Consider the following 66,891-nt stretch of genomic DNA (forward strand, 5'->3'; position numbering starts at 1 on the left):
TTGCTCCAAAATTATTTATATTTGGTTTCCAAATTTACATAAGAGTCTAAATGCTCTCACAAAACCTCTAAGATGCAGAAAATGCCCATAATAAGCTGGAAACGATTAAGTGCGAACAGGAATATGATGGGTTGATTTCAGCAATAGACTGACTCATTCTGTAATCAAACTCTTGCGGAAATGCTTGCCCAGGGACTACAATCTTTTTACGAATAAACCATCAATTTGATCCCTAAACTACTACTCTCTCTTCTATGAAGTCTTTGAACTATCAAAATATAATAAATAATCCTTAAACTATTATCAATCTATCAAGTTAGTCCTTCAACTACTTTCAAATTAGGAAAGAGAATGATGGTCTTTGAAATACCGTCCTCTTTCATTTGATGCCACATCCTTCTAGCCATACAGTCTCTCAAACCAGGCACCTTTATCTTACTTGATCACTTTCTATCACATTTCTATTAGATCATAGCTATAAGCATTAATGCATCACTTGCTTGCCTTGAAACCGAAGGCTTTGTTTGGGAGGAAAGGGGAGGGAATGAGAGGAAAATAGATAGAAATCTTCCAACTTATTTAAGAGAGTGATTTTGTAGAGGATGATTAGAGAATGCTTATGATTAATATATTTTTAAGATATCATAACTACGCAAAAGGAATTTGAAGAATTTATCTAACACTTCCAAAATCCTCCTCCAATACATTTTGTTAGTTCCCCCAATTGAGGGAGATTCTGTATTATGAAGAAAAATAAACTCCCCAAAGCCCTCCATCCCTTCCACTAACTCAATCCTTTTTCCAAATCCCTCCTGTCCTATACTCCTAAGCAGACCCCTCTTTCAAAATCATAGTTTCAACTTTTGAGGCATAGGTACACGTAATTCGTCTAAATATACACTTCCCTCTTCAAACTATCTAATCTGTGCAATGTGGCAATGTGCGTTTCTTGGAGGCATTTTCAGCGCATAGCTTGCCTTATCATTTACTTGAGCTGCTGCTTTACACTTCACCGTTGTAAGTTTGAATCCATTAACTAATTTCATACTTCTAACACACACTTGAACCCACCTTAATAAGAATATCAAAAACTTTTTTTTTCTTCCAACAAAGTGACAAACGCTTTATGAAACTCACACACAACTGCGAGGACCAAGTGAAAGGGTCCAACTAAACAACATTGACATTGTCAGTTGAGTTAGACCTTACAGAATCATAATGCAAGGGCATGCTATAGCAAAATACACACCATCAATCCATAACAGATTCATCCATCATCAAATCAACAACAATAATAATAAAATCAAAATTTAAAATCCATTACAGAGAAATTAAACAAAAAAAAAATCACATTTTTAATTCATATTATCAATAACCCAGATCAGATCCACAATGACAGCAATATATAGACAAAAGGGTCATAAGAGCATACCAGTTTAGAAGAAGAGAATGCGAAAATAATGAAAATTGAGAGAACAAGGAGGAGAATGAGGAATCGAGGCTGAGCGAGAAACGCGATCTCTCTACGCATTGCTTCAGCACAGTATTTGGTCAGTTTATACCGAATCAGAGAAAAATCGAAACTTTGATATTCTCCATAGAAGGTAGCTTAGTGGGTTTTTGTCAACATTGAAAGGGGTAAAGGAAAACGTGGGACACTTTCTCAGTGGAGATTTTTTGGTGATGATGTCGAAGGGGGTGTGGAACTCGAAGGAATGAAAATTAATTATTTATTTTTGATCTGGTTTAAACTCAGACCGAATAATTGTACATGAAAAGAAAAAAAAAAATCAAATAAAGAAGTAAAATGTTCCTGTTATTTATTCAAACAAAGGAAAAAGTTAAAAATCTTTATTTTTTATTTTTATGGAAATAAAGTTTTTCTTTCAGAAAAGAAAAAGTTTAGACAGAGTTAATGCAGGTGATTTTTTATTTTTTTTGAAATAGAGTTTATGGAGGTGATGTTCACTCAGTTTATGAAACATTACATATTATATATAGGGATTGGTATTCAAACTCAGACATCGCATTTATCCACCTTAAAATAAGGTGAATTTTTAGTCTATTAAACTACTTTGAAAAGGGAAAAAAATAGACAAGTTGGATTAGGTTCATCATAAAAGAAATAATATCAAGGCTTAAAGAATATTGATAAAGATGCTTATATATTATTCATCAACGATCAACAACATGATTTGAAATAAGTTCATTGTGGGATTTGACATAAATCCTTATCGACTTAAAAGAAAATTGCTCTTCTCCCGAGAATTACTCACTCGTGAAGGAACTTTAAAAAATACCCCATGTGACTTAACTCACGTAGGTGTGTAACCAACGTGACTTAAGCCACGTTTGGTACATTCAACGTGAGTTAAGTCATGTTGCGTTATGTTATAGAAACACAACAGTAACCATTGTGCCATAGGTATTTCCAAAACTCTCAAGTGCAATTTTCACCAATCTTAAGCCAATCAACGCCAATTACAACTCCAATATCAAATAAGTGTTTATTATCGTATTGAATTGGCTTTTTTTGGTTTAATTGTTATAAGATATTCTCTAAGTGTATGTGTGCTTTTGATTTTGACAGATTAAGGGGAAAATCAAGAGAGTAGTTATTATTCTTCGAGTCTTCAACTTCTTATATAGGGGGAAATCTGAGAGACGTTGGAGAGTGTCAGCGCATAAATTTGAGTCATTGAGAAGCTTGATCAGAGACATTGAATGTTTCTTGATTTGGTTAATGTCGTTGAAAGGTCGTTTGAAATTCTTTTATCTCAATTGGAATTATATGTTTCATTCCCTTTATTCTTGAATTTATTTCTTTGTTTATTCACGCGATCAGAAGAAGAAAATCCATACTACCAGAGTCTCATAGTGACCTTCCGTTAGAATACAACAAAATCAGTCAGAAGCTTATGATGTTGTCTAAGAGTCTTCAAACGCTTAACTTCTTTAGAGTCTTGACATATTCAGAGTTGCTTATAGTTCTTCAGCTTTTAACTTGTATTAGATGCTTTAAAATGTGCTCATAACCTTGTTCTTTCATAACTAAAAATTGATTTCACATTTGAAATTTAATTATATGGTCCCACACACGTGAACATATATTAGCATATCCGATTGTTCTTTCATACTTTGTTGTCATCAAAATTTCAGAGATATTTTACAAAATCCATTTTGGTTCAACAATCCACGAAATATATTTAATTTTCTTTAACTGATTTCTAATATTCTTTTGTAGGATTATTTAATGTCTATTTTAATTTTAATATGATTTAATAATTTTATTTTATATTTTGAAAATTTATTTAATTTTGTGTTTTTGATGATTATGAATATGTACTAATAACGTAATAACATTTTTTTCAATGAATTAATTTTTTTATATGTACCTTAAACATCTCAACATTCTACACATATAAATTTTTACTATATCCAACATTTTTTTTAAAAATTGCTATTTGTTTAAATAAGAAAAACGAGGGAGGGGATATTTTATTATTAAAAGTGACACTGATGGTCAAATTACAAGTGTCTTGGTTGAGATTCGAATTTTATCCATTAAATTACTAAGTTAAGCTCTAAACAATGAGTTGTTTTTCGAATTCTCAATGTTTTTCTTTCTTCTATTTTTAATTGTTTTATTTAAAATTTCCACTTAACATATCATCTAAAATTTCCCTTAAAAAAATAATCTAAATTTTCAGTTAATTTATAATATTTATTTATACAAATACTTATTGTCTAATTCAATTTTAACATAATTTGACTCAATAATTTATTATTATTTTTTATAAAATTATTTAGTATTTTGTTTTGTTTATTATTCACAATTTTACATACTTACAGATTACAGTTTATTATTCATCTCAATTTCTTCAATAAATCATTAGATAATTTAAAATTATTTTAAGAAACTTTTGGAAGCTAATTCACATCATCTAAAAAAAATGGTGGTTTAAGGTGTGTCTAATACAGGCCTTTAAATAAATGGTCTAAAGGCAGATCTTTACCATTTTTATTAAAAATAAATTTTAAAATAATAAAAAATGAGATTAAAAACAATATTTTATTAAAATTTTCTAAAATTAAAATCAGGAGGTTAATCATTGGACAGTTCTACATTAGAAAACCCTTGATAATCAAATTATACACAATAATTTTTATTCAAGTTCGAGAGAGAAAATAAAGAATCTAAAATAAAAAAAGTAAAAAATAAATAAAGAATTGATTATTTCCAAATTTAGTATATTTGAACTTATTATTCCAAACTCAAGTTTTATTTATCTATTTGTCTTGCTTTGTCTATCTCATTATCTCTTCATATCTTTGGTGTGTTTGTTTCAAGTTTACCAAATTTATTCCTAGGAATAACATTTTTAGGAATATAAATATGAGAATTTTATTTCAAGGAATTTAGAAAAAATATGTTTGGTTAGCTTTATAATATTCCTAGGAACCATAAAAATAAGGATTATAATAGGTAAATTATTTATGAATTTATTCTCATTTCAATGGGAACTTTATTCCCACCCTTTTCCTTGGGAAATTTTTTCTATTCCCAGGAACATTTTATACCCGGGAATAAAATTTAGTAAACTTATAATAAACATAAACATAGACATATACATTCCTATCATTTTATTTCCGGGAATCAACAATTATAACTTGAAACAAACACGTTTTGTCAAGTTATATATTTTGTATTTGTTTATCTATCTCTCTATCTAATATTGTATATCATAAAATAAGATAATTCTAAATAAGATAATTTCCAAATGACACACGCGATATTCATTTTAACTCCTATCTGGAGATGTGAACAAATTCACTATCTTTGTCTTCATTCCCCACTTCAAGTATGGTCTTCCCATGCCTGTTCTCACGGGACTCCATCAACAATGAAAAAGTATCAAATTACTATTATTTTCAAATAAATTATTAGTAAAAATTAAATTTTGATCAGAAAACAAATAAAAAAAAATTAACAAATTATTTTTCAAACGAAAAATTAAGACATTATTTTGAATATTCCGACAACAAAAAACATTACAAAAAATTTATACATATATTGTGCAAAAATACAAATAATATAACATATAAAATACTTGATTATACACACATAAAAGTTATTTTAATAAAGTTTATGAGGGCAAGGTACATGTAGGGAGAGGATTAAGATCCCATCACCGTCCCTAAACACCCCTCTGAAGGACTTTATCTTCCATCTCCATCCTTACCAGGAAACATTTTCCGCCTACGGAGCCCCAGATGGAACAATTCCTTGAGAATCACCACTTACGGATATAAATTGATATCCCTACTCCCATCTATGCACCTCATTTTATTTTCAATTTTAATAAATGATTAATAAAAATTAAATTATATAAAATTATTTGAGGAATTTTTTAAATTTAAACTTATTTTCACGTAATCACCAAATGTTGTGCTCAAATAATATATATGTTTTTTTATTAGAAGTAGTGTATATAATATTAATTGAAGGGTATAATTGAAAAAAAAGAAGTTATTATTGCATTGAAAATTGAAAGTGACATTCATTTTGAAACAATTTTTTTTGCTAAAACGACACTTATATTTTAAAACGGAGGAGTACAAAATAATTAATATTCAAATTCAACTAGCTACTAAATAATATCTTTATAAGAAAGTATCTTAAAAAATGTATGTTTTCAATTATTCTATATGAAAAATGTAAAATACGTATAATTTTTTTTATCTAGAGAAATTGTATGTTGTTCTAAAACAATAGATATTGATTTATATCACCATAAATTTTAACTTAATACCTTTTTATCTATTATCATAATAATTTTAATATAAATATATGTGTTTCATAGCTATCATCTAATGTGATTATTATTCTTTCAAAAAAAAAAATAATTAATTAGATTATTTTTATGTAATTAATTTAAATATTTAAATTGAGATGAATGTATTTGATATAATTACATGACAAAAATAATAATATATTTATATTCTTATGTTTTTAAAATTAATTTATTTAAAATTTCTTTACATGATCATTAAACATTAATACGAGCCATCCCATGCTAATCTCACTTGCAGAAGAAGATTGAATTAGTTCTGCATAATTCTGGCAACCTAAAAGCCCATTAGGAAATTTATCCACATGACACCGACATGAAGCAACAACCTAGAAAAATCCTAACTATCAGTTTCCCTTTAACCGTCAACTAATTCCACGTGTCATGCATCTATTTGTTATCACTCATTCATTATTATCCCCTTTTTTCAGTAATCGTAACCACTATATAAAGACTCACTCAGCACCCAACTTAACATATCATAACATACCATACTACGATCAAGCCATGATGAATCGTAACAAGACTCTCATGCTGTTCTCTGTCCTTTTCCTGTTCTTTTCTGTCGACTTGGCATTCTCGACGCCAAACGACCGAGAAGATCCAATAATCCAGCAGGTGGTCGATAAGGGAGGAGCTGAGTATCAATTTAATGAATTCAAGCAAAGGTTTGGTAAGGTTTATTCCTCCAAAGATGAACATGATTATAGGTTCAATGTCTTCAAGTCTAACCTTCACCGTGCTAAGAGACATGGGATAATGGATCCTTCAGCAACTCATGGTGTTACAAGATTCTCCGATCTTACTCCGAGGGAGTTTCGTAATAGCATCTTGGGATTAAAAGGAGTAGGGTTACCGAGACATGCAAAAGCTGCACCTATTCTTTCGTCCGAGAACCTTCCTCGTGATTTTGATTGGAGAGAAAAAGGAGCGGTTACCCCGGTTAGGAATCAGGTATATATTGTTTCTAATTATGATTATTATTGTTGCTGTAATTTGTTTATTGTTTTGTTTAATATTTTTATTTTGGATTTGTAACTATGAATTAGGGTTTCTGCGGTTCAAGTTGGAGTTTCAGTACGATTGGTGCACTCGAAGGTGCTCACTTCCTCTCTAGCGGAGAACTTGTGAGTCTTAGCGAGCAACATCATGTTGACTGTGATCACGAGTACATTCAAAAATATGGTGGGCTGATGCGAGTGGAGGACTATACTTATTATAAGACAAACACTGCACGATCGGTGGCGGCAAATTTCAGTTCTATTTCGGTTGATGACAACCAAATCGCCGCCAATCTCGTTAAACATGGACCTCTTGCTGGTCAGTAATACTCTAAACAATTTGAATTGTAATTATTATTACTATTATTTTCTTATAATTGTCTAATTCAAATGTTCACAAATGCAGCTGCAATAAACGCGGTATACATGCAGACATACGTGGGAGGAATATCATGCCCATACATATGTACAAGGAGGCTGGATCTTGGAGTTTTGCTTGTGGGGTATGGTTCTGGAGCTGGAGCTGATATGAAGGAGAAGGAGAAGCCGTATTGGATCGTTAAAAACTCGTGGGGTGAGACCTGGGGAGAGAACGGATACTACAAGATTTGCAGGGGACGAAATATCTGTGGAGTGGACTCAATGGTTTCTACTGTGGCTGCTGCTCACACTAATACTCAGTGACAGTAGTATGTTTTCCATCTCATACTTGAACCAACCTTCATTTCAAGACTTGTTGGATATGATAATTCAATGGTTGGCCTTCCTATTCCTCACAACGAAGATGTCTTCCAGCACATAATGTCTCACTTGTTGAGCTCACACTATTATAGGAGACTGATGATAGTTTACTGTTTACTACATTCATTTTGAACTTGAGATATCTTATCAAATTTTAAAGACCCTACAGAGATTGGAAATGTAATTATCATAAGAATGATAAATTTTGAGAAGGCATTTTTTGTTTGATGAATAATAACAATGAATTTCACTTTTAAAGCAGCTCTTATGTTTACTTTTTGTTTCTATGTTAGAATGTTCACTCTTCCTTGCAGTCAGACCTTAGTATTTTGTGTGAATTATTATTTGAATACAGATAAGAAATTTAAGATTTGGAGTGTTAAAGTCCCAATCATACACGAGATAGCTTCCCTTCATAGGCAGGTGCACAATAACAATGACTTAGAATTAAGGTTAATCAATCCCTTGAATAACACATCCTCATTCTATATCAAAAGCTTATGTTTTCCTACCTTTGATGCATGGTTTATCTATAGTCCATGACTGTATCTTTTCTACTTTCTATGTTTTGTTTACTGAAATTTTAGATATACCTCTAAATTTCCAAAATTCATTGATCAGTTTGTACTTATCTGATTTTGATGCTAGTTGTTGTTAAGGTCATTGTAAAATGGACTTCTTTGATACCCGTTTTAATTGAGTCAAATGGTACAGCAGATACAAGTATTTTCTAATTTGTGAGAGGATGAGATAAAGGCTAGCCAAGACTGATAAGAGGAATGCCATCAAAGAATATATGATGATGTTTTATGGTGGAGATGCATGTTTGTAAGAACTAGTTGGTTATAAGAATATACATTGAGTAGTTGATAAAGTGTTTTTTGTCTTGTTCATCGATTAGAACATTTCTGCTAATAACCAATAAACAATGTTGCTTTGTATATTAATTCATGACTCAATCAAACCCCTTCTATAAATAAAACAAACATTCACTATCTTGCTTTGTCACAAGGGACTAATTGAGACAACTGCAAATGTTTTGACCCCATTTGACCTCAAAAGCTCTACATGACCAATAAAGAGTGCATTGCACTACCAACTTATGGAGTTCTTTGACTGCTGCAACTTTAAATTATAGGATATGTCTATCTCCTCCTGCAACAATAGTTGTGACGGATAGATAGTTCGGAATCTTATTTATATATTCTTATTATCAAATCAAACTATTAACAAATAGCAGCATCAACATAACATAATTTGGTTAACAGGCACTAGAAGAATACGGCAGGGAAGAATCTGTGCATGCTTAAATGAGAAACAAAGGAATCACAATTTTTAGCATTCTCACATAAAATTATTTCTGTTCGATCAAAATTTACTACAGAAACAATTTAAAAATGTTTCATACCTTGCAGGCTTTTTGCAAAGATTCTAAGAACGACGATCTGAAAAGTGTAACAGAGTTTCGAAGGGAAGTTCCACGCCATTCTGCTACGAAACAATGTATCAAAATCAATTTTAATGACAAAATGCAATAAGCATTAGAAGACATGAGGGGTTGGCAATGAAAAAGTTTTGCAAAATGGAAATGTAGGGGCCAACTTACTACCTTTGTTTCTTGTTTTTATTCCCCCTTACAAACTAAGCATTGTAGAATGCATTCTATAAATTTTTAAATATGTTTCAAGAGGGAAAACAGATACACTTATTGGTTGCCTCAGTTTATTTCAAAATATTCCTCCTCTCAATTTTATGAGTATGATTATTTATTATTTTTTAAAGCGGTAAAATAAATAGTTGATGTTTATTTTCTAATATCCTCCTCTGAGTCCTCTAGCAGGATCCTTTATAATTAATGTCAATGTATCATGGTGTAATAGTTTACGTTTTGCTGCTTCAGTAGGTCTCCTTCAAAATTATAGTTTGTTGGGAATTTCTTTTTCCACCCTCACATGTATTTTTTATGGGTAAATTTGAAAATAAACACCTTATTTTGATCTATGTTTTGGTGAATCGAGACAAAAATGTTTTTTTTTTTAATTTCTCAGACAAAAAAAAACACTTTCTGAAACCGACCCTGCTTAGTAAGATAGTGTTTGATTGTTGTAAAGTGTACTTTCTGAAGGAGTTATTTTTTAAGAAACCAATGGAGGTGGTAAAAGAAGTTCCCTATTTTGTTTGTCAATGGTTACCCATGCAACTTTGGATCTTGCCATGTCCCTTGGGCTAAACTTATTTGAAGCCCATTTCTTGTGACCTGGCTTGGAAAATTGTTTTTATGTTGCCAAAATTGCTCTCCCACATCACAAAATGATGATTCCATCCCCAACGACATTTAATTGTCATTCGTTATCCAAGTGCATGTGTGTAAGCGACAGTTAACCGTCGTTGCATTCAGGCTTATACCAGAACAACAACTCTCATTCCAAGACTTCTTCAAAGCAAACAGAAACCAAGGTATTTGTAAGATTAGAATTTTTAAGATGAAAAGACCTAGACACAAACATTGCATGTAAAAAAATATAAAACGATAAATATTGATTTTATAAGATGAGTAGATATACACAATTAAGAAAGGTTAACATGTTAATGTTGAATTTATAACATGAATGATGATGAAAGGGAATGTCTTTTAAGATGTTGTTACGAACTTGATTCAGTTGTCTTCTTGTCAACCGACATATTTCTATTGGACATCAATAAGATCAAGTTCAAAACAACCTCATTATGTCGGATAAGTGTTTATGGTTTTTTTTTTTTTTTTGAATTTAATTTGTTTTTAACAAAACAACCTTTAATTCTTTTAAATATTTAAGTTTTAGAACAAACCAATTAAACTGCTCATCTCTCATGTTTCTTAATTTTTGTCCCGTCAGATTTGCAATCCTCCACCAACAGAATGAGGAATATGATAGCTCTAATTTGGAGTAGAGATAGCTTTTATATGTTCTTATTGACCATATAAGCCTAATTTTACTTCTTCATGCAACAACAATTCTCATGGTTAGCACAAATACAATTACTTTACTATACTTTTCTATCATCTATAAGTTTATCTAGAATTATAATATGAAATCATGGAGAGAATTATTCCGTCGCATTTTTTTTCTCAATTTTATTAATTAAGAAAAATTCCTTTAAAGCTCAATTGATTTACCATTCATTTCCTATTGGGTTATTGAGGTTTCCATCAAAATTATAGTTGGGTCTCTCCTTATCTGATCATTTTTTTTATACTTTTATATATTTTTCTCGCTATATTTCTATCTAGAAATATAATAATAGAAACATTGAATTTTAACTCTCTCACCAAAAAAAAAAAAAATTTACATCATATGGTCCTTCTTTTTTGTTTGTTTGTTGAAGGATGCTCCATTGGTTGATTATATTAGAGACGCAGCAATGGTTGTTTCTTAGTTTGGAACTGTTGTCCATTTGCATGTTGAAGCATGAAGCATGCTTGTTGATCCTGTGGGTGTTGATAGAATATATATTAACAATGGTTATCTTAGGTACATGTTTTTTTTTGTTCTTTTTTTTTTTTTTGGTACAATGTTTTTTTTGTTCTTATGTATATATGAAAATATAATAGTATAAACAAATAAAGACTCTCCGATCAAAACTCTTTTTGAACGCCGGAAAAATGTTTTAAATAAAAATATGTGACAGCTCCATTTGTTTTAACTATTCAATCGATTTTTGTTCCAGAAAAGTAATTTTCTCACACATTTTTTCTTCTTTTATATTTTATATATTATATCTCTATTTCTTTCCACATCACCCATTATACGTCTATTGTCGTTTCCTATTAAATTAATTATTTTTTCACGCCTCTCACATCACATCTTATTCAGGATTTGGGTTTCCATTGTGTACCCGTTGTCTTTTATTTTTAAACCCACATCTTATCTTATATAATTCAAAAATAATTAATTTTATAGTGGGAAACATTTTTTTGGACCATTCCATCTCACAAAAAAAAAAACATTTGGACCATTCTTAATTAATAAAACAATCACTTATATTTTGAATGCATAAATTTGGAAAATTCTCAATTTCAGGGAATTCATTATATTGGGATAATCCGTTATTTTGTAGTTTTAATTTTAAATAAATAGTTTAATTTAGTTCCTAAATTATTCTCTACTTTAAATTTAGACATATTATTAAGATATTATAAACTAGATTGACAGGTTTGCATATTATTTAGGATTAAATTGATGAATTTCATATAATATTTACATAATTTAGAGAATATATTTGAGAGAAAATGATTTTGTGAGAAAATTCTAAAATACATGATTTATTTATTTTTGTCAAGTAAAAAAATGATAATTCTTTTTTATGGAACTTAAAACATAATGACTAAATTGAATGAAGGTTATTTGTTAACTTAAACCACAGACGAACCGCTTTGGATGGTCTGATGATGTTGGGTTCGGTTCTTGTAGTGTATTCCTCTTTAAAGTCTTGAATTCGATTTTCTTTCGTGTTAATTTTAGTAGGTTAGTTTAGATTTTGAAAAGAAAAAAGGGAACTTCTACGGTACACCTCACAAATTGAGGTGTACCGGTACTCTCGTTCTATAAATTTATAAATTAAGGATCATTTTATGAAATAAAAAGTTATTAGTCAATATTTATATTTTAGATACATCATTTCATATATAAAAAACATCATTTTATTGTTTATAAGAATCATATTGAATTTTTAACATTTTTTCATAAAAAATTATCAATATTCTTTATTATAAGTAATAAAAATAAAAAATAAAAAAATTATTTCGTCGAAACTTTTGGTAAATAAGATTTAATTATTATAATTATTAATGATAAAAAATAATTCTTTTTCTTAAAAACAACAACTCATTTAATCATTAATTATCGATTTGATGTATCGGTACATTCAAATTTTTAAGTGTATTATAGAATTTGCCAAGAAAAAAACTTAAAACAAAACCGCAAAATGAAGGCCCACGTTTTTTGTTGTTATTGTTTTTGTTGTCAGTTTCAAGCCTTTTACCTTGCTGTACAGCTAAGCAAGCAAGCAACACATATGCCGTAATAATCGCAAACAAATGCTTGTTGCTTTTGAATATGCCCGATTAGATCTAGAAGCATATTCTCTCAAGAAACCTCTTGGTTGCTTCTATATATATTCAAGTTAAATACTAGTATCATAATGTTCGCATGCTCAGTATTTTGTTGACGTAATATATATGATGATGACTTACTTAATTTGATGAATTTCAAAAGAAATTTAAGTTGTATAGGGTTGCTGTTAACTGCAAACAGAAGAATACTTGAAGTACATGTATTATAAGGTGTATACTATACTACAATGGTTTATCATTTCTCATATTAAAAAGTCAAGCTAGTTGGCCCGTTGGCAAGCAAAATATTTGTCGCAACGCATGAAAGATGCCAATTACGTTAAGCAACATGCCGATTCAATTCAACAAGAGAAATACAATAGGGCTGCTACTAAATAAAGTGTGTAGGACACAAATAACACCGAGGGACATCACTCTACACTATAACAACCCCATTAAACGTGTTTAAATACAGTTATACATGGTTGCAAAAGTTGTTGGGTTAAAGTATGAGTTAATAGTATAACTTTATTATGAATGAGTTTAATGATAAATAAGATAGATACAGATATTCTTAATATTCTGTCCTTGTGAGTTTAACTCAATTGATAAAGATAATGTATGATATATGTAAGGTTTGAATTTCGAACTCCAGACACCACAAAAAAAAAAATGCTTTAATATTCTGGACCGAGATATTATTTTCAATCTCGATGGTCTTAAATCATTGATCTGGTTCCTTAAAATAAAATGAATCTTAGTGTGGCGTTGCTTCCTTTGTTATTTCAATTTATTTTTACGTTCATGTACTTTTTATTTTTTATTTTTATGCATTTGACATATTTCAGTCAAAGCTTGTTTGCTTTCTTTATATTTTTCGTCATTGTGTATTCAAAATCTTTTCGCATTTGAGTTATTTTCTTTTTTACATAAAAATCATTCTTTGTTCAATTTTTGCAATAACAATTTTATCCATGAACTATATCACTTATTACCAATTTAATAACCCAATTGTATTATTACCTTTAGGTAAGTTAGTCTATGAATTATGTCATTAACTTTTTTTTTTATGGTACCGTTTCCATCTCTGAAAAGCCTTACTTAAGAAGATAAAAAACCTCCCAAAAGCCAATTAAGGTATGTGGGGCATAGCAAGGGTGTCCTTGGACCGTACATTATTTATTTTCCGGAAAAGTTTAATTAATTAATCATATAAACGATCTCGTGTTCTCGACCAATTAATATCATGGATCTCGTGTTAAAAAATAAAACTATCATGGATCTTGGACGCGGCAATTATTTCCCTCCTCCTACACGACGTCGTTTTAGTACATAAATTATTAAAAGTATAAAAACATGTGCGTCTTTTTTGTAAAATATCATTTTTTGTTAAAAGTGAGCTTATAGCTAAACTCAAATTAAAAGTAAGCTTAAATATAGACAAGCATCTTTTTCTTTGACAAGAATATAAATAAGCATCTTCGTCTTTAAATCTAATGATAAGATCAATTTTATCAATGCATATGTGATTGGTGTTTAGATCGGTCAATTTTGCAAATTGTTAATCTATGTCGTGAAACTTATCTGACTATGTTTAGTGGAATATCCTTATCTGACTATGTTTAGTGGAATATCTTTATCAACCACTTCTTTCGATCACTATTATATGAAAAAAATTATTTTTTAGATTTATTGAATAATTTATATATGTGATATATATTATAGACCAAATACAATAGTTATTCAACAAATCTAAAAATTAAAATTTTTAATTATAATAATAACCGGAAGAAGTATGATTGATCTTCTATAAGGTTTGAAACTAAAACCTACCAAATAAGAGCATTTAATATCTTAAACGCATTACGAGAACGATAATTGATGCCTTTAAAGTATTGGTTAAAAATCTTTAAGACAAAAATAACAACTTGCATTTTCAAGATAAAAATTTCTTTAATAAAATCTTTAAACAATATCCTTAGTGCACTCATTAGCTCATAAAATAACAATTCTTTCATAAGTGGTGATCCAAATTTTTCTATTTAAAACAAGACTTCTCCTAAACTTAAGGTCATGAATTTATCAACTTTTCTTTTAAATAAATAAATCAATCGAATTTATATAAAGAAGTATATGACCTATAAATTACCTATATTTGGAAATTGGGTCATATTTATCATGCGATATTTTGTTCGATTTACTGTGAATATATATTTAACGAAAATTAGTTTAAATGGTAAGTTTTTAACGAAAAGTTGTGTATTGAATGCATTGAAAATTGTAATAGTTAACTTTTTAAAATAATAATACTAAATTTGAGATGCTTAAAGAGTGCTCCGGAGACACTCGTTAACAAGACTTTTTTTTTTTTGTTTTTTTTTGTATATATGCGTCTGGCTTAATTGTCACCCCTAGTTTAGATCTCATCAACTCGGCCACTTTCCAATTTGATTGCATCAAAGGAAGAAAAATGCACTTATTTGTCTTCGTGAACTAGGCATCTAGCAAAGGTTTGAACACTGAGTAAATAAGAACTAGCGAATATAAACTTTTTAATTCCAAAGAACGAAAAAAAGTGTAGATGCATGAATCCGGTTACCTTAAATGTTATGTTGAAAGTTTGAAGTGGTGTAAAAAAAAAAGTTTCACGTGAAAAAATTATGTAATGTGTCGTCGCTTGGTGACAATGAAGTGCTGTACGTTTAAGTATTAGTATTATAGGCGCAACATCTTATCTTATCATATTTTTATTTTGAGAGATCTTATCTTATTATCATTAACAATCTACAAAAGCAAAATCCAATTTTCCTTCCTCAAATATATAAGTTGTGAAATGTAAATGATTAGAGTGCTTGCTTATCGCCACATGGGTCCACAAGTTACAAATATTTTCGTAAGTTTTATCATATGCCTGATGAATCAAAACAGTCACAGTGCATGGGCTGTCTTTTAGGCTTCCACGGCCAAAACACGTACACATTACAGCTGTATTTGTCGTCTGCACTTTCCGCGTGATTGGAAGGAGTACACATAACATAACCGTGGATTTTTTGAAATAAAAAAAAAAAATTAAAAGAGAATTTGATTTGTTTTTTAACAAAAAGAAAATCTAGTCTTATTTATAAAAAAAAATGTCACAACATTTAAGTTGTAATTATTGTTTAAAAGATTTTTTTTATCCTTTATTTAATGATTGTATTTTTAACATTAATGAATGCATTTAATGACAATACTTATTTTAATGTTTTTTTTGCATTTCTTTTTATAGAGTAATAAAGATCGAATGAAGTATTTTTTTGACAATCGAATAAATGTTATTCATTCAAATACTAGAATAACAACAATAAAATAAAATAAAAAAGGTCATGAAGTGAGATGATCCTCGTACAAAGGACAATTAGGTGTTACCAAACCAAAAATGGACTACCAAGCATAGCCCTTTGGGCAGGCCATAACAGTTGTCCCTTAAGTCATCATTCTTATAACGATATATTTCAAAACATTGTTAACCATATCATTCACCGCTATTTCCCCCCATGGTTATTGTTGCATCGTAAATATGAATGGTGTGTTCACCTACTTGGTCCTTTCGGGTGTGGCAATTGTAGTTGTCATGCTAAGCTGGCTAGCCGTGTGATAAGATGATCAATTGCTTGCTTGATTCGTTGTTTACTCAATCGATAAAATGATATGCAGACTGTAACGCTCCTATTTCTATTAAAGCAATTAAACATGCGAATAATACATTTATTCAAGAAATAGAGATTACGTCTTATTCAAAATTCAAAAACCGATAGACATGTATGTAAACCTCAACAGTTACAGCGGATACAACGGAATATAAATCGGAGTGATCAAATATATACATGCCATGAGCAAATAAATCATATCCAAAAGATAAATCTCAAAACCCAAACATCGGGTAGTCATCAACAAAATAATAATCCCAACGAAAATATAAACAACCTAATCTAGACCGACACGACAAGCCTAGATCAGAGCCGACACGACACCGATATCGGAGGAAGCTCCCGATATCCCAAGCAAAGACTCACCGAGACTACTCCTGCATAACGTCTACTCACCCATACAGGCAAGTAGGCGGTTAAAACCACTGGGGGTAAGCATTACATTATCATAATCCAGATAATAATCAAATCAAATAATATCATGTACTTGAATAATAATAGTCATGCATAAATACTTATATCACAACTTGATAGTTCATATCCACAGATATCAATCACATGAATAATTATCCAATCATAAATATTCATTCACAACATCAATCACAAACAATCATTATCAACTTTCATTCTTCTCCATTCATCACCAATCACATATTTCACATAGGACTCATGCTATGATATGCACTTATTGACACATAAATGCATGTGGTACCAAATCTCAACAAGGTCGTCACCTCCGATGGACAAGTCAACATCGCATGTAAGGCTCACCTCTGCCTTACAATAATCTCGAAGTAAAAGATTCATCCCTTTTACAGCAACAACGACTATGATGCATGGACATGTGTAAGGACTCGATAATGCGACAACAAATCACAATCTCAACTCAATATATAGGACAACACCCAATTATATTGATTATCTCCACAACATTGCATTATCAAGAAAACATGCCCACACAAATAAATCATAGTATTCATCATCACACATCAACATATTATCAATAATCAACAATGTCACTCAACATCAACTATATCATATAGTTTCACCAATTCAAGCATTCTCATATTCCAAGTAAGATAGCAAAATATATCTCATGATCATTATCACATCCCAATTACATATTTACATACTCAATTATTCCCTCTAAATACTTCATTAAGCCAAATATCAAGTTTGGAAAAGTTTCACGACTCATAGAAAAAGTTATGCTAAGTTTTCACAAAAATTCACATGACCCATGTGTAGTAATTTGATCATAACTCGAGTTCTAAAAATCATTTGGACCTGAAACCAACGCCATTAGAAAGCTAACAAAATTATCTAAAACTTTCATGTTTACACCAAAGGCCAATTCGAAACAGAAATAGGTGAAAAAGACGCAAGAACGCGAAACAGGAGATGCTGGAACTGGCGCTTCTTGAGAAGCTTCTGGCCTACTTCTGAAGAGTGCTCCTGAAGTACGCTTCTGAAGAGTGCTTCTGAAGTGTGCTTCTGAAGTGTGCTTCTGAAGTATGCTTCTGAAGTGTGCTTCTGGCCTGTTCGCTTACAGCTTTTCCAAAAGTGCGTTTTTCACCATTTCGCGCGTAAAATGCAAACCGTTAATCGGATTTTGATGCCGTTTTCACCTACATGATCCTGACACTTGACTCTAACATAATCTATAAAAATTTCATGTTTCAACCATCCCAAAAGTCATTTTCCAAAACCTCACATAATCACTTATTGGCGAAAACGCTTAAACATCGACATTTCACACGAAAAACCCGTTTTCTCCCAAACGACTCAACTAACATAACCACAACATGAAAACAGAAATTCTCATAGGTTCAATTCATCCAACAATAACAAAATTTCAGTCAACAACCATATATATATCAAAGAGTTCATTTTGGTCCTTCACATGAACACTTAACTCAACTTCACCAATTTCACAAAACCATCAACAACAATTTATTTCTCATCATCAATCCACAATTAAGTATACCCAAATCATAATTTACTTACAATAGCATCAGTTAACAATAACCACATTGATGGAATATGAATCACATCTCTTTTCAATCAAAACATATCAAATTTCATCAATTAAGCATAATTTCATAACTTAACATTTATACATACTTTGAAACATGTAATTTCACCCATAAACATACCATAATCATCAATTCAAGCACAAGAAAATAGCATCACAGCAAGAGCACGAATTTAACAACAATTGTTCACCAACCCATTTTCATACAACATGAGAAAATGCAAAGATTGTACATGATTATGATAATAACTAACCCCCTTACCTTTGAAGTTGATTATCTCTAACCCTTGCTTCAATTCAGCTCCTAGGTCACCCAAATTGATTCCTCAAGCTTTCCCTTCAACACTCTTGTTCTTCTCTTCACCTCTTTCTCTCTCTAGGAAAATGTTTTGTGAAGTGAATGATATTTTCTATGACAACCCTAATGTTATCTCCCTTAATGGGCTTAACTCAAAATGCTAATGGGCCTAACCCATTCTAACACAATTCAAAAGTTTCTATACACTCAACGGTAATTACTAACAACGGTAAAATATAACCAACGGTCACTAACGGTAAAAACTAATCACTACACTAGTAACTTAGTAAAATAAGGGTCCTCACCAATTAATAAAATAATTCTCACCAAAATTACCATTTTACCCTTACCCGTCAAATGACCAAAATACCCTTCTAATACGGTAATCCATTTAAATGCACCCAAAGACAATTAAATACACACAAGCACATTTAATCACACACAAACACAATTAAAAGTAATTAAAATAAATCTAGCTAAAAATTGGGCTGTTACAACTCTCCCCCCCTAAAAAGAATTTTCGCCCTCGAAAATTTACCTGAAGGAAACAACTCCGGATACGAAACTCTCATCCTACTCTCCGGTTCCCATGTGGCACTCTCTCCAGTTGGTCCAACCCAAATCACCTTGACCAAAGCAATCTCCTTGCCACGCAAACGCTTCAACTCGCGATCCTCAATCCTAATCGGCAAAGTCTCAACCGTCAAATTATCTCTTACTTCCAACTCATCCACTTGAATCACATGAGACGCATCATGCACATACTTCCTCAACAGAGACACATGAAACACATTATGAAGATTCGACAAAGACGGTGGCAACGCAATCCGGTACGCTACAACCCCAACCTTCTCAATGACATCAAACGGCCCAACAAAACGAGGAGTCAACTTCCTACACTTCAAAGCACGACCAACTCCGGTCACAGGATTCACCCTTAAAAACACGTGATCACCAACTTGAAACTCAATATCCTTTCTCCTCTTATCATGATAACTCTTCTGTCTACTCTAAGACGCCTTCATCTTCTCCTGAATTATCTTAACCTTTTCCGTAGTTTCTTGCACAACTTCCGGCCCAAACAAAGCACTTTCTCCGGATTCAAACCAACACAACGGTGTCCTACACCTCTGACCATACAAAGCCTCAAACAGTGCCATACCGATACTAGCATGAAAACTGTTGTTGTAAGTAAACTCAATCAACGGTAAACATTCGTCCCAACTGACACCTTGCTCCAAAACACAAGCTCTCAACAATTCCTCCAAACTCTGAATAGTCCTTTCTGTCTGCCCATCGGTCTGAGGATGGTAAGCAGAACTCAATCTCAACTTAGTTCCTAAAGCAGCTTGCAAACTCTCCCAAAATTTAGAAGTAAACCTCGGATCCCGATCCGACACAATACTAGAAGGAATACCATGCAATCTAACAATCTGCTCAATGTAGATCTCAGCCAACTTCGCTACCGACATACCAGTCTTGATAGGAACAAAATGCGCTGACTTCGTCAGTCGATCAACAATCACCCAAATCGAATCGAAACCCTTATTAGTCTTAGGCAACGCTCCAACAAAATCCATAGAAATGCTATCCCACTTCCACTCTGGCACAAACAGCGGTTGCATCAAACCCGACGGTCTCTGATGTTCAATCTTCGATTTCTGACAAACCAAACAAGCATAAACAAACTCAGCAATCTCCTTCTTCATTCCAGGCCACCAAAACAACCTTTTCAAATCCTGATACATCTTAGTTGCTCCTGGATGAATACTCAAACTACTTCTATGACCTTCGTCCAAAATTTGCCTCTTAAGCTCAAACACATCCGGCACACAAACTCGATCACGAAACATCAAAACACCAGTCTCACCCAATCTAAAGTCTCCACCTTTTCCTTGATTAACCAACGTCACTCGATTCACGAGTTCCAAATCTTCCTTCTGACCATTCTTGATCTCTTCCAAAATATTGCTTGTCAACTTCAACATACCCAACCTCACACCATCAGGTGTCAACTCACTAACCAAACTCAAGTCTCGAAACTGCTCAATCAATTCCAACTCTTTAACCATCAAAGCAGACATATGCAAAGTCTTTCTACTCAAAGCATCCGCAACAACATTAGCCTTTCCGGGATGATAACTCAACTGAAAATCAAAATCCTTAAGATATTCCAACCATCTTCTCTGCCTCATATTCAACTCTTTCTGATCAAACAAATACTTCAAACTCTTGTGGTCACTGAACACCTCAAACTTAGAACCATACAGATAATGTCTCCAAATCTTCAATGTATACACAACGGCTGCCAATTCCAAATCATGAGTCGGATAATTCTTCTCATGCACTTTCAATTGCCTCGAAGCATAAGCTACAACCTGACGATTCTGCATAAGCACACCACCAAGACCCATCTTAGAAGCATCACAATACACAACAAACGATTCCTTCGGATTCGGCAAAATCAACACCGGAGCTGAAGTCAACCTCTTCTTCAACTCTTGGAAACTCTTCTCACACTTGGCATCCCAAACATAAGCCTGTCCTTTCCGAGTCAACTGCGTCAATGGCAACGCCAACTTAGAGAATCCCTCAATGAACCTCCGATAATAACCGGCCAAACCAAGAAAGCTTCTAATCTCAAAAACAGACTTAGGAGACTCCCACTGCAACACTGCATCAACCTTGGAAGGATCCACAGAAATACCACCCTTAGAAATCACATGACCAAGGAAACTCACTTCCTTCAACCAAAACTCACACTTAGACAACTTGGCACACAACTGGTTCTCTTTCAAGACTTGCAACACAATCCTCAAATGCTCAGCATGCTCTTCCTCAGACTTTGAATACACCAAAATATCATCTATGAACACCACCACAAAACGGTCCAGATAAGGATGAAATATTCTATTCATGTATTCCATAAAGACACCTGGTGCATTAGATACTCCAAATGGCATCACAGAATACTCATAGTGTCCATACCTCGTTCGGAACGCAGTTTTGGATATATCTTCCGCCTTTACTCTAATCTGATGATATCCTGATCTCAAATCAATCTTACTAAACACCTCTGCACCCACTAGCTGATCCATCAAATCATCAATCCTTGGAAGTGGATACCGATTCTTAATCGTCACCTTGTTCAACTGTCGATAATCCACACACAACCTCATGCTTCCATCTTTCTTCTTAACCAACAACACTGGAGCACCCCACGGTGAAACACTCGGTCTAATAAACTGATTCTCAAGCAACTCTTCCAACTGATTCTTCAATTCACCCAACTCCGATGCAGACATCCGATACGGCGCAATCGAAATAGGACTCGTGCCTGGTACCAAATCAATTGCAAACTCAACTTCCCTCTCCGGCGGTAACTCGGTAATATCCTCTGGAAAAACCTCAGGAAACTCTTGCACTACCGGAAAATCACTAACCCCTTTCTCACCACCAACCTTCAAAGATGCAAACATCATAAACACACAAGCCTCACCATCTAAAGACTTCTTCACTTGCTCCGCGGTCAAAAACTTCCTATCTAACTCTTCTACCGACTTAGAAAAAGTCACACTCCTAGTCAAACAATTAATGCTAACCCCAAAAGCTAACAACCAATCCATACCAAAAATCACATCCATATGCTTCAACGGAAGACAAACAAGATCCAACTCAAAATCAACATCACCAAAATTAACAGGACACTTAGCACACATAAAAGAAGTAGTCACCGAACCGCTAGCCGGGGTGTCAATAACCATTCCACGCAACAAAGGAGTTACAACCAAATCCAAACGTTCAACACAACTAGCCGAGATAAAAGAATGAGTAGCACCAGTATCAATAATTGCAATCAAAGGAGTACTATTGATAAAACACATACCTCGGATAAGATTATCCGGCTGCTCCACCTCCTCGGCGTTCAAAGCAAACACCTTTCCCGCCGCCTTCTTTGGCTTGGTACACTTGGTACTAATATGACCCTTCTCTCCACAATTGTAACAAGTAGTCTCTCTTGCAACACCTCTGCAATCGACCGCCTTGTGACCCGCTTTCCCACACTTGTGACAAGTAAAATCATTCTTGCAATCACTAGCATAATGACCCATAGCTCCACACTTAAAGTACTTGACTTCCGCCAAACTTGGCCTAGAGCCTCCACCAGCTTCTCTCTTCTTTCCTTTGTCCTTGCTGTAAGGTTTTCCAGCCCCATGTCCTCTTCCTCTCTTTTCACCCTGAGCCTTGTAGTAATTAGACTTAGCTTTCCCAGCATCATCAAACATACGACACTTATGCACCAAAGTATCAAAGTCTCGGATCTCCTGAACACACATGTACTGATAGATGTCCGGCCTAAGCCCACTTTCAAACTTCACACACTTGGAAACCATAGCATCCTCCGCAACCAAAGATACGTTCCCTTGCTAGACTAACACAAACCACTAACCGATAGGAAAACAACACAACCAAGCAAATGCCGAAGGTACTAAACTACCATTCGCACACAACAGGGAAAAACAACAAGCAAAAGTCTAGACAAGACTGACCACGGCTCTGATACCAACTTGTAACGCTCCTATTTCTATTAAAGCAATTAAACATGCGAATAATACATTTATTCAAGAAATAGAGATTACGTCTTATTCAAAATTCAAAAACCGATAGACATGTATGTAAACCTCAACAGTTACAGCGGATACAACGGAATATAAATCGGAGTGATCAAATATATACATGCCATGAGCAAATAAATCATATCCAAAAGATAAATCTCAAAACCCAAACATCGGGTAGTCATCAACAAAATAATAATCCCAACGAAAATATAAACAACCTAATCTAGACCGACACGACAAGCCTAGATCAGAGCCGACACGACACCGATATCGGAGGAAGCTCCCGATATCCCAAGCAAAGACTCACCGAGACTACTCCTGCATAACGTCTACTCACCCATACAGGCAAGTAGGCGGTTAAAACCACTGGGGGTAAGCATTACATTATCATAATCCAGATAATAATCAAATCAAATAATATCATGTACTTGAATAATAATAGTCATGCATAAATACTTATATCACAACTTGATAGTTCATATCCACAGATATCAATCACATGAATAATTATCCAATCATAAATATTCATTCACAACATCAATCACAAACAATCATTATCAACTTTCATTCTTCTCCATTCATCACCAATCACATATTTCACATAGGACTCATGCTATGATATGCACTTATTGACACATAAATGCATGTGGTACCAAATCTCAACAAGGTCGTCACCTCCGATGGACAAGTCAACATCGCATGTAAGGCTCACCTCTGCCTTACAATAATCTCGAAGTAAAAGATTCATCCCTTTTACAGCAACAACGACTATGATGCATGGACATGTGTAAGGACTCGATAATGCGACAACAAATCACAATCTCAACTCAATATATAGGACAACACCCAATTATATTGATTATCTCCACAACATTGCATTATCAAGAAAACATGCCCACACAAATAAATCATAGTATTCATCATCACACATCAACATATTATCAATAATCAACAATGTCACTCAACATCAACTATATCATATAGTTTCACCAATTCAAGCATTCTCATATTCCAAGTAAGATAGCAAAATATATCTCATGATCATTATCACATCCCAATTACATATTTACATACTCAATTATTCCCTCTAAATACTTCATTAAGCCAAATATCAAGTTTGGAAAAGTTTCACGACTCATAGAAAAAGTTATGCTAAGTTTTCACAAAAATTCACATGACCCATGTGTAGTAATTTGATCATAACTCGAGTTCTAAAAATCATTTGGACCTGAAACCAACGCCATTAGAAAGCTAACAAAATTATCTAAAACTTTCATGTTTACACCAAAGGCCAATTCGAAACAGAAATAGGTGAAAAAGACGCAAGAACGCGAAACAGGAGATGCTGGAACTGGCGCTTCTTGAGAAGCTTCTGGCCTACTTCTGAAGAGTGCTCCTGAAGTACGCTTCTGAAGAGTGCTTCTGAAGTGTGCTTCTGAAGTGTGCTTCTGAAGTATGCTTCTGAAGTGTGCTTCTGGCCTGTTCGCTTACAGCTTTTCCAAAAGTGCGTTTTTCACCATTTCGCGCGTAAAATGCAAACCGTTAATCGGATTTTGATGCCGTTTTCACCTACATGATCCTGACACTTGACTCTAACATAATCTATAAAAATTTCATGTTTCAACCATCCCAAAAGTCATTTTCCAAAACCTCACATAATCACTTATTGGCGAAAACGCTTAAACATCGACATTTCACACGAAAAACCCGTTTTCTCCCAAACGACTCAACTAACATAACCACAACATGAAAACAGAAATTCTCATAGGTTCAATTCATCCAACAATAACAAAATTTCAGTCAACAACCATATATATATCAAAGAGTTCATTTTGGTCCTTCACATGAACACTTAACTCAACTTCACCAATTTCACAAAACCATCAACAACAATTTATTTCTCATCATCAATCCACAATTAAGTATACCCAAATCATAATTTACTTACAATAGCATCAGTTAACAATAACCACATTGATGGAATATGAATCACATCTCTTTTCAATCAAAACATATCAAATTTCATCAATTAAGCATAATTTCATAACTTAACATTTATACATACTTTGAAACATGTAATTTCACCCATAAACATACCATAATCATCAATTCAAGCACAAGAAAATAGCATCACAGCAAGAGCACGAATTTAACAACAATTGTTCACCAACCCATTTTCATACAACATGAGAAAATGCAAAGATTGTACATGATTATGATAATAACTAACCCCCTTACCTTTGAAGTTGATTATCTCTAACCCTTGCTTCAATTCAGCTCCTAGGTCACCCAAATTGATTCCTCAAGCTTTCCCTTCAACACTCTTGTTCTTCTCTTCACCTCTTTCTCTCTCTAGGAAAATGTTTTGTGAAGTGAATGATATTTTCTATGACAACCCTAATGTTATCTCCCTTAATGGGCTTAACTCAAAATGCTAATGGGCCTAACCCATTCTAACACAATTCAAAAGTTTATATACACTCAACGGTAATTACTAACAACGGTAAAATATAACCAACGGTCACTAACGGTAAAAACTAATCACTACACTAGTAACTTAGTAAAATAAGGGTCCTCACCAATTAATAAAATAATTCTCACCAAAATTACCATTTTACCCTTACCCGTCAAATGACCAAAATACCCTTCTAATACGGTAATCCATTTAAATGCACCCAAAGACAATTAAATACACACAAGCACATTTAATCACACACAAACACAATTAAAAGTAATTAAAATAAATCTAGCTAAAAATTGGGCTGTTACAACTCTCCCCCCCTAAAAAGAATTTTCGCCCTCGAAAATTTACCTGAAGGAAACAACTCCGGATACGAAACTCTCATCCTACTCTCCGGTTCCCATGTGGCACTCTCTCCAGTTGGTCCAACCCAAATCACCTTGACCAAAGCAATCTCCTTGCCACGCAAACGCTTCAACTCGCGATCCTCAATCCTAATCGGCAAAGTCTCAACCGTCAAATTATCTCTTACTTCCAACTCATCCACTTGAATCACATGAGACGCATCATGCACATACTTCCTCAACAGAGACACATGAAACACATTATGAAGATTCGACAAAGACGGTGGCAACGCAATCCGGTACGCTACAACCCCAACCTTCTCAATGACATCAAACGGCCCAACAAAACGAGGAGTCAACTTCCTACACTTCAAAGCACGACCAACTCCGGTCACAGGATTCACCCTTAAAAACACGTGATCACCAACTTGAAACTCAATATCCTTTCTCCTCTTATCATGATAACTCTTCTGTCTACTCTAAGACGCCTTCATCTTCTCCTGAATTATCTTAACCTTTTCCGTAGTTTCTTGCACAACTTCCGGCCCAAACAAAGCACTTTCTCCGGATTCAAACCAACACAACGGTGTCCTACACCTCCGACCATACAAAGCCTCAAACAGTGCCATACCGATACTAGCATGAAAACTGTTGTTGTAAGTAAACTCAATCAACGGTAAACATTCGTCCCAACTGACACCTTGCTCCAAAACACAAGCTCTCAACAATTCCTCCAAACTCTGAATAGTCCTTTCTGTCTGCCCATCGGTCTGAGGATGGTAAGCAGAACTCAATCTCAACTTAGTTCCTAAAGCAGCTTGCAAACTCTCCCAAAATTTAGAAGTAAACCTCGGATCCCGATCCGACACAATACTAGAAGGAATACCATGCAATCTAACAATCTGCTCAATGTAGATCTCAGCCAACTTCGCTACCGACATACCAGTCTTGATAGGAACAAAATGCGCTGACTTCGTCAGTCGATCAACAATCACCCAAATCGAATCGAAACCCTTATTAGTCTTAGGCAACGCTCCAACAAAATCCATAGAAATGCTATCCCACTTCCACTCTGGCACAAACAGCGGTTGCATCAAACCCGACGGTCTCTGATGTTCAATCTTCGATTTCTGACAAACCAAACAAGCATAAACAAACTCAGCAATCTCCTTCTTCATTCCAGGCCACCAAAACAACCTTTTCAAATCCTGATACATCTTAGTTGCTCCTGGATGAATACTCAAACTACTTCTATGACCTTCGTCCAAAATTTGCCTCTTAAGCTCAAACACATCCGGCACACAAACTCGATCACGAAACATCAAAACACCAGTCTCACCCAATCTAAAGTCTCCACCTTTTCCTTGATTAACCAACGTCACTCGATTCACGAGTTCCAAATCTTCCTTCTGACCATTCTTGATCTCTTCCAAAATATTGCTTGTCAACTTCAACATACCCAACCTCACACCATCAGGTGTCAACTCACTAACCAAACTCAAGTCTCGAAACTGCTCAATCAATTCCAACTCTTTAACCATCAAAGCAGACATATGCAAAGTCTTTCTACTCAAAGCATCCGCAACAACATTAGCCTTTCCGGGATGATAACTCAACTGAAAATCAAAATCCTTAAGATATTCCAACCATCTTCTCTGCCTCATATTCAACTCTTTCTGATCAAACAAATACTTCAAACTCTTGTGGTCACTGAACACCTCAAACTTAGAACCATACAGATAATGTCTCCAAATCTTCAATGTATACACAACGGCTGCCAATTCCAAATCATGAGTCGGATAATTCTTCTCATGCACTTTCAATTGCCTCGAAGCATAAGCTACAACCTGACGATTCTGCATAAGCACACCACCAAGACCCATCTTAGAAGCATCACAATACACAACAAACGATTCCTTCGGATTCGGCAAAATCAACACCGGAGCTGAAGTCAACCTCTTCTTCAACTCTTGGAAACTCTTCTCACACTTGGCATCCCAAACATAAGCCTGTCCTTTCCGAGTCAACTGCGTCAATGGCAACGCCAACTTAGAGAATCCCTCAATGAACCTCCGATAATAACCGGCCAAACCAAGAAAGCTTCTAATCTCAAAAACAGACTTAGGAGACTCCCACTGCAACACTGCATCAACCTTGGAAGGATCCACAGAAATACCACCCTTAGAAATCACATGACCAAGGAAACTCACTTCCTTCAACCAAAACTCACACTTAGACAACTTGGCACACAACTGGTTCTCTTTCAAGACTTGCAACACAATCCTCAAATGCTCAGCATGCTCTTCCTCAGACTTTGAATACACCAAAATATCATCTATGAACACCACCACAAAACGGTCCAGATAAGGATGAAATATTCTATTCATGTATTCCATAAAGACACCTGGTGCATTAGATACTCCAAATGGCATCACAGAATACTCATAGTGTCCATACCTCGTTCGGAACGCAGTTTTGGATATATCTTCCGCCTTTACTCTAATCTGATGATATCCTGATCTCAAATCAATCTTACTAAACACCTCTGCACCCACTAGCTGATCCATCAAATCATCAATCCTTGGAAGTGGATACCGATTCTTAATCGTCACCTTGTTCAACTGTCGATAATCCACACACAACCTCATGCTTCCATCTTTCTTCTTAACCAACAACACTGGAGCACCCCACGGTGAAACACTCGGTCTAATAAACTGATTCTCAAGCAACTCTTCCAACTGATTCTTCAATTCACCCAACTCCGATGCAGACATCCGATACGGCGCAATCGAAATAGGACTCGTGCCTGGTACCAAATCAATTGCAAACTCAACTTCCCTCTCCGGCGGTAACTCGATAATATCCTCTGGAAAAACCTCAGGAAACTCTTGCACTACCGGAAAATCACTAACCCCTTTCTCACCACCAACCTTCAAAGATGCAAACATCATAAACACACAAGCCTCACCATCTAAAGACTTCTTCACTTGCTCCGCGGTCAAAAACTTCCTATCTAACTCTTCTACCGACTTAGAAAAAGTCACACTCCTAGTCAAACAATTAATGCTAACCCCAAAAGCTAACAACCAATCCATACCAAAAATCACATCCATATGCTTCAACGGAAGACAAACAAGATCCAACTCAAAATCAACATCACCAAAATTAACAGGACACTTAGCACACATAAAAGAAGTAGTCACCGAACCGCTAGCCGGGGTGTCAATAACCATTCCACGCAACAAAGGAGTTACAACCAAATCCAAACGTTCAACACAACTAGCCGAGATAAAAGAATGAGTAGCACCAGTATCAATAATTGCAATCAAAGGAGTACTATTGATAAAACACATACCTCGGATAAGATTATCCGGCTGCTCCACCTCCTCGGCGTTCAAAGCAAACACCTTTCCCGCCGCCTTCTTTGGCTTGGTACACTTGGTACTAATATGACCCTTCTCTCCACAATTGTAACAAGTAGTCTCTCTTGCAACACCTCTGCAATCGACCGCCTTGTGACCCGCTTTCCCACACTTGTGACAAGTAAAATCATTCTTGCAATCACTAGCATAATGACCCATAGCTCCACACTTAAAGTACTTGACTTCCGCCAAACTTGGCCTAGAGCCTCCACCAGCTTCTCTCTTCTTTCCTTTGTCCTTGCTGTAAGGTTTTCCAGCCCCATGTCCTCTTCCTCTCTTTTCACCCTGAGCCTTGTAGTAATTAGACTTAGCTTTCCCAGCATCATCAAACATACGACACTTATGCACCAAAGTATCAAAGTCTCGGATCTCCTGAACACACATGTACTGATAGATGTCCGGCCTAAGCCCACTTTCAAACTTCACACACTTGGAAACCATAGCATCCTCCGCAACCAAAGATACGTTCCCTTGCTAGACTAACACAAACCACTAACCGATAGGAAAACAACACAACCAAGCAAATGCCGAAGGTACTAAACTACCATTCGCACACAACAGGGAAAAACAACAAGCAAAAGTCTAGACAAGACTGACCACGGCTCTGATACCAACTTGTAACGCTCCTATTTCTATTAAAGCAATTAAACATGCGAATAATACATTTATTTAAGAAATAGAGATTACGTCTTATTCAAAATTCAAAAACCGATAGACATGTATGTAAACCTCAACAGTTACAGCGGATACAACGGAATATAAATCGGAGTGATCAAATATATACATGCCATGAGCAAATAAATCATATCCAAAAGATAAATCTCAAAACCCAAACATCGGGTAGTCATCAACAAAATAATAATCCCAACGAAAATATAAACAACCTAATCTAGACCGACACGACAAGCCTAGATCAGAGCCGACACGACACCGATATCGGAGGAAGCTCCCGATATCCCAAGCAAAGACTCACCGAGACTACTCCTGCATAACGTCTACTCACCCATACAGGCAAGTAGGCGGTTAAAACCACTGGGGGTAAGCATTACATTATCATAATCCAGATAATAATCAAATCAAATAATATCATGTACTTGAATAATAATAGTCATGCATAAATACTTATATCACAACTTGATAGTTCATATCCACAGATATCAATCACATGAATAATTATCCAATCATAAATATTCATTCACAACATCAATCACAAACAATCATTATCAACTTTCATTCTTCTCCATTCATCACCAATCACATATTTCACATAGGACTCATGCTATGATATGCACTTATTGACACATAAATGCATGTGGTACCAAATCTCAACAAGGTCGTCACCTCCGATGGACAAGTCAACATCGCATGTAAGGCTCACCTCTGCCTTACAATAATCTCGAAGTAAAAGATTCATCCCTTTTACAGCAACAACGACTATGATGCATGGACATGTGTAAGGACTCGATAATGCGACAACAAATCACAATCTCAACTCAATATATAGGACAACACCCAATTATATTGATTATCTCCACAACATTGCATTATCAAGAAAACATGCCCACACAAATAAATCATAGTATTCATCATCACACATCAACATATTATCAATAATCAACAATGTCACTCAACATCAACTATATCATATAGTTTCACCAATTCAAGCATTCTCATATTCCAAGTAAGATAGCAAAATATATCTCATGATCATTATCACATCCCAATTACATATTTACATACTCAATTATTCCCTCTAAATACTTCATTAAGCCAAATATCAAGTTTGGAAAAGTTTCACGACTCATAGAAAAAGTTATGCTAAGTTTTCACAAAAATTCACATGACCCATGTGTAGTAATTTGATCATAACTCGAGTTCTAAAAATCATTTGGACCTGAAACCAACGCCATTAGAAAGCTAACAAAATTATCTAAAACTTTCATGTTTACACCAAAGGCCAATTCGAAACAGAAATAGGTGAAAAAGACGCAAGAACGCGAAACAGGAGATGCTGGAACTGGCGCTTCTTGAGAAGCTTCTGGCCTACTTCTGAAGAGTGCTCCTGAAGTACGCTTCTGAAGAGTGCTTCTGAAGTGTGCTTCTGAAGTGTGCTTCTGAAGTATGCTTCTGAAGTGTGCTTCTGGCCTGTTCGCTTACAGCTTTTCCAAAAGTGCGTTTTTCACCATTTCGCGCGTAAAATGCAAACCGTTAATCGGATTTTGATGCCGTTTTCACCTACATGATCCTGACACTTGACTCTAACATAATCTATAAAAATTTCATGTTTCAACCATCCCAAAAGTCATTTTCCAAAACCTCACATAATCACTTATTGGCGAAAACGCTTAAACATCGACATTTCACACGAAAAACCCGTTTTCTCCCAAACGACTCAACTAACATAACCACAACATGAAAACAGAAATTCTCATAGGTTCAATTCATCCAACAATAACAAAATTTCAGTCAACAACCATATATATATCAAAGAGTTCATTTTGGTCCTTCACATGAACACTTAACTCAACTTCACCAATTTCACAAAACCATCAACAACAATTTATTTCTCATCATCAATCCACAATTAAGTATACCCAAATCATAATTTACTTACAATAGCATCAGTTAACAATAACCACATTGATGGAATATGAATCACATCTCTTTTCAATCAAAACATATCAAATTTCATCAATTAAGCATAATTTCATAACTTAACATTTATACATACTTTGAAACATGTAATTTCACCCATAAACATACCATAATCATCAATTCAAGCACAAGAAAATAGCATCACAGCAAGAGCACGAATTTAACAACAATTGTTCACCAACCCATTTTCATACAACATGAGAAAATGCAAAGATTGTACATGATTATGATAATAACTAACCCCCTTACCTTTGAAGTTGATTATCTCTAACCCTTGCTTCAATTCAGCTCCTAGGTCACCCAAATTGATTCCTCAAGCTTTCCCTTCAACACTCTTGTTCTTCTCTTCACCTCTTTCTCTCTCTAGGAAAATGTTTTGTGAAGTGAATGATATTTTCTATGACAACCCTAATGTTATCTCCCTTAATGGGCTTAACTCAAAATGCTAATGGGCCTAACCCATTCTAACACAATTCAAAAGTTTCTATACACTCAACGGTAATTACTAACAACGGTAAAATATAACCAACGGTCACTAACGGTAAAAACTAATCACTACACTAGTAACTTAGTAAAATAAGGGTCCTCACCAATTAATAAAATAATTCTCACCAAAATTACCATTTTACCCTTACCCGTCAAATGACCAAAATACCCTTCTAATACGGTAATCCATTTAAATGCACCCAAAGACAATTAAATACACACAAGCACATTTAATCACACACAAACACAATTAAAAGTAATTAAAATAAATCTAGCTAAAAATTGGGCTGTTACACAGACTATTTTTCACTTGAGACCATGATCCCTTTTATAATCAAGCGATTATGATGAGAAATGATTTTTGTTTCTCATTTATGGGTTCATAGACTACTATAAAGGGCGTCTAGTGTTGAAGGGTGAATTGTTATTTGATAAAACAAGAAAAAGGAAAGCAGTGAAGGAAAAAAAATGTAAATATTTGTTTGATTGATTGTGTCGAAGTGATGTTTTCAATGAGGTATTTATACACTTAGAGTAACTAAGGAACCTACACTAACATTGTTTTCCACATTTTTGACCCACCAACTAACAAGGTCGACCCTGAACATAGGTTTGGGGTGGGACCGCGCTAGGGTCCAGGTTTGTAGGGGGAACACAAAATATTGGGGAAATATATAACAAAACAATTTTTAAAGTAGAGCTTTATATGCCAAAACACACAAAGGGCCCCAAAATACAAAATTAATGTACTAAAGTGTATTACGTAGGGGTCATTTTATCATGTTTAGCCTAAGTCCCATAAAATGTGAGAAACGAGACGACTAACTGCCATATTACATCATTTAGAGTAATGGCTAACACCACTAATGTAAGTAATTATCATGTATGTTGAGTAACAAACCAAAACTATCTCGTAGGTTATAATCTTCAATATTAGCTATCCACGTCCTCCATCACCTTATTATTGAGGGAATAGGTCTTGTACTTGCGATGAGTACAAATATGAGAACCTAGTCTATGATTTGCTAAACTAAAGATTTTATGTTTTATGTATCTAATTAGGCCCTCTTTTGAGAATGATTCCAGGGGTTCCATTTTTAGTGTCTTTGGCCCTCTTTTGTTGCAATAACATGAGGGACTTCGGTTTATCCTTGTCCGTTAAAAACAATCTCTTGGGTCAATTATATCTAATTTTATACTCTCTCCGTCCCAAATTGTATGATGTTTTGGACATTTCACACATATTAAGAAATGCAATTAATATTGTGTGGAAAAGGGATATTATGAGTTGTTTTACAAATTTGTTCTTAATAAATAATATGGGAAAGATAAATGAAAGAATTGAAAGAAAATAGAGTAATAAATAATTAAGGTTATAATAGGAAAAGTAAGTTGCATTGGTATTTTAAAGCGATATATAATTTAAGACAATCTTTTTTCTCTAAAACGACATACAATTTGGGACTGAGGGAGTATATGTTTAACTACTTTCTTTATCATGCACATATGTAGGAATATGATTATATAACTTTTGTAGTCAGTCCAATCCAAATTATAGTCTCTTAAACTCTCATTAAACATTATCACGACCCTAATAAGATATAAAAATATCATGCTATTCAAAATAAAATAAAGAATAGTAATAACCTCCATTAAGACTCAATGGCCATGTTGAGTCATCAATCGATCTTACATTAACTGATTCTAATTCTAATGTTAGCTCATTGTGATGCAGCTGATAGACAAATACTTTCAACATGGCCTATACCAACCTCTCAACCGTTAGCCGATAACTGATTTAGTTGTCAGCAAATCTTACATGTGGTGACTTCAACTCGACTATTTTTGATGCAGCTGATAGACGAGTACACTCATTTCAACATAATGGCCATTATATCGTTTTTTTAATTACCCTCTCTTGTCTAGAGTGTATTTACCCTCTCATGATATCAATCAATCAAAATGTAATATACATTGACAACATTAAATGTCATAAATGAGTCAATTTTTTCTATAAAAAAAAATCAATTATAATCATAAGGTAACTTTTAATATTTTAATTTCTATTTAATTAGATACATGATTACATTAGAGGTTCTTTATCTTATTTATTTGTTACACTTTGATCCTTTATCTCTATTTTTTTCCGTTTAGGTCTTTTATTTCTTATAAAAGCACATATACATAATTTTTCTCATTAGTTTTATTAAAAAAATACATAATTTTATTTTTTAAAATATATTTTTATTAAAAATGAAAAAAAATCCAGAAATATGATGAAGATGTTCATCATCTTCATTTTCTTCCTTTGAATCTTCATCATCTTCATTGAATCAAAAAACAATTTACACAAATATATCTCAAAATATCATGAATTAATGTTATATTCACCTCAAATCTTCTTTTAAACACAAAAATCAAAACCCTGTAGAAAAAGAGATTTAGTTTCATCACACAAAAAAAAAAGATTTAGTTATATAAATTGTCACGCCGTATATTATTATTATTATTATTATTTTCTAACTCAATATTCAAATCCGACGTAAAAATAACCCCAAAATTGAGAGCAGCTTTGCACATCAATTTTGTTGTTTCCAGAACAATCTTAACTTTTGTAAAGCCTAACCCTTCCGCTAGTTAGAGCTGTTAAAACGGGCCGGGCCGGCCCGCAAAAGCCCGAAAAAATGTAGGGCTTGGACACAAAAACTTGGGCCTGTTTAAAACCGGGCCTTTTTAGCCAGAGCCCGTCGCGGGCTAACCCGACCGAGCCGCGGGTAGCCCGTTTAATTTATAACTGTCACTTAATCGTCCAATTCAGATATTGTAAGTAAGGCTTCGATCTTGTATCTCCTATCTCTCTTTCTTCTTCTTGAATTAATTACTTTTCACTTGAGTCCTCCGCTTAAATTAACCCCTCTCTCGCCTATTATAGTGAGGTCTCCACAGGGAAACAACTCAAGATCCTTTGCCAGTGAAAACCTCTGAAGTGTTTCTTGATATCTTTAATCATCCAATTCGGATCCAAAAAAAATATTTTCACGTATCGTGCGTGTTTGTATCCATGCTGTTTGAGAAACATATCCAAACTTCCCATGAACATCAATCTATAATTCAAAATAGATAATAAGAAACTGATTTATAACAAAACTAATATTAAAAAAGGGGAAATTCATTACATTAAGTTGAATTATATGAAATGACATTAGAAACTTACAAGTTACCTTTGTTTTATAAACTTCTCCAAGAATTGTTGCTAATAGCGTTAATTTTCCTGAGACAACTTCTCCACAAATGACCACTGAGCAAGATGGATGCCATTACAATTTTAGAGCAAACTTAATGGATGCCACTGCAATTTTTAATCTTAAGCATCCGCCGGTAGGTAATTTTTAGTGTAATATTTTATTTTTAAATTAAAAGCTTTAGGTAACCGGGCTGGCCCGAAAGCCCGCAAAGGGCCGGACTTGGTCAAATATTTTTAAGCCCGTTTATCTTCTGGGCCTTTTTGGTCCGGCCCGCAAAAGTCCGAGCCCGTCATGGGCTGGTCCGTCACGGGCCGGCTAGCCCGTTTTGACAACTCTAACACCAGTGACTAAGTCTCCACCATCCGCCTTGCAACATTTGTGAAATTAAGGTTTTGATTTTTGTGTTTAAAAGAAGATTTGAGATGAAGATAACATTAATTCACGATATTTGGAGATATACTTAGTAAAAATTTTATTTATTTAAAGAAAATGATGAAGATTCAAAGGAAGAAGATGAAGATGATGAACATCTTCATCATATTTTTGGATTTTTTTTTCATTTTTAATAAAAATATATTTTTAAAAATAAAATTATGTATTTTTTAATAAAAAAATGAGAAAATAGATGTATATGTGCTTTTAAGAGAGATAAATGACCTAAACGGAAAAAAATAAAGATAAAGGTCCAAAGTGTTACAAATAAATAAGATAAATGACCCATAATGTAATCTTGCCTTAATTATATTTAGGTGTTCAATCTTAATTAATTTACACTAAAGGACTGACTTAGAACAATTAAAATTTCACATCAAATTTCTTTCATCTGAATGTCCTTAAATTTATAAATTATATTCATAAAATTTCTTCCCATTTTGATTGTTCAATTTTGACGTTCCCAACTGCCGCATTTTTCAATTTTTGTGAGAATCGTCGTCGTTCGTTTGATTTCAAATATCGTCAGAATTACCGTTATTTCTAGTACCACGTCAGGTATGGTGACTTGATTTTTCTTTTTGATTTGATTTTTCTTGGTTGTGAGGTAGTTAATTATAACAATTGAGTAAGTTGTAACACCCTATTTTTATTAAAGTAATAAAACATGCGAATAATACATTTATTCAAGAAATAGACGCTACGTCATCATACAAAATTCAAATTCATCATGCATGCATATAGATCTCAACAGTCGCAGCGGATATAAACCAGAATACTTTGAAGCATACATTTTATGAATCAAAATAATACATCAACATAGATGAATCTCCAAATCCCAACAACGGGTAAATCTCCAACATGAATAAAATCCAAACACATAAATCTAGGAAATCTAACAGACGCCTAGATCAGATCCATCCTAGACTCAACTAAACCGATACCGGAGATAGCTCCCGATATCCACCAAGCAACAATCAACTCACCAGAGCAACTAATCTTGCACAACGTCTACTCATCCATACAGACAGGTAGGCAGTCAAAACCATTTGGGTAAGTATTACATCACCATAATCCACATAACAGTTAAGCATGAATAATTTAATTCAAATATCATGTACTTAATCAAAGATAATAATAATACATAATAACAAAACCAAATATCACAACCAATCACTCACAACCACAAGTATGTCAATCATTCCACAATTAGGACTCATGCAACAAATGATATGTCCCTAATCATGACATATAAATGCATGTGGTACCGAATCACCTCAAGGTCGTCACCTTCGATGCAACAAAAACATCGTATGTAAGATTTCACACCCGTCTTACATAATCTCCGAAGTAAAAGAGCTCAACCCTTTTACAACTACAAGACTCAACATGACTATGATGCATGGACGTACAATAAGGACTCAACAATGCCATCACCTCAATTATCACAACAATATAAAGGACAACTTCCAATTATATTGATCATCTCCACTACGTTTGCATTATCAAGAAATTACGTCCACACAACATTCAAGCCATGATTCAATTAAGAGTCAACATCACGTCATCACCACAATCATCAACAATCATTAACATCATTCCACATCACATGATAAATATCATATCTTCATATAACAAATCATTCACACATCTCTATGTAGTTTTATAAAACTAATCACCAAAGGTCATAAGATATTTCACTTGAAAAGACTCATTTCCGAGGAACCGTATCAAGTGGAAAACGGCCAACATTGATAACACTCAATAAGGTAATAATGTAAATTTTAAAACTCGCCAAACAATCTTAATCATCCATGTAACCAAAAGCTTAAACCACTTACAAACTATTGAACATTAGTCCAAATAATAGCTTAAGATCGTATGATAAAACCCAAGTTAACATTTTTCACATTCGCACCCGAAATTCACGTTTAACATGATTAAGATGTTTGACTAACATTACAAGCCCTACCTAAGTCTATATGAACTGTAGGCTTAACTTGTAATCTCATTCATTTCATAAAAGTTGAATCAACCCAAAATCCGAGTTTCCCAAAAACGTACAAGTTCAAAGCAAAATGGAAAATTTCAAGTTTAGGTAAGCTAATTATGTTCCAGTAGGTTTAGGGGTTTAAAAGTAGTTAAACATGTTGAAAGAATCATTTTACAAAGCTCGGATTGACCCCCTAAGACCCGGAACAAAAGATTAAAGTGGCCAAAACTGGGCTTGCTCGCTTAAGCGACCACCTAGTTCGCTTAAGCGAACGAGTCCTAGTAGCTATCTGAAGTGTACACTTGCAGGACGCTCATCAGTTCGCTTAAGTGAACGAGATCCAGTAGCTACCAGAAAGTACGCTTACCGGTTCACTTGCAGGGCGTTTAAGCGACCTGAACCCAGAACACCATATGAATGCTCGCTCACCGGTCACTTAAGCGACCCCTTAAGTGAACGTTCATAGTTATGCAGAAAATGTTACGGGTTTCAACCCCTTTTCACCCAAAATCCCCAATTTTGATCCCTCAATGCCCAAATGTGTTTTCAGATGTTGTTTACAGGTCAATATGACTAAAATGACTCACAAAGACTCAACAAACATGAAAACAATTGACATTTGAACCAATTCACCAATTTTTACCAAACTACCAACAATATCTCATTTCTCAACAATAAATCATAATCATGCATACCCAAACCATGAATTATCATCAACAACATCACTTAACAACAACAACATCAATTGATCATGAATCTTATAACAATTCAACAACAATATAACATAATTCAACCAATTTAGCATATTTCAACATATACCACTTCTTCATACTTTGAACATGAAATTCCACTAACAACAATTCAATTATTCATAACTTCATGCATTCAAACATGTCATCATAATTGGAGCACGGATTCTAACAATTATGAACAATTAATCAATTACTCAATTAAGCACTTATTCATACAACAATTGAAATTTACACTAACAATGATTATGATGAATTCTAACCCCCTTACCTTAGTTAGATTAATTCCCTAGCTCAAGCTTCACTTTTGCTCCTAGCTCTCTTTCAATCCTTGAATCTTCAAGTTCCCCTTCTCTCTAACCCTTTCCTCTTTGCTCCCATTTTCTCTCTCTAACTCTCTCACAATATCTATGTAAATGAAAGTGTGAGAAAATTTCCTCTAAGACAAGGTTTATATAGGATGTCCCCTTAATGGCCCTAACCCTAAAGCTTAGTGGACTTAACCCACTCCAACTTAAATCTAAAATGTTTATACATTCTAAACGGTAAAACACTACAACGGTCACTTAACGGTAAAATTATAGTAACTAATCACTATGATAGTAATTTAGCAAAAATAACGGTTCTCACTAACCAGTACTAAAGGTAATTCTCACCAAAAGTTACTAATTTTCCCATACTCGCGAAATGATCAAAATACCCCCCAAGTCCAAAATGACTAAATTACCCTTCTAACACGGAACCTATGAAAATGCACCCAATGATGAATGATCATACACAAGCACATATAAACACATAATAAAACAATTAAAAATAAATCTAGCAAAAATCGGGCTGTTACATAAGTCATCCGTTGTACTTTGAGGGCTGCTACCAGGTGTTGCCGTTGTCATGTTGTGGGAGTTTGCTAGCATTTTTTTGGTTGCTACTGAAATGGTTATGTGCTGAGGCTTTTGTTCTTTTGTTTGGATTTAAAGGCTTTTGCTGATAGTGAGGCAGGTCTATACGTGTTAGCAGATTTTATTAGGTTGGCTGCTTAAATAAATAAAAATAAGTCACGATACCTGACGCGGTTCTAGAAACAACGACAATTCTCACTATAATTGGAAACTGCGGCAGTTTGGAACGACAAAATTGAACAATCAAAATGGGGAGAAGAATGAAAAAGAAACAAGAATTGATCAATATGGAAGAATAAAGAAGAAGAAATTTGAATGAAGGAGATGTTTTTGTTCTCACGTTCGGGGTTCTGGAATGAAAGAAATTTTATGAATGTAAATGATGAATTTAAGGATATCCAGATAAAAGAAATTTGATGTAAAATTTGATTTGTTAAGTCTTGCAGTGTAAATTAATTAAGATTGAATACCTTAATATAAAAAAAATATCATTTGTTGTTTCAAAAAGAAATTAAATAAAAATTAAAAGTATTAAAAGTTATATTATGATTAAGATTAGCTCTCCTTCAAAAAAAAAATTAAGATTAACTCTTTTATTTTTAGAAAAAATCTACTCATTTATTTGACATTTAATGTTAATTATGTATATTACATTTTGATTTATTTATATCATGAGAGTGTAATTTGAGAGGATAACCTAGGCCTCATCCCATTATATAATTCGGCTATTTTTTTTTTTTGTAAACATCTTATTAAAAAACAATTAATGCACGTGAAAACTTAATTTTGTAGTTAGGTATAATAATTAACTTTATAAGATTATCAAGTGGAAGAAATGGAGTTTGTTGTCCCGCAAGCACACCAACTAAACAATAATAATCAAATAAATATCAACTTGAGATATACAAATTGGTACGGTCGACTATTTTTTTTTTTTTTTTTAAAGGGCGGACGGTCCACGATCCATCTTACTCATGGACCCATTAAAATACCGACAAAAATGACGACTCCTCTTTTAAAAAAATCCTTATAAAAAGTGCAATTTTTTTTCTCCGCACGCGTTTCTTTCCTCTAATTATCTTGTTTACTTCAAATAATATTATAATAATAATTTTGTGTATGAAAAAGAAAGAAAAATGTTAACCAGTACCCCATGATATTGGTTAAAAACTTTAAATGATAAATTTTTATGGAAGTTTGTATAATTAGTGTATTGAAAATTGAAAATTTTAATATTTTAAAAGAATAATTATTTAATTTTAACATGTGTAAAGAGTGTCCGGAACATTTATTAACAAGATCCGAAAAGAAATTAAAAAAAATCTCTAAAAGTGAACGACACTGATCTTCAAATATCAAGTTGCTTATTTTTATTTTTTGAGTATAAACCAAGTTGTTGAAAGACACACATTATAAATAAATGCAAAACAAGCGTGTCAATCAAAAGGCACAATAAATTCTATTTTCCACTCAAACTAAATCAATGGGAATAATCTCCGATACTCCTTCCGTTTCCACCGCCACAAAATGGTTCGGTTTTGTAGCCGCCGTTTGGATTCAAGCAATCTCCGGCAACAACTACACTTTCTCAAACTACTCCGACGCTCTCAAATCCCTTATGCACCTCACCCAATTACAGCTCAACAACCTCTCCGTCGCTAAAGACGTCGGTAAAGCCTTCGGTCTTCTCGCCGGACTTGCCTCCGACCGTTTACCCACCTGGGCCATTCTTCTTATCGGTTCTTTTGAAGGTCTCATCGGTTATGGTGTTCAATGGCTTGTTGTTGGTCAATACATTCAACCCCTTCCTTATTGGCAGGTAATATTGCTAGTCACTTTTTCCTCTTAATCAATTAATACATTTAGCAAATTAGTCCTGACATTCAGACAAATTTGGACTGAATTGGGTCCCAAGAAAATTGGATCTTTAGTATTAATCTTGATTAATTCTTATTATGATTATCTTTTTTTTTGTTAGATGTGTGTGTTCTTGTGCATGGGAGGGAACAGTACAACATGGATGAACACTGCAGTATTGGTGACATGCATTCGAAACTTCCGGCGAAACCGAGGACCGGTTTCCGGCATTCTAAAAGGCTATGTTGGATTAAGCACAGCAATTTTCACAAATCTTTGTTCAGCTTTAGTAGCAGATGACCCTGCTTTTTTTCTTCTTACACTTGCTTTGATCCCATTCATCGTTTGTCTCACCGGTGTGTTTTTCCTCCGTGAAGTTCCGGTAGCAAAAACCACCACCGCAGCTGAAGACAGTGAAGAAAGTAAGTATTTCGGTATCTGCAACGCCGTCGCCGTTGTGCTCGCCGTTTATCTCTTAGCTTATGGTTTTGTACCTAATGCTAATACACTTGTATCAAGAGTTTTCGTTGCTGTTTTGCTTGTTCTTTTGGCATCACCATTGGGGATACCGGTTTATGCATATTTCAAGGGTAGAAATTCGGGTCGGGATGGTGGTGATGTAGAGGGTCAAAGGGTTAGAGAACCATTGCTTCAAAATGGTGAAAAAGAAAGTGAAACAACCGTTACCGATGCTCTCGTGGCTGAGACGGAGGTGGTGGTGATTAAGGGACAACCGGCAATAGGGGAGGAGCATACCATTATGGAAGTGATGAAGAGTTTGGATTTTTGGATATTATTTGTTTCGTTTCTATGTGGAGTTGGAACGGGTTTGGCAGTGATGAATAATATGGGTCAAATCGGGTTGGCTCTCGGGTATACGGATGTATCTTTATTTGTTTCATTAACTAGCATTTGGGGATTTTTTGGAAGGATTGTATCTGGTTCCGTTTCAGAGCATTTCATCAAGTAAGTACCATTCTCCCTTTTTTAGCTTAAGCTTTTAATTCTTGTTATTATTACCTAATCATAACTAGCCTTTTATGGAAAGCTATTAAATATCCAACTACCACCTTATTTATAGGCTCACATTTAGAGTTTAGACGATCAATGATATAGTTTTTTTTTTTTTTTTTTTGAATAAAGATGATCAATGAGATAGTTGAAAATATCATAATATTAAGAGAAATGATATTTGAACAACTATTTTTTACGACTTTTGTGACAACTTTTTATTTCATACTCACATTATCTTTTTACTTTCTTTCCCTATTGCTTTGGTTTTTGTGTCACTACCTCATTTCCATTAAAATTTTGGTTGTCACAGAAGTTGTCACATATATGGATGTTCAAATAACACAACTCTAAAATTAATAGTCCTATTTTTTTTTTAAAGCAAATGTTTAGAATTAATTATGCCTTTTGACCCTTTTTGTAAAAGATGTTTAAAATAAACTCATTATTTTTTTAAAAGGAAAATTAACTCATTGTTATTACAACATTTTTTTTTTGTTGAGGGAATCATTATTATTACAACCTAATGGTTTGACAATGAAGAAACATTCTTTGAGTTGAGTTGAAGAAACTTCTTTGTGATGATGATACCAGGGTTTCGTTCCCTAGACATTTCGACTTTCGTGTTTAGTTTGTTTCTTTTTTCGAAGAAGGTAAATTAGCCCACTTAAATCGACATTAGAGAGAATCGAACTTGAGACCTCAAGGAGGAGTCCACTGCACACTCCCAGATCCCAAGCCAATACCACTAGGCCAACCCAAGTGGGTTTGTTTAGTTAGTTTCTTATTGTTTAGCTGAGCCTCTAGGCCCTCTTTTGTTCCAAAGAAGAAAATGATTAGTTTAATTTATGATATAGTTGAAAAGTTTTAAAGTTTAATTTAAAACCACTCAATTTAACTTATTGGATTGGTTATGTGAAGTTTCGTGGAATTGACAATATATTTGTAGATCTCATCTCAATGTCATGACTTTTGAGTGTGAATAGAATTTGGAAGTATACCTAGTTGCCTTGTAGTTGACTTTATTCAATTGCCAATTGTGGTCAAGTTTCGTGTAAAGTGGAATATGTGCTTTTTTTAATTTAGTTGCCTAGTTGCAAATTGCAATGCCAATTCCTTATTATATTTCCTCATGTTTTGTGTGATCCCATGTAGCAAGACAAAACAATGAGTCTTTTTAAATTATATTGACTTCTATTGTTTGTTCATCAATTATGAACTGTCTATTATATTATGTTTATTTTTCCTTACAAATTTTCTTGTTAACAGGAAATCTGGAACTCCTAGACCTCTTTGGAATGCAATATCTCAGATTCTGATGGCTGTTGGCTACATACTCCTAGCCCTGGCTATGCCCGGTTCACTTTATATCGGTTCCATTATTGTTGGCATATGTTATGGAGTGCGCCTTGCTGTTACCGTCCCAACAGCATCAGAGTTATTTGGACTCAAATACTACGGTCTCATCTACAATATTCTCATCCTCAACCTTCCACTTGGCTCTTTCCTCTTTTCCGGTCTACTTGCCGGTATACTCTACGATATGGAAGCAACAACAACAGAAGGAGGAGGTAACACGTGCGTTGGAGGTCATTGTTACAGGCTAGTGTTTATTGTCATGGCTGGAGCATGTGTTGTTGGGTTTTTCTTAGATATTCTACTGTCATATAGAACAAAGACCGTCTACAACAAGATTTACATGAGTAAGAGATCGAAGAAATCCTCGGTGACATCAAGTAGCCAATGATCCTGAATGGGTGTGTTCACTATATTGTTTAGAACAATTCTGGGATTGATGACATTTTTGTTCAGTGATATCCCAATTGTATCCCACTTTAGCAATCATATAGTTCATTCAATTTTTAAAAATAAAACCGGTTTGTTTGTTTTTGATTCGATTATGAAATGTAAGCATTCTACAGGCCTCAGTTATTTTGTAAGATATTAGTAAATTGCAAGGATTAGTAAATTCTTTTCAATAGCATATTCAATTTTGTGTAGTCTTTTTATTTTTTTATATCTGAAACCGTAAGTTGTAAGTTTTTATGTCGAATTCTTTAGTCAGTGTTGTTTAGTTTGGTAAGTGACTTGTATTCAGTAGCATGTTTGATAAAAAGATGCAGCAATATGAATTTAATGATGATAAACGAGCCACGTAACAACATGTGGTGGTTTGCTAAAGTTGATCTTGATGTGGCTTTCAGTGATTTATTTCGCTTTCCCTCACTATCTGTTTCTTTGAATTGGTCTCATTATTGGATCATGTTGGTCCTTAAATTTGAGGGTGGAGGCCACTCTACAGTCTGCAATTTAACATCGTGCAGATCATGCTGGAATCAATAATAGGTATCCTGTGGTCCTTAGGAAGATGAGGAAAACAGTAAGATAGAAATATCCCATCCAAAAATATCATCAAGAATGGACAAATATAAATGACGAAGGATTGGCAATGAAATATGGCACACTGTTGAGACAATGTTTTCAGCCGTATAAACAATGCAAGTTAATTGATGTCCATTAGAATTGATTTTGAATGAAATCTATAAAATTGATTATGACTAAAAGTTAATTGAGGGTCAAATAATTTGTTCTTGAATACATATATGTAAAAAATGAGTTGAACTATAAATTTGTGCGTAAAAGTCAATTATTGAATAAAAAATTATAAATCCTAATTTCAAGTAAAATCAAGGCAAATTCTATGTTACACCCAATAAATTTGGGTGTATCGGTACACCCAAGTCGTAAAATTAATAATAAATGAGTTGTTTTTTTGAAGAAAGATAATTATTTTCTATCATTGGCAACTAAGATAATTAAATTTTATATACCAAAAGCTTTGACGAAATAAAATTTTATTTTTAAGAATTTTTATTACTCATAACAATGAATATTGATTATTTTTTACGACAAAATGTAAATTTTGTAATATGATCCTTATAAACAATGAAATGATGGTTTTTATTATGAAATGATGTTTTCTAAAATATAAATATTGACAAATACCATTTTATTTCATTAAAGTGGTCTTTAATTTATATAATTTGTGAAACAAGAGTACTGGTACACTCAAAATTGTGAGTGTACCATAGAAGTTCCCTAAAATCAATTCTTGAGGCAAAATCAATTCTACTCCAACCATACATGTCATAATCAATTCTACACCTATATAATCAATTTTGACCTCTTTAGAAGTGGAATCAAACATATACTTAATTAGACGCGTATCTAGCATAAAAGTTAATAACATAGGTGTGTTTATATAAAAGTTATTTTTATAACAAATGATAAAATAAAGTCAAACAGTTTTTGTATGAGTAAATTATACATTGTTTTCATAACCATCTTGGAGAGTTTATGCAAGTTGTTTCTACCATTCTTTCGAACAATCTCACAAGTATGTGTAAGTACTCAAGTGAGGTTTCACACAAATGTTATAGGTTTCACTGTTAAAACAAGTTGCATCAGTAATTACTTGCACCGTTGGAATTGAGTTTTGTTTGCTCGTAGTCAATAATAGGATAAGTATAAGCTGAATGTCCTGCTGATTGTTGAACGTTGTTATCACTTATCAGTCAGATATGTACAGCTGCCTACGGATGTTAGTGCCGTATTAATATGGCTCTTACATAATTCTGTAATGGAAAAGAGGAGTAGTTCTAACGTTGTTTTCTGCTGCAGTACTTGAATTTTCTGTGTTGCAAGGTGACAACTCAAGTGTCTATTCTTCATTTGACAATCTCATGTACCTATTATTTATTGTCCTATTGACTTTTTCTGAAATCTGATGTGTAAAGGTTTATTAGATTAGATATTATGTTGCACTTGATAATTTATGGCTGGTGCTCGTTAAACATTGCTTGCTTTTCCAAATATGGGTTTTGTTTTGTTTTGTTAGTAGACAATATAATAGGAAAATTATAAGCCATTCAATCTACATATCAGCTGGATTTTCAAATTGAAGTTGAATGGATTTTAACTTTTACTGCTTTAAGTATTTCTGCAAACCAACAGCAAAAAAAAAAAAAAAAAAAAAATATTGGTTAAATTACTTACCGGCTATTATCAGCTGTTACATTCTATATCTGGAGACACTTTCTCCGCCTACCTCACGGACCATATTTCAGATACTTCACCTTATCAATCACCATGGAGAACACATAACTTATATATCATTGAACACACTTTTAATTTGCAGAATTAAAAACCATGAGACCAAAACTGCAAAATAACCTTATCAATACAAAGATCAATGAGTAATGTAAAAACTTTTTCAGATAAATAAACCTCAACAGCTTTTAACGACAGTTAGCATAATGAAAATCAACAGAGAAAACAAACATAAAAATAGCCCACATACAATAGAAACAATACAACAGATTCAAAACACAAGGACACAACAAATCTAATTGTGCATTTGAACATTCACAATACCAAGAACAACATAACTTATCCATATTAAAGTGCAACTGCACGAGAGACCATCTAATTTGTTGTCATAGCTTTTTTCCATAGTTTATTTTCTATCCCGGTGTTGATGAAGAATGATAAGCATTCTAAGGCCTCATTGGTTTGACAATCCTGGGTGGTAAGGAAGATAAAGAGAAAAAATTGCATTATTTGTTACCATTGAATCAGTTCTTTGCCTTCAAAGAGTTATTCTCCTTGATCTTGGCTCGATTATCCAGCTTAACATAGCGTTTTAGATCTTCATAAAGGAGTGTGTCAACATTCTTCCTACGTAATTCACTTAATGCAGGGCGTTTATCAATCAGTTGACACAACCAGTCAGGGTATTTTGAATTAGGCAGGATTTTTGGATCAGTTCCATCCTTAAGAATGTTAGCACCTACAACTGTACTTGCCTTGACTTCTTTGCTAAGAGTGGATGCTTTGAGTGCATCAGAAGGTCCAACCCCTTTAGATCCTTTCTTTGCTTTACCAGTTGCAAAAGTTCGCTGGCATACAACACTAACTGCAACTTTGGTGCTTAGAATGCGTCTAACAGATCTAGCATGGTTCATTAACATGATTTCTCTGCGAGAGTACTGTTTATATCACTTCAGGGAGGAACATGAGCTGCCAAAAGAAAATTCAGTATAGGCCTTGTTTGGATGAACAGCTTAAATAAACGTTTATAGCATAAGTGTTTATCATATACTCCATAAATGCTTGTGTATAAACTATTTCTACAAGCAATTATCATATATGCGTTTATAGTCAATATTTTCATATAAGTTATAACTTGTTTTCATAAGCTGTCATGGAGAGCTTATGGATAAGTACTGAAAACAGCTTATAGACATGTCATAAGTTGTTTTCATAAACTCTCCAACAGTCTCACAGGCACTACTGTACTAATGCCAATACATAAACACAGATAATTCAATCCAAAGATGATCTAAGTAAAAGCACAGAACTAAACAAATTAACCACACTGCAATACTACAAATATATTTCTTCCAATATGTATGGTGAATACCGGATCTCTTAAAATTTAAATTCAACATTTTGACTGCTTTGTTTTTAGATTTTAGTAACACAAAAGGCACTTATTAAAGAGGGTTAAATAATAGCACATACCAATAGTCTCAAATTTTTAGGATGTTATGGATCTTAAAAATGGGTTTACACCAACTAACATGACATACAGAATCATACCAAAGGAACATCAACAGCAATAAGTTTGGCCTATGTACAGATTGTATACTAGTAATTCTAATAGGCTACAATGTTTCCTTTCAAGCTCAAATCATTACATTAAAGAGGGAGACTGATTATATACTATATTATTTTAAACTCAAATTAACGCACCAGTGTACCAACTTTACTCTAAAAATGGGATTAACTCAATACGTGGTTCAGAAACAATGCATATTAAGCATAGAATATCAGAAAGCTTGAGATAAGTTTCAATAATGATGTGAATGTAATTCCATAGACAGGAAACAGAAACCATGTTAAATTATAGGCACACAACACAACAAAACCCTTCAACTTCCATGAATACTACACCAAGACACACTGTGAAATCTTAAGTGTTGAACATCCTAAAATCACTATATTAATACATGTGACAGGAAATTTTGGACGAGGGGTGTAAATAAAACCTCAGAAATGTAGCAAGGAGTCTAAGAAGAAGAAATACAAACTATATGGTGTGGTCATTTTTCTTTCCTTCTTCTTGGAAAATAAATATGACAATATTCAATAAAAGGTTGCTAAGGAGCACTGTAAGCAGGGACGCATCCAGAAAGCTTATGTTGTGGGGGAAAAACTTATATAGTATAAATTTGTAACAATAAAAACATAGTAAATCATTTTTTTCAGGTATAAAGATGCATCACACCTCTACTCTGCGAGATTTATATTTTGAAAATAAGGAATGATTTTCTTATTTTAACACTCAAAAATATATAAGACATCAAATTATCTATGTATGATGCAAATGATTGTTAGAATTTGAGATGCTGACATAGTTAACATTTCTATCTAATTTGTTCTTAACCTGCAATTACTATAAATTTGTCCATAAATATATGTAATAATACAGGCTCATATTACTTAAAGAAACAAACTCAAATAGCTTAATCTAAGCATACCCAACGTACAAATGCAGAACTACACACACTAAACACACTGCAATAGTGCACATATATTTATTCCAATATGTGTGATGAACAGTGGATCTCTTAAAATTTGAAGTCAACACCTTGAATGCTGCTTAGTATATAGATTTCAGTACAAACACTTGTGTAAATTTCATGTTGCATATGTTTAATCATAACGGAATTTTGAAGTTAGACGAGCTCACATCAGCAGTCTCAAATTTCTAGGATGTTTTAAATCTTCAAATGGGTTGCACCAACTAACAAGACATAAGGAGTCACTCACACCAAATGGGTTTCAATAATGTTGTGGAAGCAATTCCCATAGACACGAAACAAACCATTTGAAAAAATAGCTTGTAGCCACACAACATAACAAAACCTTTCAACTTCCATGAATACCTCAAAAAGACACCAAATGAAACTTAAGTGTAGTACACCCTAAACATTTTCCAAATTGGCCAAACCATCCCACCGAAATTGGCACCGCGCATAATCGAACCAGAAACCTTGAGAGGAGCAGACTCCAAGGTCCCTGGCCAACACCACCAGACCAATCCAAGTGATTTTAGTACATCCTAAACTTAAGTGTATGACAGGAAATTTAGACGAGCGATGTAAATAAAATCTCAAAAAATGCAGCAAAGAGTCCAAGTAAAGAAAGAAAAAAAAAAAAAAAGAAAAAAAGAGGAATAGGGTCCAAGCAAATAAAAATTCAATACAAAATTGATTAATTTAGACATGAAATAGTGACCGTCAAACAAATTGCAACGAATATGATAAAAATACGTATAAAACTCAAACTTTTAGAACCGAAATGAAAAATAAAAACCAAGTATTACTTCTAATAATACAACAAATTCATATCACAGAAGAGAGACACAATTACACAAACAATCAAAATATGCATAACAGACAGACTCTTAATCCAGGAAACCATACTGTGTCCGTAAGAGAATAACTTAATAACAATTCAGGGCATAATAACATCAAAATGTCAAGGCATATAAGCATTTAAGAAAATTGGAAAATGAAGTGAACCAGACATACCCATTAGCTCTAATAAATTATGTTTGGAGGAGATTAAGATAAAACCCAAGAACGCAAGAGAAAAGAGGATTTGCGAGTTATGGGTGAGAACTGATCATGAAAACGAAAGTGGGCTTTTTAAAAATGAAAACAAAAGAGTAGTATTTGTAAATGAAAAAGGAATTTCTAACAAAAAAGGATTCCGTTGCCGGGACTTGAACCCGGGTCTCTCGGGTGAGAGCCGAGTATCCTGACCAACTAGACTACAACGGATTCATGTTGTGAATTACACTAAATAAAATATATTACAAAGCTTTCTATTTTTTTTTGTTTTATGCACATTTGAAAGACACTTTCATTTTGCACGATAATTTTGTCCTCCCTGATTGAAAATGTATACTTCAGTTCATAGTTAACATCTGTACAATAATTAAGAGTTGAAATCTCAAATTTTATTGCCCCGCCCCCAACCTCTAGCAGTGAGTTTTATTTTCTTTTGCCACGTGGGGACTGCAATAATGATTAAGATGGAGAATAAATCTTACCTTGGCATCAATTCTTATTCCAAGATCCTATTATTATTGAACAACAGCAAAGGAAGGACCTACATTCCTTCCTTTCCATCGCACATAATTAGAGGGATTGTGAAAGTGGGAAAAATAAAATTATGCCTTCAAGTAAAGAGTATCTTTTAGGATTTAAGTAATATCGTTGATCAATTTTATCTATTCGATATTTGACTTTTAACAATATCATCCATTTTGTACACAGTATGTATCCGTGAACCTTATTGTCGTGTTTAAATTTATTGATCGATTTACATTTACTTGTATTTGAGTTGACATTAGAGCCACGCTTTCACAAATCAGGAGACTTATTTAGCGGCAATTTCTAAAAGCAACAAATTTGAGAATTAGAAGCACAAAAACATGTGGTGAAACATATATCACTTTTCCCATAGTGTCAAAATTGTTTCACTTCAAGTCAATTTTTAACATTCACTCAAAATCAACTTTTCATAAATTGAACACATATTTGTTTGATTTTTCTTAAAGAGCACTGAACCTATTCTCTCAATCGCATGTTATTATATGGAGCTTCTCACATTAACATATATTGGGATGCAAAAATGGAAAACTAAAGTAAAAAAGGAAGATAATATTCAAAATAATGAATAAATATCAAACTTAGTCCGTCGCATTTATAGAGTGAATCAATTTAGTCCGCGACTTTTATAAATGTCACTATAGTCTATAGTTTCTCATTTATGAGCCAACTTAATCTTCCATCCATCTCAAAAAGTTTGCAATCAGATTAACCCCAAGAATTACATACAAATTATCAAGTTGCGATGTGAAAGTATAAATTCAGTGTCTATTTAGTCAATATACATATTTAGTAGTAGCATCGATAAGGTCTCTCCGCAATTAACAAATATAAGACGAAAGACTAACTGTATGTATAGTGAAAGACAAAATTACTAATTAGTTGGACATTTACTAGACAAACAAACTACAAGAGTAAATCACAAAGTTAACCTTAATTAATTTCACTTTTGTTTTTGTTAACGTTATGTCACACTACATGTGAAACCAACAAAGATAGCCCGAAATTGGAGAAATATGTTGGCTTTTTTATACCCCAACAATCATAGAACCTCAAAAAGCTTGATGGGGGAGATAAATACTCCCAAGATTAATACTAATAAAACAAAACACAAACCTTTAACGAATAAAAGACGGAATAATTTTCCCAACGAATCTTAAGGGTGGGTGGTTTACAATAAGGAGGACGAATCTGCCAGCTTTAGTGAACAACAAGTCTCATAACCCAAAAAACCCGAAAATCTAAGTACCCATTTACATTTCATTTAACAAACCAAAATACCATGAAAACAGTGCTACAACTACAACTAGCTAAAAATACTAAAGCAAGAAGAAAACGAGAAAAAAGCCAAAAGAGTAAACAAATGCAGATGAAGTTGTTGTAGAGGAGTCTCCCATGGCTAATCCAGCTAAATATGATCCATCTGCAAGCATGGTTTCTCCTCCTGATCCTGAATTAGATACTGATCCGGACCCGGAATTAACGGGAACTGAATACCCAATGGGTGTGTCTGTACCCGTGTATTGAACTCCATTTTCAGATCCTGTTCCAACCTCAGGAGTCCCTATCACTGTCCCTGCTCCTGAGGTCATTGGAGTAGTTGGATATTGTGATGATTTTTTACTGCAAAACCATATCACAAGTTGTTACAATCAAATTACTAATTTCTACAATCACAAAATTGTAACTAATGATGTTACTTACACTACACTCCCTTTGAGAAAGTCAGATTTATCAACAAGTCTCATCATCATTCCATAATATCAAATCCAACGTTACTCGTTAGACTATTTTAGGTAATCTAGTTACATTACATATACACACAAGATGACTAGTTAGACTCATCATTATGACTCAACTAACAAATGACAACAATAAATCTACTATTAATATCACAACAATTAAAAAGTCCCCCTTTGGCTACCTATGGTTACATGGAACAAACCCTACAAATCTGAAAGTGGAAATTCTTACACTCAAATAAAGTAAAGCGTGTCCATTATGACATTACATGACTTTTCAACAAAACATATCACTAAAGTTATTAAATCATAAATTAGAAATTATACGAACAAATATTCACAAATGTCAGAAATTATTCTTCAAAAGGTAAAATATTTAACACTTTATCACTGTTATGTTTTACTTTTCAATATTTAATTATATCACTTGTTGATTTTTTAACAACATTGTCGTATAATGGGACCCTAATTTACATACTTTTTTTAACATTAAAAAAGAGATTAGTGTTGAATAATTTTTACCTTGGAGAAGATGGACAAAAGGTAACGGTATAATCCGCAGCAGTACAAGTAAAAGTACTCGAAGCATCATCATAAGCGTAGCTATACGATCTAGGGCAAGCATTTTTAAACATTTCCGAGTAAATCGACGGTCTACAAGTCGCCGGTGAACCATACGCGCCACTACAACAATACTCAGGACTACCAAAAGCCTCACACGCGCTCTTACACGCGCTTCCATCTGAAGCTCTCAACTCCGCTGGACATTGCTGGTTCAGATCGGAAGTACACCCGGTGGACTCACACATACCCGACCCACCGGAGCCTTCAACTATCATCGGAAGATTGTAACCGTCGACGAGACTCACGTCGTAGAAATCTTGTCCTATAGTTCCAAGAGTGAACTCTGCTAGGGTTGCTGGAGGTGCAGCTCCGGCACCGTTGCATTCTACCATGTTTGAGCCACAGTCTCCGGTGAGACATGAACCGGTGCCGGATCCGTCGAAGTTGCAACCGGTTCGAGCCCAGAACCGGCCAGACCAACCGGCTGGAGCTTGAAAAGTGCGAGTGGTTTCTTGTGGAAGCTCGAAACCGGTGCTTCCAAGTGTTGGGCTACCAGCATTTGCTAGAATACCTGGCCATACTGTGTAGTCACATTTGTTCACAAATGTGAAGGTTGAACCAGTGATACCTGAACAAAAACAAGAAAAAGTGAATTTTTTTTATTTTTGAAGCTGAAAATAATTAAAACATAGAGAAAGGTTGTGTTTTTAGTTTTTACCTTTGGGAGTGAAGAAAAGAAGAGTAAAGAGAGTGATGTAAGTTGAGGATAATAGATCCATGTGTGTAATGTAAACTACTAAGCTTGTTATTTTTTTTTGTTTGTCTTAGGTGGTGACTAACCTAGTTAGTTGTTGCTTGGTTTTTTTTTAGTGTTGGATGGAGAGAAATGTGTGTGAGATGTGAATATGGTGGTTTGTTGTTGTTACAAGTGAAGTGAAGTGAAGTGAGTGAGGAGTTTAGGAAGGGGAGTGTTGTTGGGATTTGATAATGAGTGAAGTTAGAAAGAAAAGGACAAAAGAGAGTGTTTTGAGGGTAAAAGCTGCTGGACAATGAAATGAGGGAACTATGGGGCTATTGGATGCCCATAACCTGGGTCGACAGATTAGTAAATTATTATCATCAACCCAATGCACGAAACACACACTTACCTTGTGTTTCTTTTTCCATGGAAAATGGTGGGGACGAGGGGGAGGGATGGGAATGTGATCCCTACGCCGTAATAGATGACATATTTGACAAGATACAATATTGATCTAATATATTTTGATCATATTTTTTTATTAATATACAAAGATAAATAATATCATATTAGATGTTGTTTGATTCGTCTCGATAAATATTTTTAAAATATTAAATTTTCATAATTTTTTATAAAAGAGAATTGAAGATATTAAAGATAAAACATATGCATTATTGGTATGTGTGACAAAATCAACTGTGTCACTTAATATGAGACAGATGAAGTAATTACTTATAGGGTGTTGCTAACTAGTGCCCTAAGGGCAATGATTAAAGAATCCAAAAGTAGAAGTTTTGTCTAGAAAACATAAGATGTTAAATTTGATAAAGTACATTAATAATTATATTATTTTTTATTAAAAACTTACTTGTTTAACCAATGTCATTGGGGTACTAGTTAGCATTCTCATTACTTATATTATTTTCGTCTCATAATAACTGAATCATTTGTAAAAAAAAAAAAAAAAAAAAAAGTGTCTCAAAATAACTGGGTTACTTCACTTTTCAATACAACATTAATTACTTTTTTTTTTCCTATTATAACTCTAATTAATATCACTTTCATCACTCTCAATTCAATATATTCCACTTTGCATTTATAATAGTGGAGAATGCACCAATACTTAACAAAAACACTTAAAATCATTTTTCACTCTAATTTATTTATACATTTTTCTTAATATGATCAAATAACTCAGTTAATCTGAGACAGAGGAAGTAATACATTTTCTTTATGGGTTATACCTACAAGTCTTTTAGGACACTCGTCGAAGAAACCAATTTTACATTGAATTTAACAATTTTATAGATAAGAAATATACTACATTTTTTTATGGGTTATACCTACACGTCTTTTTTTGTTTGAGGGACCTACAAGTCTTTTAAAAAGTTAAATTTATCAATTTTAATATTTTTTAATATAGTATTTTTATTTTTATCTTCTTAATCAATGTCTTTAGTGTATTCTTTAACATTTTTCCTTTTTAATTGCTAAAGTATGTCTTTAGGATAAAGAAACAAGAAACATGTTAAATATTTAAGATGAAAATTATACTATATTAAAAATTGTGTTAATTTATTTTTTCTTATTGAATATATTCTCTCTGTTTCAAAATACATGTATTAATCAATCACTTCACACATGTTAAAACATAACTTTGACTTAAAATTTTTAAAAAATTTAATAATTTAAAAATATTTATCGAGACAAATCGAACAACATATTACATAATAACATATGTATTTATATGTAAGTGAAAAATTAAGGTCAAAGTAACTTATGTGGATATTTAACATTGTAAGAATGCGACATGTATTTTGAAACGGAGGGACTGTTAGATGAGTCAATAGTCGATCGCTCGCTTAAAATTATAATTACACTTAGTTATCTTATTGAAATTTGCGAAATAGTAAAAAACAAAACTTTAATTTGTTAAATGTTTGCACAATTTCTCCGTTAGTTTTTTAAGTTTGATAGTATAATATGGTCGTGAATCAACTCTCATCCAACATTTTGTACATGGTCGTCTCAATGCTTCCTTCTTTCCTATCTCTAGTGACATTTCAGCCGACAGACTCACAAAGTGAAATAGTAACAATCACTCTAATGTTTATCCTTAATTTTGATGGAAGCTGCTAATTCAAATTCAAATGAGTAAATTTAAGCACCTCTATAATCAATTCTCGTCCCTCTCAATGTGAACCAAACACACACTATATTCCAATAACCAATATGATAATATCGTCTCTCATGTTTTAAAGACTTAGATCATATTTAAAATAGTAATGTATTTTTTTTTTAAGAAAATTTAAAATAGTAATGTATATTGAGTGGCATAAATGTGAAATTATAGTTATCAATTTATTATGAAATTAAAATTTATTTTCTCTTCCGATGTATTGGAATTTTACATATAAAATTATATTAAAATTCGAAATTGAGGGTTAATTGAAACTAGGTGAATCGAAATTTGGTTGATTGAAATTGGGTGTGAGTGAAGATAGAGTTTTCGGGAAAGAGAGAGGTCATGGGAGAGGAGAGAGGGAAAGAGATAGAGTTGTATGGGTTTTTCTGTTTTTTTTTTCATTAATAGCAGTTTAAGCCCTCTAACTTTCTCAAAGTTGCGATTTTGACCCCCTAAGAAAAAAATTACAAAACTGCCATATAAGTTTTGCATTTGTGGCAGTTTTGACCCCCAAGGCCAATTTTGACTCGGTCTACGCTGACGTGGCACCCCACGTGAAGTGCCACGTGTTATTTTTTAATTTTTTTTTACCAAAAATTGGTATTGGGGGTCAAAACTGCTAGAGTTGTAAAACTTAGGGGACGGTTTTGTAGTTTTTTTTAAAGGGCCAAAATCGCAACTTCGTTAAAGTTAGGGGGCGAAAAATGTTATTAAGCTTTTTTTTTTCTTTCTTTCTAGGTTGTATGTTGAATATATTTTGGGAAAATGGATATTGCAATTGATTGTTGTTGTTGATTATTATTACTCTATTGTTGTGTTGTAAGTGCTGGTGATTTTCTGGGTTTGAGAGAGATGCCATGCGAGAGTTTTTTCTTCTTATTTTTCGTTAATAAATTTTTTGTTTTTTTTTATTTATTTATTGGATTTATTTGATGAAGATAATGATAAATATGAAGAAGATGAGGGAAAAAGATAATAAGAATTTCCTCAACCAATGTCAAAATGACACGTGTGCAACAGTTAACGTTTTTTTTATTTATTAAAACTAACAAAAAGGACTAAAATGTTTAACATAAATGAAATTAAGTGACTGAAACGGATTTTTATTACTTATGGAACCAAAGCGATATAAAAAAAAATAGTTAAAAGACTAAAAGTGCAATTTAGCCAAAACTTAAAACGATAAGATAATTTCTTAAAAATTGTCTCACTCCTCTTTTTGGTTTTTTTCATAAGCTCCTTTCATTTAAAATAATTTTATTTGTGGTGCTGCCGAACACTAGATGTAAAAGATTTTTTATAGGATTAAATTTGTTCCTTATAAATATGTCAAATTTTTATTTTAATCCCTCTACAAATTTTCTTCGACTTTTCGTCCTCCAAAAGTTTTTCATCTTCACTTTTGGTCTTTCTTTTTAAATAAACTCGTATGTGGAATTCATATTTTTGAAATAAATTTTACATAAATATTTAAATATTATAAAAAATCACTCAACAAAAAAAAGTTAACAAAACATGGATTAAATTTGAATTATTATATTTTTGCAGTTAAAAATTCATATTTAATTTATAATTTGTTAAAAAATTCTAATTTTTTGGGAGATATTTTTACAATATTCTACACATTTTTGCACAATTTCATTAAAAAATACATTTGACTCAAAAATATGAACCAAAAGTAATGATTGAAAATATAAAAATATTAAAACGGAAAATTGATATATTTATAGAGACAAAAACAAATTTAAATTTTTTTTATATAATAAATGAATTATTAGTTTATCCTATTGTTTGAGACTAACTCAAACCGTTATATCCAATCCTAGTTGTGTTTCTTTTAGTCAGACATAAAAAACAAAATTAAGACCTAAATCTTATATTTTTTTAAGCATAAATTTGATACATCGACAAAAAAGTGTACTGCCACATTACTTTTTTTTTTTTTTTTTTTTGAGGGAAACATTACTTAATAACTTGTCTGGTTTATTATTTTTTTTTAAATAAAATGTGTTTATGTCATTTCATTGATTTTCAAATATTCAATACGTCTGCCAAAAAATAAAAAATATTCAATACAACAAGGTATAATAAAAGAAGTAGTGAAACTAGCTAATAATGTGACAACCCCCGTCAGAGCGTGAGCTACCTGATTTATTTGTCGCCGATTAAACCCAACTTTAGAGTTTGTGAACTTCGAATTAAACAGACTTTTGCAAGCAAAAATAATAAGTCCAAATTCAGTAATATTTGGACGGTGGTGGTTGAAAGCATCTGCGGTTTTTTAATCCAAAGCAAGGTCAACATTATCAAACCTCATATCACTTAACCATTCCAATGCATAACAAAGACCCAAAACATAGCCAACATTATCAGGGTGCAAAATCGGCAACAAAATAGATTTAGCAAGAACTAAAACTCTCTCCTCATCAGAAACACACATACGTATGCCAGTTCTATCAAACTCAACCGAGTAAGAGACATCAACATTGCATTTTACTCAACCTCAGTGAGGTCACTGCCATAAAATCCAGAACATACCCGGATGTCGTTACTTTCCCACAACATTTACAACCGAATTGGGAGAGTTTGCTGTTGCATTAGATACACTTCAGCTGAAGGAGCGTTAGCCATGGTCCAATCCTCCATGAGATGGTGAGTATAAAAAGAAACTTAATATTAAACGGTGGAAATAAATTCTAAAATTTTAAAGGTTATGAGATTATAATTTTAAATTTTAAAATGAGGTGTCTAAATTGTAAATCAGCAAAATTAGAAGTACCATAATTACATTTAAGTCAAAAATTCATTTTAAAAAGTTAAATAGTCGGCTTAAAAATAATTGGAGTACAAAACATAAATTAAAAAAGAAAAAAAATTCCTAACATGCCAGAGTAGCAAAGGCAGCCTAGCCCAGTAGCGCTACTATGAGAAAGCATTGGATTCCGTCACAGCTCTTCTTTTTATGGCGCATAGTGACATAACACTATCGTAACCTGAAATTTTTGACTTTCAATCCTATTAAAATCGAATATGTAATGAAAATAATAAATGGTCTTGTCAATGCGTGTTTCAGGGACACTCTTTAAAAATTTTTAAAAAAAAAAATTAATTTATGAAAAAATTAAATATTTCAATTTTCAATACATTAATTACACATATTTACATACAAAGTTACTATTTAAAGATCTTAGAGAGTGCCTCATGAGCACTCGTTAACATTTTCCAATAAAAAATATGTTGGATTTCTCAATTCCTCATTTGACTTTTGGTCCAACCTAAAAGTGATTCTTTTTGGGTTTTGACACAAGAATTGCATCATATTCGCATAAAAAAACATATCCATATTCAGCAAAAAAAAAAAAAAAATTATGATAATTTTTGCTCTAATAGCATAAGTTAAAGTACTTAAAATAGAAATTAAAAATAAATTTTATATTGAAAATATAATTTTGAAACTTTTAAGACATTGAATGTACAATTCTAAAAAAGAACTTATACATTTAGCTTCTTAAGTATATCTCAAAGGCACAAGTTAACATTTCTAAAAAATAAAATAGAACTCATTCATAAATTTTACTTGCAAAGATTTCATAAAAAATCTCTAAAGCTCAGATACTTCAAAATGGATGACGTATCGTATCTCCTGCGCATCCTCCACCGATATCTGTCTGATACTTTTCGATACGTATCAAGAGAGTATTTGAAGATTGAAATTTATTTTTTTAAAAACAAATATATGATACTTTTCAGATACATCTGTGATACGAGCGATAGACGATGGAAAATCGATATGTGCGGGCTACCTGATGTTTCTATATATTTTGTATATATGTAATTGACTAAGTAATGATGTTTTCTATTTATGATATATCATATATGTAATTGACTAATTATCGCTTTCTTTATTATCAATATTACTTACATTTATATTTCTACTGTTGCCGCCATCTATTTTGTGTCTCTTTGTTTGTTTGAGAACGATGCTATTGTTGATTGTTATGTGAAGACAATTTCATTGTTGTGCCATATTGTTTTTCTATGTCTGTTAGGTCTGGGTTTTGCGCCAACTTTTTTGCTTTTGAGTTTTAGTCCATATTCTGTATTTTGAGTTTTAATATGTAGTTTAAATTTAATTTTTTTTTTGAAGTATCCCAACTGTATCGTATCTTGAATTTTAAAATTTTTCCGTATCACTGTATCGGTGTCGTATCGTATCTGTATCGTATCATATATTTGGGCTTCAGTGTAAAAAAATACTCCATCTGTCTTACAATAGATGACCTAGTTGACAATGTGCATTATTGACCTAACACACTCTGACTATATTTTTCTACTAAAATACAAAGATAAATAGTATCATATAATATGTTGTTGGATTCGTCTCGATGGACATTTTTAAAATATTAAATTTTTATAATTTTTTCTAATAGATTAGTAAAGATATTTAAGACCAAAATTGTACATTAGTACGCGTGACAAGATCAATTGTATCACTTAATATGAGACGAAGAGAGTATCATAAATTTTACTTTTAATAAATTCATTGGTATGTGATAGATATAGTTGATTTTTTTTTTTAATGCATAGGAGTTTGGTGAAGTAAATCTCACAAATATATGTTTCAAATTATACGTGGTTTTAAAAAAATTGTTCTAAATTTTGCTCAAAAAAAAAAAATGTTCTAAATTATAAGTCGGTTTACGGTATCAATAAAATATTAATGTTATTTTCTATATTATACTATTAACAATTTATTACTTTTTTTGATGGTTGAATTTATTTATGTTGAGCGGTTAAGAGTCAACATGAGAGTAAAGTAAGTGTAGCGGAGATGAGGATATTGTGCTAGATGAGTGGTAAGACTATACATGATAGGATTAGGAATGACACCATTAGAGAGAGAGTGAGGGTAGCACCTATAGTAGAAAAGTTGGTAGGCTTAGATGGTTTGAACATGTAGAGAGAAGACTCGTAGATGCCGTTGTAAGAAGAGTATATCAAATGGAGGAGAGTCAGGTTAAAAGAGGTAGAGGAAGACATAAGAAAACCATTCGATAAACCTTTAGAAAAGATTTAGAGTTCAATGAATTGGATCAAAATATGGATTTTTATAGAACACTATGACGTCATTTGATCCATGTAGCCGATCCCAATTAATGGGATAAGGTTTGGTTGTTGTTGTTTTTGTTGTTGTCTACCATTAACTAAAGATCAACACATTGGAGGAAGGACAACCAAACAAATAATTGGACACCACAACTTCACCAAAAAATCATAAGACGTCTGGTATATGAGTTTTCTTATTTGAATATTATTCAACGTCTAATCTCATATCCGCTTTAACTTACACTTAACACAACACAACAAAATCAAATCAAACCTATCAACTCCAACCTTTTTTTGTTGAAATATTACTTTCACTTCGTTAAAATTCGATCACCCCAAAATCCAAATCAAACAATTATATTGCTATTATTATTTCTTATGGAACACATCAAGAGATGAGGGAAGAATTGAATGGAAGGTTGGAGACTTGAAGATAAGTCTTTTTTTTTTTTTTGAAAACAAGTCTTTGAAGTGTATGACTTCCACCTAAGTAGAAGCAAGACATATTATATGCAACGTAATATTAGAATTTAAAAATGACCATATTAAAAAATATGATATAAATTAGATTTAGATGATTTGAACATATAAAAAGAAACTCTATATATTATAATAATGAGAGTATACAGATGAATGATAATCAGACCGTTAGAGCAAAAGGAAGAGCTAGAAAAATTATATAAACTATTAAAAAAGTTTGGGAAATTAATGTGTTGGACAAAAATATAATATATGATAAAATATTATGAGATAATTTAGTTTACGTGGCTGATTTTTGAATAAGATTTGATTGTTGTAGTTATATTATTATTTCTTATATTTCATATTGTAAGGCCAATGTTATTTTTAGGACTATAAACGTATTTTTCTGATCATCATATTTCTTTTGATTAAAATCATTATATTTATTTCCATTGTAGTTTTTTCTTATGTTTCTCATAAGTTGTCCCCAAGTTTTCATCAAATTCCTGTAAGTTAATGATTATATGGAGGACACTTCATTGGGTTGCTAAAGGTAAAGAGATAAAGTCAGATGCCTTTCCCTCTTCAAACAAACCCTCCCCTAGGATCATCGCCTGCATTTCTTTATGTTGAATACACATTTGCATGAAAGTATGATAATGGAGGCCATGTTGATAAATCAGCATGCACAGCCGTGGGAAAGCCTATTCCTCTAATAGAAGAGCGTCATGTAATTTTTAATGGTAATTAAAATTCATAATGCTGGTACAAAAAAATCACAATATCAAATGGAGCACAAAAGTTAAGAAACAAGTCAAAACAACATACACAAATTTCATATTGTTAGAGAATCCTAAAGTCACACAATCAAACAAATACAATTCATATAAAAAGATCAAACAATACGGTTAAAATGGAGTCCCAATATCAGATTTTCTTAATGAAAAAAATAATAACTAAAATTATTGAGTTTAATAACTAGGACATAAACCGAGTTTAATAAATGGAAGGTAAAACTTATAAACTTTGTCTAGCAAAACACTATTCTCAGTTGAATGAATGGGGAAAGAAGTGTAAGGAATGAAATCCTCAAATATTATAGGGTGATATTGTTCGTACCACATGCACAACTTTGTATTAATGAAGTGTTAATAATTTCAAATTTATAGATCCCAACTTTTAGGCTAAATTGCATTGCAATTAAATAATGTGGAACAAAAAACTTAATTTTTACAAGTCTTGTTGATTTGGGACTACCCACCAACACTTGAAAATCTAACAATTCACAGATGAGATTGATGTATCTATATATAATTGAGTGTCAATTCCTTATTCAACAATTGACATTTAGAAGAAACTGAAGCTATATGTTCTAAGATCTAACACCACCAAAATTCCCTTACTTCTTGCCTGATGTCACTTTTCATCTTCATTTTAAGTATGATTGTCTGAAGCAAGGTTTAATTGGATATAACCTGCGTATCCTGGACTACCTGCAGCTGTTAGCAGTGTTTCCTTGACTACGTTTTCCTTGCTTAATATTTCAATATTAGAATCAATGAAGGTAGAGGATATTATTAGTTCTACTGCTATACAAGCGACAATTGATGGAGGTCAAATAAATCTCTTGTATGTAAATGATAATTTTTTTCTTTTATGTTACTAGTTTATGTTATAACATATTTGCGATAATACCAATATTTGCTATACAAGGAAACCAAAACAAATAAAATGCTACAAAAATAACGTATTCCCAGGCTCAAAGCTTATATACATTTGAGCATGTCAAATCCTAAATCTGTGCACGAAGCATTACTCCATAAAACTCAAGTATGCACTCTTGCAACCATCAATATGCAACAAATATATTGAGGTTTCTCATAACTAGCAAAATGTAGACTGCAAAAATACTTGCAAAATTATAATCCCTCCGTTGACAAAATTATAAAAAGTTCAACTACTGATAGTTGAAGTATATTAAAAAGATATAACATAGAGACAATATTTACAGTGTGTTTCCTATATGGCATCCTTCAAGTCCTGCATAATAAGTAGAATCAGCACAGCAGCTGTTTAATATTACATTGTCAAAGGATAAAACTTAACCAAGTTGCTTAATTCATGTTGGCCATGTTCCTTACTAAAAAGATGCAAAGTACTAGTCAACAACTTTTTAAAAGATACACCCATCAAAATTGGTGGGAGTAGTTGGTGGCTAAGTTTTACAAAGCAGGGCAAATGTTTGGAATCAGAGAGTTTGACGGAATCATGGTTGGCACTGTGATTTTGTTAAAGTTCCTAAGTGTAGTTTTTGTGAGAATCACAGTGACACTTATGTCAAACTCACCGTCAATTCAAACATGTTAGCCTATTTATAATGAGAAACATGACTAACCAGATCTAAGCAACATGACCTAAGTTTTATTCACTATCAACTAACAAGAATGAATACAGCACAAAAAGCTTACAAGGTTACATTAAGAACTGATTAGTCTTTGTGTTACTTTCTGCCTGAAGTGTCGATACAAAAGGAGCCATAAACAGTGTTAAAAGGGCATGACAGGAAAAACGCCACAGCAATAGAGGTAACATATGCTATAATCTGCGTTTGGATCAGACCTGTCGACGAAGAACCGCCAGAATGTTGTTTTGGTAAGTACATCATAGTTTTGTTTACAAGAGGAAGCGGTGCTCCATCTTTCCTTGCTCCCAACACTTTTTGGCTGCTCAAAAGGCCACAGAAGATACATGCATAAATTAATGCTAAAATTATAATAACTGCTCAAAAGTTATACACAAAATTTTCACCTAATAAAGGCGTCAATGTCCCCAAAAATTGTCTTATGTGATGTGAGTGGGGGATGTTTGCCATTACAAGAAAAAACACCAAGGAAAATCCAAACACCACAAGGAAAAGCAAGTTTGGAAACTTAGTAGAAGAAAGCTCACATATAGGAGACGTTTTAAGGCATGCATATTTTTTAAGCATATTTCATATATATGGATACGTGCACGGAAAATGAATAGAGATTTCAAGTTTATTTCATATTTTCATAGTCTTTGAGAGATTAGACAATAAAATTGAATTCGAGAGAGAGGCTACTAACAGCGATACAACTCATTCCAGAGACTAGTCCACTACATGGAAGAGCCTCATAGCTCAGGTACAATATTAAACACTTTTATCTATTCAATGTGGAACCCCTACCATAACATTAAAATATAGGCATATTAATCAGGTAATCTCCATTTGGTCATTTTATGTATGTAGGTCTGACAATATTTTTCCCATGTCTAATTAAAATTGCGGAGAAGATACAGATGGGGGAGGGGTATTCACAAAAGTATATATAAGCCCGTGTAATTTGGACCTGTGAGGCTGTGGCAGGGAATTTCATTGCTTGGAATGCAAATAATCAATTGTTTTCGATTATTCAAGGTAGAAAATGGTTTTTCTGTCATTAGTGTTTGGTCAACGGTCATACAAAACTAATATTTTCTTACGTTATCTGACTCTTTTTTTTTGTAAATTAAAGGTCTCCTCCTGCGAAGACTTATCCCCTCAGCTCAAGGTAATTGGGTAACTGAAATCCATGCAAGAGGTTGACCTCTCCCAACAAATGCTTTTCCATAACACCAGCCAATAATTGAACTCTGGAACAAATGGTTAAGAAACTCAACTATCTACCACTTGTGCCACACTATGTTAGAAAGAAATAATCCATTTGTTTGCATATGGCAGCCATTCATTTCATTGGAGCATATAGAAGTAACACCTAAAAATGCTCCCAGTCCCCTATCTTCCGAATCAACCAATACCCCCATTAATTCGAGTAGATATCATCTCCCACTTTTTTTCCTATCACTATAGATTTATTTGTATGCATATAGAAATGCATTTTGAAAAGATGGGACATACATTAAATATTTATATGATTTTAAAAACATAAAACTATATTATAATGAAACTCTATTTCTCTTCAGTTTTCTGTGAAATGAAGAATATCTCAACTCTTAATTCCAGTCCACAAAACATGTGCAGTTAAATAAACATTAAACAGAAGTGGATTTGGCCCATCATCCAACTGGCTTGAGCTTCCGTAGCAATCATAGTCTCTAATTAAAATACATAGTTGCCCTTACTATAACAAAACAATTCATGCATAATCAAAAGCTAAAAGAAAGAGTTACGAAGCTAATGATGAAAGAGTTAAGAGTATTTGTACCTTGTATAAGGCAAGGGGCAAAACACAATCAAATAGTCAGCAGAAGCACATGTATAAGTACTGGTCTTATCATCATACGCGTAGCTATAAGCGCGTGGGCAAGCATGTTTAAAAAACAACGAGTAAACAGAAGGACCACACGTGTCAGGCGTAGAATACTCCTCACTACAACAATAACGAGGATCCCCAAAAGCCTCACACGCGCTTCTACACGCAACGCCACCACCACTCCCATTCCCACGCGCTACCTTCAAATCCACCGGACAACCACCGTTAAGATCCACAAGACAACCAGTAGGGCTGCAGCCACCTCTTGTCCCTCCTTTCGCCACGATCAGCATCGGAATATTATAACCTATCAAGCACAGAAATTTAAGACAGTGATTTAATAATTATATAGAAACATACTTAGACACCGAGCAAACACAACCAGGACACCAAAACCTCAAATCATCATAGAAGCCCTATAGAATCCTCCAGTTTCCAATTGAATCAAATGTAACTCTGATGGAGCTTATGTTGGGAATCCTAGTAATGCAGTTTGTTGACCAATGGGCAATGAGTTATCTAACCTTAGTTAACTTGATGGCAAAGTCTTACTATAGTTCATTTGACTATTGTAAGTAATACTCAAAGTAAGATGATTATATAGCTAATGAACAATAACTTGACTATTTCATCCAATTTGAAGAAAGGTGAAACCTTTATACCAATAATAATTCAATGTAATCACATGTGAGTGT

General features: G+C 33.3%; 6 protein-coding genes and 1 non-coding gene across 9 annotated transcripts in view; 2 read left to right on the plus strand and 5 right to left on the minus strand.

Moving 5' to 3' along the window:
* The window catches only part of LOC25492782 (peptidyl-prolyl cis-trans isomerase CYP21-1), a 3,850-nt gene extending 2,086 nt beyond the window's left edge, over positions 1 to 1,764 (minus strand). The window contains exon 1 of the mRNA XM_013601019.3: positions 1,433 to 1,764. Within this exon, the coding sequence (XP_013456473.1) occupies positions 1,433 to 1,531 (99 nt within the window). The 5' untranslated portion in view covers positions 1,532 to 1,764. The remainder of the gene's footprint in view (positions 1 to 1,432) is intronic.
* A 4,565-nt stretch (positions 1,765 to 6,329) lies between these two features.
* On the plus strand, positions 6,330 to 7,855 carry LOC25492783 (cysteine protease RD19A). Its single transcript, XM_013601020.3, has 3 exons — positions 6,330 to 6,806; positions 6,902 to 7,172; positions 7,260 to 7,855. Exons 1-3 carry the CDS (start codon positions 6,360 to 6,362, stop codon positions 7,535 to 7,537), a joined length of 996 nt encoding a protein of 331 aa, XP_013456474.2. The 5' UTR covers positions 6,330 to 6,359; the 3' UTR covers positions 7,538 to 7,855.
* A 33,555-nt stretch (positions 7,856 to 41,410) lies between these two features.
* LOC25492785 (protein NUCLEAR FUSION DEFECTIVE 4) lies at positions 41,411 to 44,860 on the plus strand. The gene is made up of 3 exons (XM_013601023.3): positions 41,411 to 41,832; positions 41,992 to 42,836; positions 44,151 to 44,860. The coding sequence occupies exons 1-3, from the start codon at positions 41,497 to 41,499 to the stop codon at positions 44,626 to 44,628; spliced, it is 1,659 nt and encodes a 552-aa protein (XP_013456477.1). The 5' UTR covers positions 41,411 to 41,496; the 3' UTR covers positions 44,629 to 44,860.
* Positions 44,861 to 47,138: 2,278 nt separating this feature from the next.
* Positions 47,139 to 50,745, minus strand: LOC25492786 (uncharacterized). 2 transcript variants are annotated; one of them, XM_013601024.3, is made up of 2 exons: positions 50,540 to 50,745; positions 47,139 to 47,960 (listed from the first exon to the last, which is right to left on the minus strand). In XM_013601024.3, exon 2 carries the CDS (start codon positions 47,909 to 47,911, stop codon positions 47,516 to 47,518), a length of 396 nt encoding a protein of 131 aa, XP_013456478.1. In that variant the 5' UTR covers positions 47,912 to 47,960; positions 50,540 to 50,745; the 3' UTR covers positions 47,139 to 47,515. The 2 variants fall into 2 exon arrangements, with proteins under 2 accessions (XP_013456478.1, XP_039689684.1); XM_039833750.1 differs by having other exon boundaries at positions 47,139 to 47,961; positions 50,553 to 50,667.
* TRNAE-CUC (transfer RNA glutamic acid (anticodon CUC)) lies at positions 50,719 to 50,791 on the minus strand. The gene has a single exon. It is a non-coding gene; the product is annotated as a tRNA-Glu (tRNA).
* Positions 50,792 to 52,185: 1,394 nt separating this feature from the next.
* On the minus strand, positions 52,186 to 54,617 carry LOC25492788 (thaumatin-like protein 1). The gene is made up of 3 exons (XM_013601025.3): positions 54,149 to 54,617; positions 53,389 to 54,058; positions 52,186 to 52,747 (listed from the first exon to the last, which is right to left on the minus strand). Exons 1-3 carry the CDS (start codon positions 54,207 to 54,209, stop codon positions 52,444 to 52,446), a joined length of 1,035 nt encoding a protein of 344 aa, XP_013456479.1. The 5' UTR covers positions 54,210 to 54,617; the 3' UTR covers positions 52,186 to 52,443.
* Positions 54,618 to 63,604: 8,987 nt separating this feature from the next.
* The window catches only part of LOC25492789 (thaumatin-like protein 1b), a 4,080-nt gene continuing 793 nt past the window's right edge, over positions 63,605 to 66,891 (minus strand). Inside the window, exons 3-6 of one of the 2 annotated variants that reach the window (XM_013601027.3) lie at positions 66,149 to 66,503; positions 64,542 to 64,645; positions 64,391 to 64,433; positions 63,605 to 63,962 (exon numbers count right to left, since the gene is read on the minus strand). In XM_013601027.3, the coding sequence (XP_013456481.1) occupies positions 64,423 to 64,433; positions 64,542 to 64,645; positions 66,149 to 66,503 (470 nt within the window). In that variant the 3' untranslated portion in view covers positions 63,605 to 63,962; positions 64,391 to 64,422. Of the gene's footprint in view, positions 63,963 to 64,390; positions 64,646 to 66,148; positions 66,504 to 66,891 lie in introns of both variants that reach the window. The other variant, XM_013601026.3, reaches the window with a different exon arrangement.

This window comes from Medicago truncatula, chromosome 4, assembly GCF_003473485.1.
Source record: "Medicago truncatula cultivar Jemalong A17 chromosome 4, MtrunA17r5.0-ANR, whole genome shotgun sequence".
In the NCBI taxonomy this organism is placed as follows: domain Eukaryota; kingdom Viridiplantae; phylum Streptophyta; class Magnoliopsida; order Fabales; family Fabaceae; genus Medicago; species Medicago truncatula.

Excerpts from the sequence above, each read along its gene's own strand:
- LOC25492783 (XM_013601020.3), top strand. The coding sequence starts at position 6,360 with ATGATGAATCGTAACAAGACTCTCATGCTGTTCTCTGTCCTTTTCCTG. Across the intron at positions 6,807-6,901 it reads TTACCCCGGTTAGGAATCAG|GGTTTCTGCGGTTCAAGTTG; the intron begins GTATATATTGTT and ends ACTATGAATTAG. Across the intron at positions 7,173-7,259 it reads TAAACATGGACCTCTTGCTG|CTGCAATAAACGCGGTATAC; the intron begins GTCAGTAATACT and ends TCACAAATGCAG.
- LOC25492785 (XM_013601023.3), top strand. The coding sequence starts at position 41,497 with ATGGGAATAATCTCCGATACTCCTTCCGTTTCCACCGCCACAAAATGG. Across the intron at positions 41,833-41,991 it reads AACCCCTTCCTTATTGGCAG|ATGTGTGTGTTCTTGTGCAT; the intron begins GTAATATTGCTA and ends TTTTTTTGTTAG. Across the intron at positions 42,837-44,150 it reads GTTTCAGAGCATTTCATCAA|GAAATCTGGAACTCCTAGAC; the intron begins GTAAGTACCATT and ends TCTTGTTAACAG.
- LOC25492786 (XM_013601024.3), bottom strand. The coding sequence starts at position 47,911 with ATGTTAATGAACCATGCTAGATCTGTTAGACGCATTCTAAGCACCAAA.
- LOC25492788 (XM_013601025.3), bottom strand. The coding sequence starts at position 54,209 with ATGGATCTATTATCCTCAACTTACATCACTCTCTTTACTCTTCTTTTC. Across the intron at positions 54,059-54,148 it reads TCTTTTCTTCACTCCCAAAG|GTATCACTGGTTCAACCTTC; the intron begins GTAAAAACTAAA and ends GTTTTTGTTCAG. Across the intron at positions 52,748-53,388 it reads TTTTGTCCATCTTCTCCAAG|TAAAAAATCATCACAATATC; the intron begins GTAAAAATTATT and ends ATGGTTTTGCAG.